The 72089-nt window shown below is 43.5% G+C and overlaps 3 protein-coding genes across 3 annotated transcripts; all 3 read right to left on the bottom strand.

Annotated features, from left to right (window-relative positions):
* Nucleotides 1-15452: 15452 nt before the first annotated feature.
* LOC143962256 (olfactory receptor 5V1-like) lies at nucleotides 15453-19804 on the bottom strand. Its single transcript, XM_077471574.1, has 2 exons — nucleotides 19786-19804; nucleotides 15453-16384 (listed from the first exon to the last, which is right to left on the bottom strand). The coding sequence occupies exons 1-2, from the start codon at nucleotides 19802-19804 to the stop codon at nucleotides 15453-15455; spliced, it is 951 nt and encodes a 316-aa protein (XP_077327700.1).
* Nucleotides 19805-35957: 16153 nt separating this feature from the next.
* Nucleotides 35958-41742, bottom strand: LOC143963598 (olfactory receptor 1E16-like). The gene is made up of 2 exons (XM_077473277.1): nucleotides 41565-41742; nucleotides 35958-37646 (listed from the first exon to the last, which is right to left on the bottom strand). The coding sequence occupies exon 2, from the start codon at nucleotides 37640-37642 to the stop codon at nucleotides 36680-36682; it is 963 nt and encodes a 320-aa protein (XP_077329403.1). The 5' UTR covers nucleotides 37643-37646; nucleotides 41565-41742; the 3' UTR covers nucleotides 35958-36679.
* A 6697-nt stretch (nucleotides 41743-48439) lies between these two features.
* Nucleotides 48440-51134, bottom strand: LOC143960836 (olfactory receptor 1J2-like). The gene is made up of 2 exons (XM_077469778.1): nucleotides 51065-51134; nucleotides 48440-49526 (listed from the first exon to the last, which is right to left on the bottom strand). Exons 1-2 carry the CDS (start codon nucleotides 51068-51070, stop codon nucleotides 48489-48491), a joined length of 1044 nt encoding a protein of 347 aa, XP_077325904.1. The 5' UTR covers nucleotides 51071-51134; the 3' UTR covers nucleotides 48440-48488.
* Between the last annotated feature and the right edge of the window lie 20955 nt (nucleotides 51135-72089).

The following is a 72089-nucleotide window of genomic DNA, read 5'->3' as shown; positions in this document are numbered from 1 at the left end:
TGAAGGCTGAATAAGTTCTGCAACCTTACCCTTGTAATGTGGATTCAGAAAAGTTGCCAGCAAGTAATGATCCCTGCAGGCTTTGCAGGATCAGGGAGGCCATGCAGCATAGATTTGCAGAGGCATTCGATCCTGAGTCCTCTGGATCACATGATCCTCAACCACCCCCTCCCAGCCATGTACAACTCCATTGGTTTCTGGGGACTGCAAACGATCCCTTGAAGACTGCTGCTGATGCTGAGTGTTATTCTCCACCTCCATGCTGACAAAATCCTCCTCCTCCTCTTATTATTCCTGTGTGATCGGCGGGCCTGCAGGAATACTAGTATCTGGATAAAGGGGGCCTTGAGAGGTAAGGATGTCCTCCTCTTTTTCCCGCTGTTCTGCCTCAAGTGCCCTGTCCATTATTCCACTAAGCATGTGCTCCAACAGGAAGACAAGAGGGACAGTGTCACTGATGCATGCACAGTCACTGTTCACCATCCTCGTGGCCTCCTCAAATGGTGACAGGACAGTGCAGGCATCCTTGATCAGTAGCCACTGGCGTGGCAAAAAAAGCCAAGCTCCCTTGTCCCTGTCCTGGTGCCATACTCACATAAGTACTCATTGATGGCCCTTTGCTGCATGTGCAGCCGCTGCAGCATTGCCAATGTTGAGTTCCACCTGGTGGGCATGTCACAAATGAGGCAGCTCTTGGGCAAGCTGCATTCTCTTTCAATGTCAGCCAGCTGAGCACTGGCATTTGACTGGCGGAAATGACCACAGACTTTCCTGGCCTGCTTCAGGAGATCCTGTAAGTCCAGGTCCCGGCTGAAAGAACTGCTGCACCACCAAATTCAGGACATGAGCCAAACAGGAAACATGGGTCAAGTGTCCCTGTCGGAGGGCAGAGAGGAGTTTGGTGCCATTGTTGCATATAATCATTTCTAGGCTGAAGCTGGCCTGGCATCAACCACCTCTGAGCCTGCTCCTGCAGAGCTGCCAGAATCTCTGCCCCAGTGTGGCTCCTGTCCCCTAAGCAGACCAACTCAAGCACCGCATGGCATATTTTTGCCTGAGTGCTTGCGTAGCCCCTTGAACGCTTATGGAGCACCGCTGGTTCAGAGGAGAAATCTGCAGAGGCCATAGAGGAAGAAGAAGAGGAGGGGGTGGAGGAGAGAGCTGGGGCAGAATCACACTAGCATTTTGGAGGCGTGGTGGTGGAACAAGCTCCAACAATACTGAAACCTGTCCTGCATCCTTCCCAGCTGCCAGCAGAGTTACCCACTGCGCCATGAAAGAAAGGTAACGTCCCTGTCCACCTTACTGCTGACCGCCCTGTCCAACGAGGCCAAGACATTGCCTTCCAAATGCTGGTAGAGAGCTGGAATGGCCTTCCATGAAAATAAATGGTGTTTGGGAACCTACCACTGAGGTCCCGCACATTCCACAAATTCACGAAAGGGGCAGAGTCTACAAGCTGAAAAGGCAGCAGTTGCAGTGCTAGCAATTTGGCCAAGCTAGCATTCAGACGCTGAGCATTTGGATGGCTGTGACCACATTTCTTTCGATGGTTTAGTAACTGGGGTAGGGAAATGTGCCTGCTAAAATCCGATGTTGGTGTACCGCTAGCAGATTGGCCACAAGTACTTGGGACACCTATTTATATACCTTCATTCCTCTCGGTGAAAGTTTCTGAGAGGACTGGTGGTATAGTGGGGTTGGAGATCCCAGCTGATGAGGAGCAAGGAGAGGTCCGCCTTGTTCTTTGATGTGGGCCTTTTAAGTGCTGTTGCCAGCGGACTGCATGGGAGGTTGTCATATGTCTGGTCAAGCATGTGACGCCCAATTTGCTGCTGTTTTGGCCACGCTTGATATACTTCAGACATATGTTGCAAACAGCACGGTGCAATCTGTTGCACACGTGTCAAAAAAGCCCACACCAAAGAAATTTTCAAAATATTATCAGCAGTCAGCAGCACCCTGCACCTGCTTAGCTCTGCGGTGTGATGCAATAGGGTGGCTGCCCTTAAGCTGCCCCCTGGAGGGAATCCTATCTCGTTGTAGATGTGCCTCCTTGTCAGGAACTTACCAGCAATAGACAGGCACAGTTGCGTTCACACAGGCGTCGACGCGTGCTCCCTGCGCGTTCGCGTACGCGTTCGCGTGCGCGTTCGTTTACACGCTAATATGTATCGTCGTGTGTGCCGTTCGTGCGCGCGCTCGTTCGCGTGGTCGTGAGTGGCGTTCGTGCGCTACTTCCCGCCACTGAACGTTTAAAGGTCCCTCAAGCGCGCTGGTGCGGCGCTGTTTCGTCTCAGCTCCTGAGTGCCTGAATACCTGATTCTGAACCTGATTACCTGCTACCGTTACCGACCCGGCCTGTCTGACTTCTCTGCCTTCTCCGAACCGACCCGGCTTGCCTGACCTCGCTACCCCTCCTGCCTACGATTCCGTTGCCGACCTCTGCCAGTTTTACCGACACTTCTTGCCTCCTGTTGCCACCTGCCTACTTACCTTGACCCGGACCGTCTGACTCTGCTCCAGCCTTCTGCCTGTTCAGTGATCGGCTCCCGAGCTACTGTCTGCATCTCTTAGCCTGCCAGCTAACCTCCAGTCGCTCAGCCTTTCCAGAGGATCCTCTGCTCTACCATCAGCTCCAGCGGTCCTATCCAGCAGGCACTCCTACCCACTGTGCTCTCGAGACCGCTGTCTCCATTCCAGCGGCTCCTGAACCAGCGTTGTAAGAGAGGTCTCCTCCTACAAGTCGGGCTTCCACACCTGGACTCTAACAGTACGAAACAGCCATGACTGAGCCCGCAGGAGAGACCTCTCCCATGAAGGAGATCTGCACGCATCTGTCGGCCCTTACCCAAGCTGTAAAATCACTGCAGGATGGCTACACCAGACTTGAAGGACAGGTCCAGAACCTTACTGATACCGGTCACGCGGCTCCTGCTCCTTCCTCCCCACCAGTACAGCCTGCCGCCTCACCATCCGTTGTCATGCTTCCACCTGAACCAAGGGTACCCATCCCAGAGAGGTTCTCTGGGGATCGAACCAAATTTCGGGCCTTTCGGAACGCTTGTCAACTGTATTTCGCCCTACAACCACGGACTTTTTCCTTAGAGATTACTAAAGTAGGGTTTGTAATCTCCCTCCTGCAAGGAGAACCCCAGACCTGGGCCCACCGCTTACTTGAAGGAGATTCAGTCTCGACCTTCTCTCTGCAGTCCTTTTTTGAGGCCATGGCTCAGCTTTACGAGGATCCCCAAAGGACTGCCACGGCTGAGTCTGCCCTGTTTGCGCTCCAGCAAGGCCGCAGACCGGCCGAGGATTACGTTATGGACTTTCGACGCTGGAGCGCAGACACGGAATGGAATGATGCAGCTTTGAGACATCAATTTCGCATGGGGTTATCCGAGGGGCTTAAAGACGAACTTGCTCGAGTTGGCATACCCGAAACTCTGGAGGCCCTGATCTCCCTGGCAATCCAGATTGACCGCCGCCTCCGGGAGCGAAGATCAGAGCGCTCCGCTCAGCAAGGCCGCCCAGTTTGGATGACAGCAAAGGCCCCAATGCCTGCTTCCCGTTATGTGCCTCCGACCAGCTCCATTCCGCCTTGCACGACTCCAGACACCTCTGAGCCCATGCAATTGGGACTAATGCGCCCTGCTTTACTTCCGGAGGAACGCGCACGTCGTCGGCAGCTGAACCTCTGCCTCTACTGTGGTGGTTCGGGCCACTATGTCTTCAACTGCCCTGTCAAGACAAGTAAGTGTCTGTCTCCTGCTTCTGCCAGTCTCTCTGCATTGTCTGCCAACTCAACCCACCTTGCTGTTCCTCTTCTTCTACAGCTCCAAGGAAGGACGGTGACAGTCAACGCTATCATTGACTCCGGGGCGTGCAGCTGCTTTATTGATTCCACCTTTGCTGGCCAGCAGGGCATCCCGTTACGAGGCAAGGCACATGAACTCTCAGTTTTTCTGGCCGATGGGTCCAGTATCAGTTCTGGGAAGGTAATCCAAGAGACTCTTCCCCTGCCAGTCACCATCTCCTCTCTGCACAAGGAATTCCTGACCCTTGATGTGATCTCTTCTCCAATGTTTCCGATCATTCTGGGCATACCTTGGCTCCAAGCCCATAACCCCTACATCAATTGGGTCACTAGAGAAGTCACGTTTCCCTCTTCCTATTGTTCTAAGCACTGCCTCACAGACTCCACCAAACCTTCTGCCACCCTTTTTTGTGTAGACTCTGACCAAGATCTACTTCGGACTGTACCCAAGCATTACCACGACTTTATCGATGTTTTCAGCAAAAAGGGAGCAGACACTCTACCTCCTCACCGCCCCTATGATTGTCCGATTGAACTACTCCCTGGGGCCGAGATCCCCTTCGGACGCATTTTCCCTCTATCGGAAAAGGAGCAGGGAGCACTTAAGACCTACTTGGACGAGAACCTAGAGAAGGGGTTCATTCGTCCTTCAACTTCCCCAGCAGGAGCTGGAATCTTTTTCGTCACCAAGAAGGATCAGACCCTCCGACCATGTGTGGACTATAGGGAGTTAAACAAAATTACGGTGAAGAACCGCTACCCCTTACCCTTGATACCCGAACTCTTTCAGAGACTGAGATCCGCTGTCATATTCACCAAGCTTGATCTAAGAGGAGCCTACAACCTAGTTCGCATTCAGGCCGGCCACGAGTGGAAGACAGCCTTCCGGACCCGATTTGGGCATTATGAATATCTAGTAATGCCCTTCGGGCTCTGCAATGCCCCGGCCACATTCCAACACCTAATCAATGACGTATTCAGGGATTTCCTTGATGTATTTGTGATCGTCTACCTGGACGACATCCTAATATTCTCCAGCTCCCGCGATCAGCATCGGGAACATGTCCGCAAGGTCCTAAACCGTCTTCGCCAACATCGACTCTTCGCAAAGGCTGAGAAATGCGAATTCGAGTTACAGAGTATCCAATTCCTGGGACTAGTGATTTCCCCAACGGGCATCAAGATGGATCCCCAGAAAGTATCTGCTGTGCTAGACTGGCCCGCGCCTCCGGATAAGAAGGGCGTACAACGCTTCATCGGCTTCGCGAATTTCTATAGAAAATTCATAAGAGGTTTTTCGGCTATAATTGCGCCCATCACGCAACTGACCAAACAGAACTCTCGCTTCTGCTGGACTCAGGAGGCCCAGAGTGCCTTTGAAGAACTTAAAGGACTTTTCACGTCTGCCCCAATTCTCAGTCACCCGGACCCGTCTCTACCCTTCATCCTCGAAGTAGACGCTTCTGAAGTGGCTATAGGAGCGGTCATTTCCCAACGTCGAGGCAACAAGGACCTAATGCACCCTGTGGGGTTCTTCTCCAGGAAACTCTCTTCCGCAGAAAGAAATTACGACGTGGGCGACCGAGAATTGCTTGCTATTAAAGCGGCCTTGGAGGAATGGAGATATCTGTTGGAGGGCGCTGCTCACCCGGTATTAATATACACAGATCACAAGAACTTAGAATACCTAAGGTCTGCCAAACGACTAAGACCCCGACAAGCCCGCTGGGCCTTGTTCTTCTCGCGCTTCTCTTTCCATATCACGTACCGGCCCGGATCGAAGAACGTGAAACCGGATGCGCTGTCACGAATGTACGACAACCCCAAAGACTCATCTGTCCCCGATACAATCCTGCCTGCCGGAAATTTTTTACTTTTACAGTCAGACCTACTTTCCCTGATCAAGGAAGCATCCTCTGACTCATCAAAACCCCCCGGAATCACCCTAGTGTCCAGAGATGGCCTGTTCTGGAGGGGAAGTCAAGTCTTCGTCCCCAAAGATGTCCGAGTCAAGGTGTTGTCCCTTCTTCATGACCACCCGCTGGCAGGCCACTTTGGGGTCCGTAAGACCCTTGAGCTCGTACGACGCACGTTCTGGTGGCCCAATCTGAAGGACTTTTGCGAAAAGTACGTCAGCTCCTGTCCCGTTTGCATTCAGAACAAGACACCAAGGAATCAGGCTTGGGGACTGCTAAAACCCTTACCCGTGCCCGACAGACCCTGGAAAATGATTAGCATGGACTTCATTGTCGAGCTCCCATGTTCTGAGGGGTGCTCGACCATCTTTGTGGTGGTAGACCGGCTATCCAAAATGGCCCATTTCTTACCCCTAAAAGGGACCCCATCTGCCGTGGAGACCGCCCACGTATTCATTAAGGAGATTGTGAGGCTACACGGAGTTCCTGCAAATATAGTCTCCGACAGAGGAGTGCAGTTCACCTCACGTTTCTGGAGGGCCCTGTGTGAAATCCTGAAAATTGAGCTGGCCCTGTCCTCGGCCTATCATCCCCAAACTAATGGGCAGACAGAAAGGACCAACCAGACTCTTGAGCAGTATATTAGGTGCTTCACTTCATTCGTGCAGAATGATTGGGTGCCCCTGCTGCCGTTGGCAGAATTTGCCTATAACAACGCTTGTCATTCGGCCACCGGTCAATCCCCTTTTTTCGCCAATTATGGCTTTCATTTAACCTTTTTGCCTGATTTTCTTTCAGAAACCTCAGTCCCAGCGGTCCAGGAGACAGTGGACTTCCTCAGCCACAATAACCGGGTGTTGCAGGAGGCAGTGGCCAAGGCCCAGGCAGACGGTAAGAGAGCCTTTGACCGGAAAAGAAGAGGGGAACTGACCCTACAACCGGGCGACCAGGTATGGCTTTCTACCAGTAACATTAAAATGGCTTGTCCTTCCAGGAAGCTTGCACCTAAGTTTATGGGACCTTTCTCGGTTAAGAGGAAAATTAATGAAGTCTCCTATGAGTTATCTCTGCCCGAGTCGCTTAAAATTCACCCTGTGTTTCACGTGTCACTGCTGAAGCCTGCCGTCCCTGATCCTTTCCCTGATAGAGGAACTAGACCTCCTGAGCCCATCCTAGTGGATGGAAATGAGGAATATGAGGTGGAGGCCATCCTCGACTGCAGAAGAAGACAGGGACGCATTCAATTTTTGATCAAATGGAAGGGGTTTGGGCCGGAGAACAATTCCTGGGAGCCGGATAGCAATATCCATGCCAAGCGATTAATTCGTGCATACCTGTCTGCCCATCCAGAAAAGAGGAACCTGTTGGGCATCCGGAGGCTGCCCCTTGGGAGGGGGCAATGTCAGGAACTTACCAGCAATAGACAGGCACAGCTGCGTTCACACAGGCGTCGACGCGTGCTCCCTGCGCGTTCGCGTACGCTTTCGCGTGCGCGTTCGTTTACACGCTAATATGTATCGTCGTGTGTGCCGTTCGTGCGCGCGCTCGTTCGCGTGGTCGTGAGTGGCGTTCGTGCGCTACTTCCCGCCACTGAACGTTTAAAGGTCCCTCAAGCGCGCTGGTGCGGCGCTGTTTCGTCTCAGCTCCTGAGTGCCTGAATACCTGATTCTGAACCTGATTACCTGCTACCGTTACCGACCCGGCCTGTCTGACTTCTCTGCCTTCTCCGAACCGACCCGGCTTGCCTGACCTCGCTACCTCTCCTGCCTACGATTCCGTTGCCGACCTCTGCCAGTTTTACCGACACTTCTTGCCTCCTGTTGCCACCTGCCTACTTACCTTGACCCGGACCGTCTGACTCTGCTCCAGCCTTCTGCCTGTTCAGTGATCGGCTCCCGAGCTACTGTCTGCATCTCTTAGCCTGCCAGCTAACCTCCAGTCGCTCAGCCTTTCCAGAGGATCCTCTGCTCTACCATCAGCTCCAGCGGTCCTATCCAGCAGGCACTCCTACCCACTGTGCTCTCGAGACCGCTGTCTCCATTCCAGCGGCTCCTGAACCAGCGTTGTAAGAGAGGTCTCCTCCTACAAGTCGGGCTTCCACACCTGGACTCTAACACTCCTCCTCCTCCTCTCTTCTATCAGGCACCCAAGTTGAGTCAGTGACTTCATCATCCTCTCCCGCCTCGTCACTGGAGCAAACTTGGCAGTATGCTGCAGCTGGGGGAACATGACTGCCAGTTTCTTGACCTTCTTGGGCACCCCTTCTCTCTAGGCTGATGTTACTCCCTTCCTCAACCTGGGTACCATCATCGGAACCTTTCAAATCGCTGCACATCCTTCTGCAACATGTACCCGACACTGTGGTTAAATAGTTTGGGGGACTCCTCCATGCAAGATGGCAAGATGGCTAGGGAAGGAGTGACTGTTGACATGGAGCCGATTGAATGGGCCACTTTGGGAGCTGCATTGGCAGGCAAACTACTCTGAGCCTGGATGATATAGGATGAGGAGGATGAGGACGGCTTTGTTATCCATTCCACCAACTCTTCTGCATGTTGTGGCTCAATAACATGGCCAGCTGCAGGAAAAACTGACAAATGTGCCCCATGGCCACGTGCTGAAGATGCACCATGTCCAGGACCAGCACTGTTGACTGTAGACACAGAGCCTTATTGCTCTCTTTTAGTGGCCTGAGAGTGTCTGCCTCTCCTTGGTGGCCTTCCGGACATGCTGTAAATTTTGTTTAGCAAAAAAACACTACAATGTATTGTGTACTGTGTACACCACCAGGAAAGTAGTAGCAACTACATTAGGGGTACATGGTACTGTGTACACCAACAGAAGTGTAATAACAACTATGGGTGCACTGTATGTATTGTGTACACCACCAGGAAAGTAGTAGCAACTGCACTATGGGTGAACGGTACTGTGTACACCAACAGAAGTTTAATAACAACTATGGGTGTACTGTATTGAATACCAGAAAAGTATGGGCAACTGCACTATGGGTGCACAGCACTGTATACTGTGTGTACCCCATGAAGTATATTTGAAACAGTACACCAGGTACAGACTGCAGTCAGATCTAGCTAAACTGGATACAGTGGATATAAATATATACGAGAGTTGTATGTATATATATATATATATATATATATATTAAATACACTGCCACTAACTGAATCACCTGCCTGCCTGAAGTATATTAGAAACAGTACACCAGGAATGGACTGCAGTCAGATCTAGCTAAACTGTATGTATATATATATATATATATATATATATATATATATATATATATATGAGACTGACTATATATTGTGACAATACAATACAGTAATTGTCACCCAGGTTTCTCAAATAGGCAGGTTGAGGGGCTCCAGGTGTATTTAATGTGGACAAATCTGTTTTATCAGTTTCCTCCAAAGTTTGTACAATCCAGTTGGGGACCTGGAGCCCGGAAATTCCATAGCGTTATGGGTGGGACGAAATCTCCAATCCTGGGACCGGGTTTTGGGAACAGCCAGGAGTCTGGCTGCTTGGTTGAGCAGGTGGGTCTTGGGCATATAGCAGAGTCAGGATTAGGGTTCTGGGCTCCACCCAGAGAGACGGGAGGTCTCCAGGAGTCCAGAGAGTGAACGCAGAGGCGGCTCTTTAATTAGGCAAATTAGGCGATTGCCTTAGGCCTCGCCCACAGAAAGGGCCTCGCCATCGATCGATTGCCTAATTTGCCTCTGAGGTGTTGTGCTGCACTGTCTGCTGCGGTGTGGAGTGTGGGACAGACTCTCAAGCGGCAGGGTGAGCGGGCGGCGGGCGCGCTGCACACAGCTGCAGACAGTGCAGAGTGTGCTCCGCGGCGGTGGACGAGGGGGGTGATAAGAGTATCGTATGTCTGTGTAATATGCATGGCTTAGGCTGCCTGCGTGTCCAATAGCAGCAGCGCCGTCCTCCGAGTCCTAGCCCTTCCTTCCCCTAACGGCGCCCCATTGCATGCTGGGAATTGTAGTTCTCCCACAGAGCACAGGCACATAGACTTCAACATGGCCGTCTGGTGCCTATGCTCTGCAGAGACTACAACTCCCAGATTGCACTGCAGGTCAGAGCTAGAACATCATGTGTTGTTTCTCCAACTGAGTCCTGCTGCCTTTACCAGTTTGTCACCAAGGCGAGGAGCAGGAGCAGGTACAGTTTATAACTATAATATATATATATATATATATATATATATATATATATATATATATATATATATATATATATATGAAAAACCTAACAACAATGCACCCCCACCAAATCTAAGAGTCCAAAGGCCATATTAACTTGCATTGACAAGACAGTTTTATTTTCACACATTCTAAATAACTTTTCATCTACTTTATTGAAGATGCTTTACAGTGGCTGCGTTTGATGGCACAGTGGCTGCGTTTGATGGCACAGTGGCTGCGTTTGATGGCACAGTGGCTGCTTTTGATGGCACAGTGGCTGATTTTGATGGCACGGTGGCTGCTTATGATGGCACGGTGGCTGCGTTTGATGGCACGGTGGCTGCGTTTGATGGCACGGTGGCTGCTTTTGATGGCACGGTGGCTGCTTTTGATGGCACGGTGGCTGCGTTTGATGGCACGGTGGCTGCATTTGATGGCACGGTGGCTGCTTTTGATGGCACAGTGGCTGCGTTTGATGGGCACAGTGGCTGCGTTTGATGGCACAGTGGCTGCGTTTGATGGCACAGTGGCTGCGTTTGATGGGCACAGTGGCTGCGTTTGATGGCACAGTGGCTGCATTTGATGGCGCAGTGGCTGCTTTTGATGGGCACAGTGGCTGAGTTTGATGGCACGGTGGCTGCAATTGATGGGCACAGTGGCTGCGTTTGATGGCACAGTGGCTGCGTTTGATGGCGCAGTGGCTGCATTTGATGGGCACAGTGGCTGAGTTTGATGGCACGGTGGCTGCAATTGATGGGCACAGTGGCTGCGTTTGATGGCACAGTGGCTGCGTTTGATGGCACAGTGGCTGCGTTTTATGGCACAGTCGCTGCGTTTGATGACACAGTGGCTGCGATTAACGGCACGGTGGCTGCTTTTGATGGCACAGTGGCTCCTGTATCATCGTCCGCACACAGTCTCTGACCATCTCCTGCATCTTTGTGGCATGATTGTCTGCCAGCACCCTGTCCGTGGCTCCAACTTTTCATACCGTGTTAGCCAGGTAAGAGTTTGCTTGTCATTACCATAATAAAACCGTCTCCTGTATCATTGTCTGCAAGTCTCTGACCGTCTCCTGTATCATTGTCTGCAAGTCTCTGACCGTCTCCTGTATCATTGTCCACACACAGTCTCTGACCATCTCCTGTATTATTGTCCACACACAGTCTCTGACCATTTCCTGTATCATTGTCCACACACAGTCTCTGACCGTCTCCTGTATAATTGTCTGCATAGACTCTGACCATCTCCTGTATAATTGTCTGCATAGACTCTGACCGTCTCCTGTATAATTGTCTGCATAGACTCTGACCGTCTCCTGTATAATTGTCCACACACAGTCTCTGACCATCTCCTGTATTATTGTCCGTACAGTCTCTGACCATCTCCTGTATCATTGTCCACACACAGTCTCTGACCGTCTCCTGTATAATTGTCTGCATAGACTCTGACCGTCTCCTGTATAATTGTCTGCATAGACTCTGACCGTCTCCTGTATAATTGTCTGCATAGACTCTGACCGTCTCCTGTATAATTGTCCACACACAGTCTCTGACCATCTCCTGATTCATTGTCCACACACAGTCTCTGACCATCTCCTGTATCATTTTCCGCAGTCTATGACCATCTCCTGCATGATTGTCTGTCAGCACCCTGTCAGGGGCTCCAACGTTTGATACCGTGTTAGCCAGGTAAGAGTTTGCTTGTCATTACCATAATAAAACCATCTCCTGTATCATTGTCCACACAGTCTCTGACCATTGCCTGTATCATTGTCTGCATAGTCTCTGACAGTCTCCTGTATAATTGTCTGCATAGACTCTGACCATCTCCTGTATCATTGTCCACACACAGTCTCTGACCATCTCCTGTATTATTGTCCGTACACAGTCTCTGACCATCTCCTGTATCATGGATGTGAGGTCGTGACTGTCCTTTAGCTGGGTTGGACTGTCCCTTAGCTGGGCTGTCTCTTATCTGGGACTGTCCCTTAGCTGGATTGGATGGGTCGGACTATGTCCCTCAGCTGGGTTGGACTATGACTATATCCCTCAGCTGGGACTTCCCCTTAGCTGGATTGGACTGTGCCTTAGGTGGATTGGATTGTCGCAGTCCCATAGCTGAATTGGACTGTCACACTCCTATAGCTGGATTGGGCTGTCTCTCAGCTGTATTAGGCTGTCCCTCAGCTGGATTGGGCCGTCCCTTAGCTGGGTCGGACTGTCTCTTAGGTGGATTGGAATGTCACAGTCCCATAGCTGGATTGGCCTGTCCCTCATCTGATTGGCCTGTCCCTCATCTGATTGGACTGTCCCTCAGCTGGGTCGGACTGTCCCTTAGCTGGGTCGGACTGCCCCTTATATGGGACTGTCCCTTAGCTGGTGTGGCAAAAGGCTTGTATGCAGCTGGACACTGCAGTAAAACATTTGGAGGCATTCCTGTGCTGGCTGAAAGAATATCGCCAAAATGGCTTTAATTCTGCCATTGTTACTGCCAGAGAAATTGCTGAAGAAATGGACATTCCAAGGGAATTTCGACAGTGCAGGATATGCAGGACCAAAAGAATGTTTGATTATGAGTGTCCAGATGAAGCAGTTGTTAACCCTGCAGACAGGTTTAGAGCAGAATATTTCAATGTTATTGTCGACAAGATTCGTGCTAGTGCTGAGCCTCGCTTTGAAGGTTTAAAAAGCTATGTCAGCAATTTTGGGTTTTTATATGATATCTCCTCTTTATGCATAAAATCTGAGAAAGATCTATTAGAAAACTGCAAAGAACTTGAAGCCCTACTTACTTTACCCAATTCTTCTGATTCTGACATAAGAGGTCTGGAATTGTATGAAGAGCTACGAATGTGTATGCGTACTGTACCTCCAAAATTGGATATGTCCGGTTCCTTGCAATACCTCATTGATAACAATTTAACTGATGTTTATCTAAACATCTATGTTGCATTAAGAGTCATCTTAACAATTCCAGTTACAGATGCATCAGCTGAGAGGAGCTTTTCAAAACTAAAATGATTAAAAACATACTTAAGATCAACTATGAGCCAAGAGAGATTATCTGCCTTAGCAGTTTTGTCCATTGAACTTGATCTGGCTTCAAAATTAAATTATTCATCTGTGATAGATGAATTTACAACTGCCAAATGTAGGCGAATGTTTTGAAACTTCTGATATTGAAACATTAAAAAAATTTACTACTGTTAAAACTTCCCAGGGGGTTTGTGTATGAGCCCCAACTATAGTTAGCACATATATTGTGGTATTGTATATTGAAACAAAGGTTTTTTTGTTGTTTTTGTTTTGATTGGCTTTCAGTAAGTGCCTGAGAAAGGACCCTGGCATAAGTCTATTCTAATAGGGCACTCTTACACCAGGCTGTTTTCCTGCAGGCACCCTAAACAGACACCTGTTCAGAATTGACAGGCATTTGTTGGAGCAGCACCATGGTAGTTGCAGATCAAACAGAAGCAGCTTCTTTGACTGCACAGGATAGCAGGACTTAATTTTCTGACTAAAGTTCCAATTTAAGTTTTTTTTTATTGATGTTTTGCTAAAGAATACAAGAAACTGGGTTATTTTGTTACTTGAAAAATATTGTGCTTTATACCTATTATGTTCCATGCACTACTGAGCAAATTTTCAAAGTTACATATTTATATGTTTTTATGTTTTACATTTTTGTAAAAAAATCACTTGTTGCATTAAACAGGTTATGTTTTAGAATATGTTGTAAAATTACTTTTTTTTTTGTTTTATACTTTGTTGACAAATTCATTTATGAGACAGCACAAAGTATAATGAGTAGGCAGCTGCACAATTTGATCTATATCTGTGTGCGTGTAACATATATACCCACCCTATGTTTAATGATATGTGATTAAAGAATAATTGGCTAGAGAAATTTATATAAACTGTGAATTCATAGTTCATAGGATTTAAGTTAATATATGCATTCATACAGTTAATTTTTATCATTTTTATAATATTTTTCCCATTATGGGCGTGAGTGGGGCCTCATGTCTAAGTTTTGCCTAAGGCCTCAGAAAGTCTAGAGCTGCCTCTGAGTGCACGTGTGCACTAGTGAAAGCCAGAGACCCAAGTCTGAGGATCAGAGCAGTGAGGGGCTGCTTTCTAGATAGACGCTGTGTGCATTGAAGCTGTGTGCATGTAAGGAAGCAGATGAGAGCCTGAAGTGGAAGGCCTGAGCAGCAAGGAAGCTGAAAAGAGGTACAGTAGTTGTACGCGAACCCTGTCATATGCCCAAGAAGGATGAAGCATAAAGCCTAAGTGGCAGTACTGCTGAAGAGAGAGAGCCAGGTGGCTTGGCATTTTTCATGTGTTATTGTTTTTGGGAGAAGAACCCCTGTGTGGGTATCCAAGTGCATGTATGAATTTTCATTTATTTTGTTGCTTTTAATAAAAGTGGGCTACCATGCCCTTAAACTAAAGTTCCTGTTTGCTGTGAACATACTGAAAAGGCATCTACCACTGAGCTAGACATCCCCCAATGTCAAAATATATATATATATATATATATATATATATATATATATATATATATATATAAAATACACTGCAGCTAACTAAATAATCAGACTGCCTGCTTGCTCAATCTAAATGACACTCTCTCTCTGTCCATGCCAACTACACACTACACAAGGCAGGCGGCCTTATATAGTGTGGGGCATGGACTAAGTCCCCCTGAGCCATGATTGGCAAAAGGCACCCTGCCTTTGGCCAATTATGGCTCTCTCAGCTGAGGGCGCTGTGATTGGCCAAAGCATGCAGGTCATGGTGCATGCTCTGGCCAATCATCATACAGCAATGCGCTGCACTCCCGCAGTGCATTATGGGCCATTACATGCTGCTCTAATTTGGCACGAATGGTCCATAATGTTCGGTTTTCTACGATCGGGCGAACAGCCAATATTCGAGTCGAACTCGAACAGAAGGCTCTTCCCTAAAAGGCAGGTGTCTCAATACTTTTGTTAAGAACAAAACCAATTAAAACATCTCCCATCTTTAAAGTGGTTCTAAAGGCCAGTATCAGCTCCCCCCAGCCACCCCCCCCCCCCCCAATACTTGACTAGCTAATTTTTCAATCCAGCACTGTGCCTCAGAACAGCATCACTGCTCTCTCTTTTTCTCCTTCCAGGCACAGAGGCTCCTGCTGCTTTCAATCAAATAATCAAATCCTGTGAGGAGAGAGCGGAAGGCAGGGGTGAGCCATACTTCGTGTGTCTATGGACATACACAGCTTGGCTCGGCAGCTAGCCTTCTTGCCTGCCCCCATAGCAAATGGCTTGCTATGGGGGCATGCACAGATGAGGAAGAGCCACGAGAGCCAGAAGGGGACTACTGCAGAGGAGGTTTAGGGCCGATCTGTGCAATAACATTGCACAGAGTAGGTACAGTAAGTATACTATGTTTATTATTTTAAGAGGAAAAAATGGGGCTTTTACAACCACTTTAAATTAGACCCATAAATAGTCACCACCATGCCTCATTACCTTACAAAAGCCCCAGATAGAAAGTTAGACACTTTGATTTTAATGAAGATTTTCAAGGCTAGTAAAACATCTTTGTTTCGCAAACTGTAAACTAAAGGGTTTAACATGGGTACAACAGCAATATAAAGTAAAGATAACAACTTGTCCTGTTCCTCAGACTGCTCAGTCTCTGGTTTCATGTACTGGCTGAGAGATGCTCCACAGAACAGGATTACAATGGTAATGTGTGAGGAGCAGCTGGAGAAAGTCTTCAGTCTACCTGCTGTTGAGTGGATCTTACAGATAGCAGTTATAATACATATGTAAGAAGCCAATATGAGTATAAAGGGGATAAAACCAAATAGCACACCTTCTGCAAATATTATGTTTTTTATATGCATTGTATCATCTGAGGATAGTTTCAGTATGGCCCTTAAATCACAAAAGAAATGGTTGATAGTTTTGCTATAGCAAAATGCTAACTGTGACATCAAAAAGGAGTGCATTACTGCATTTATAGCACCAATAACCCAACAAGCTGAAGCCAACATGGCACATGTCTTAAAGTTCATAATGATGGAATACTGAAGAGGAATACATATGGCAACATAACGATCATAAGCCATGGATGTAAGAAGTAAAAAGTCTGTATTTAGGCAAAGGACAAACATAAACATTTGTAATAAGCAGCCTACAAAAGAAATATTGTAGTCTCCTTTTAACATAATAGACATTAGTTTTGGCAAGATGGCAAACACATGAATAATATCCAAAACTGATAGATTGCAAAGGAAAATGTACATAGGAGTGTGAAGATGAGGGAAAATCCATATGAGAACTGTGATTAGCAAGTTGCCACATATTGCCATTAAAAATACCAGAAACACTCCAACAAACAAGATGTACCATAGATTTACATAGGTGGAAAAGGCCACAATGTAGAATTCCTGTTTCAATGTGGCATCTGGAATACAGACATTCATACTAGGAAAAAGCAAATAGTAATTTATTTTGATTTAGGTTTTTCACTAAGTTTCCAAAAAATGCAAATTCATGCCAGAGAAAATATATATAGTCGAAAAGATAGAGTTTATTATTTAAACATGTATTTATAAAATAATTTCTGATTAAATTGACAATTTCTTGAATTTTCTTTAACAGAAATGTACAGAAATTAAAAATAAATCCTTGTAAAAATTTAAAAAATCTTGTAAATTGTAGTTTGATTTTAGGAATACTTGTATGAGGTTGTGTATGGTCCTTGGGAATGTGAGATCACAAATAACTGATTAGGAGTATCCAAAGGGACGTGGATCTGTATACACCCTAATACAATGATCCACATTGTAAGAATCTGGCACTTGATAATAGTAATGCTGGGCATGGTGCACGTTAATGATAATGGATGCTATGAAACTAACATCCAAGGCGCAAAAAAGGGCTCAAGATGCTCAAGCATAAAGTATTTCCCTTGATCAGTATTTTTTCTTGCACATGACTGGATAATAGAAGACAGCAGAGGCTCTGCTCATTCACTAAGCTATGGGTAAAAATCCTTTGCAAAGGGAAAATTCCCTTTGCTAAGTGAACAGTTTATGTGCCTTTAGTAAATCACCCCAGTTTTTTCCAAGAATAAGAGAACTCTGTAGGCTTAGACAGGAGTTGAATCTGCCACTGCATATAAGAGATGGATGAGTATAAGTGACATCCAGGCATCTGTCAGGAATTAACAGAAACAAATGAACAAAGCCATTGGCATGTCTATGATGAGTTCATCTGAAGAAATTCCTCTGGTTCTGGACAGAAAGTTTTTAATGAAGAAAAGAAAAAACAGGCACACATTCTGTCTTTTCAGTTCAGTTTAATTGCAGCATTTACTGTATTTTTTAAGGTAAAGCCCACATTCCCAATTTTACACCTGCAACATTGCAAACCCATTTCATCATCTGACCCTTCAGTTAAGTTAAATGTGGAGATGAGTTCAAGCCATGCCTTGAGTAATGTGTTGCTATTGGCCTTTGCACTTGAATAGGCTTCAATATACCCATACATATTCAAAATTCATGACATTTTCCTCTTTCATTAAACGAATCGCATGAGGAAAAAAAGCCTAGATGAAGGAGTACAGCTAATGTAGCCTTGGTTGATCTCTCTAAATTGTGCTGCTGGTGCATTTATCAGTTTCTTCACTACAGAAAGCACAACTAAAAATAACAGCAGAGTATACCAATACTTCCCTACCAAGGCTCGGTTCACACTGCCACGACCTGGAATCTTTTTATTTTTTTTATTTTTTTAATAAAGGACTTTGTCAGGTGACTTTGGCGTGACTTTTACGCAACTTCGACCAACTTTGAAGAAACTTTAGGGAATGTCTGTGTAATCTTCCTGTAACATCGGATCAACATCACATCAATTAGGATCAATGGGCTGAAATTGGACAGACGTCAGACCAAAGTAGTGCAGGAACCTTTTCCAAAGTCAGACTGACACAGGTCGGACCAGTTAAGATGGTTCTCATAGGGAACCATACATTTCTACATGTCATGTGACATGTCACACCAGTGTGAACTGGGCCTTATGCTACAAGCTCTCATCAGTGTCTCTATATAGTCATTCTGAAAGGAAGGTGTAGAAAAAAATCAGTCCAAATTAGTTTTTCTTATTCTGATGTTCCACCTTACAAACACCAGAACAAAGGCAAGAGTTAACTCAATCAGCGAAGCTCCATACCATGTCAAGAAGGCATTCTGGCCATTGTATGCCATTGTTTGTATTAAAGAGGCCAGTGGTAACTGCTTAGGTTACCCATAGCCTGTACTGCATATTCAGAAAAGTAAAAGTTGAAGTTGGTGTTTACTTTGAAATTGGGTCATTTTAAGATAACTTTAGCATTCTATACGCTCAGTTATCTAAATGCACAATGAATTTGATTATCCAGAAAGGGAATTTGTGTTTGAAAACATCAAGCTTCCTCTAAAATATGTAGGGTAACAGCAATGAAAGCTTTCTTTAAAGGGGAGGCAAGACGCAAATCATAAACAAATTGAATTAGATGTAAGAGTTCCTCATCAACTTTACATATTTAACTATCTGTTCTAAATATTTTTTTTTTCTGGAGCTGGAAATATGTTGAGTTTAGAATAAAAAGACCATCAGTGCATTCTCAAAGCTAGCTCTGATTTTTTTTTTTTTTTTTTTTAATAATATGATATTATTAAGTGACTGATGTTGCCAACTAAAAGCAAACAAATTTTTTGTAGCAATTTCCAGTTAATTAGAATGACACACGTAGATTTCAGATGTACTCTTCTCATTGAAACAGCTGTACAAAACAAAACAGAAAAAGTTTTCAGGATTTAAATGCTAAAATTACCTTCTATATTATGCAGATATACAATGCAGTTGTGAAAATAAGTTATATTTTATATTATTTGCCTGTGTAATATTGATGTAACTTCACTTACGTTGCTCTCCTTATGCCATGTCAAATTAGTATTGTGCAGATGAGATGCATTCAGCATTGCCTTAATACTGTTGCAATATCCCAAGAGATGCCTCTTATTATAAAGTTTTACCGAAGTTCTAACTATCTTGCAACAATTTGAGGAGTTCAATGTAAATTTACAAATATATCATTAACAGCTTTAAAGTGTAAATTGAACTTTACACCTCCAAAAATCTATAAAACATACTGTAAAAACAACACTTATGAAAAGTTCCAATATTTACAAATTTAAATATTCTTATTATGAGATTGATTCGAGCCATTTGATTTGAGCCAAGTCATTTTATCTTTACAGACATAGGCTTCATGTGAGTGCAGAATAACAATGGCAGCCAGGAAAATTAGCTGAGGTTTGAAGAACATATCAAAGTGAAGGATCCTGAAAATGAGAACATTAAATTAAAGCAAAACTGTGAGTACTCCAAAGTTACACATGCTCCATTGCTGCCGCATGGACACCAAGTAGTGGCAGCACATAGCTTTGTTGTTTTCCGGCAGCCCAGTAGTCCTCAATCTCAGGCTTCTGTAATCTGCAATATTTTATTAAGCCTGATGTGCTGTGAGATTTTTCAAACAAACAAATTACTTTCAAACCATATGTGAAATCCATAAACATATAACCATAATAAACAATTGACGCATTATATAGTAATACAATATATACCATAAGAATAATAATAAAAAAAAAAACACATGTGAAAAGTGAATATATACGATTATGTAAAAAGTACTAATTTAAATAGTTGTTTGTATAATGCCAAGTGAGTCTCCACCACCATGTAATCACATCAGAAGGCATACCAAAAATAAATGAACTTAAAGTTATAAAGAAGTCTTATAATGTAAGGAACAATTCTTCATTCTGGTAGAATTCACCTGCAGTGTACCAAACAGGTGGCCACAAGGATGGGAATATGAACCAGTAACTGACTCCCACCATCGCTCAACATCCAGTAAATGTTGAAAAACAATAAACCCAAGCACTCCACATAGTGTAAGGCCCATATTTTATTAAAATTAAATAGATGCACTTACATGTATCAAAAATCAACAGCACTGAAAGTTCTATCCACAACGGTATGGGGACACTTCTGGAAATGTAATGATGTCACGGAATGCAGCCCCACCCCACATGTTTCATCAGAATTGACATCTTCCGAGGCACTTTAATAACTTTGGTATTTCTTTTTGAAAGCCAGAGAATTTCTAGATGTAATATATGTTGAGGTAGGAGAGGCAGGGCTGGCCCTACAATGGGACCCAGTCGGCCCATGGTTCCAGGCAGCATTTTAAGAGGAGTGGCAGCTGGCAGTGACAAGTTGTACCCCCCACAGTCACCAGTCTCCCAAGATCTGCCTGTAATGCCACGTACACACGATCAAACAAGCGGGTGGAAAAGTCCGGCAAACTCAAGTCCGCCGGACAATCCCCCCGTGTGTAGCCTCCGGCATACTTTTTTGACCCGAAAGTACGGCGTACTTAGAAAGTAGTTTTACACTCCAATCTTCTACTTTTGAAATGAGCGGACTTTTCCCGCCCGGAGAAAAGTCCGCTCATTTCGAGCGGGTTTCCAGGTAGGGGGGGGGGGGGCCCGGGAAGGAGACGTCGCTGGCCCCGCCACCTGGTATGGACTTAAAGGGTAACCCCAACGCCGAAAAAAATCGGCGTGGGGGTCCCCCCAGGTCCACATCAGACCCCTGTCCGAGCACGCTACCCGGCCGGCCAGGAAAGGGGGGACGAGCGAGCGCCCCCCCCTCCTGAGCCGTACCAGGCCGCGTGCCCTCAACATGGGGGAGTGCCTTGGGGAAAGGGGGCCGCGCGGCCCCCCCACCCCAAAGCACCTTGTCCCCATGTTGATGAGGACAAGGGCCTCTTCCCGACAACCCTGGCCGTTGGTTGTCGGGGTCTGCGGGCGGGGGGCTTATCGGAACCTGCCGCCTTCCGTTCTTCTGTTCTTCTCTTCTTCTTCTTCAGATGTTGCCTCGCCGAGTCCTCCGCTCACAATGACGGGGACCGGGCACGCGGCGACTTATATAGGGACAAGGGGCGGGGTCTTCGGTTGATGTCACATGGGTTGATGTCACATGGAGACCCTGCCCCTTTACGATGTCACAGTCCTAGAGGATGCTGGGACTGTCGCCATGTGACATCAACCCATGTGACATCAACCGAAGACCCCGCCCCTTGTCCCTATATAAGTCGCCGCGTGCCCGGTCCCCGTCATTGTGAGCGGAGGACTTGGCGAGGCAACATCTGAAGAAGAAGAAGAGAAGAACAGAAGAACGGAAGGCGGCAGCGACAGCGACGGCGACAGAAGACCGGGCCACCGCCTGTAAAAGAGCTAGAAGAAGGCGCGGTGGCCCGGCAGAAGAACCAAAGAGGGGGACAAGACCCCCGAAGTCGGAAGAGGCCACGGCAACGACGAAGAAGAAAGCCGGGCTCCTCCGCTAGCAAAAGAGCTACAAGAAGATAGCGGAGGAGTCTGGCGAGAAGACCCCCGAAGACGGAAGACCCCCGGAGCTGTGCAATAAACTATTTTATCTTGTGTGTTGTGTTTTTTTTGTACTTTATTTTACAGGTGAATGGGTAGGGGTACATTGTACCCCATACTCATTCACATAGGGTGGGGGGCCGGTATCCGGGGGCCCCCCTATTAAAGGGGGCTCCCGGATTCTGATAAGCCCCCCGCCTGCAGACCCCGACAACCAACGGCCAGGGTTGTCAGGAAGAGGCCCTTGTCCTCATCAACATGGGGACAAGGTGCTTTGGGGTGGGGGGGGCTGCTGCTTTTTTTCGGCGTTGGGGTTCCCCTTTAAGTCCATACCAAGCGGCGGTGCCAGCGACGTATCCTTCGCGGGCCCCGCCTACCTGGAGACGCGCTCGAAATGAGTGGACTTTCCTCCGCGTGTGTGGGCGAGTCCGTTCATTTCAAAAGTAGGGCGGATAGTATGGCGGACTTAGTACGCCGTATTAGTCCGCTGAAAAAGTGCTGTGTGTGGGCAAGTAGCCCGTTCGGGAAGTCCGACGGACAGTCTGGCGGGAAGTCCGCCAGACTAAGTACGTCGGACAGACGGCTACGTGTGTACGCGGCTTTAGACTGCATCAAATGAGTGTGCAGTCCATGCTGCCTGTGAGACAGTTTCACACTGAGCAGATCATTCTGCTTGTAAGAGCCGCTCAGTGTGTGACACTGTCATGTAATGCAGAGAGAGACGAGCCAATTGGATGTGAGCTGGGCGAGCGACTACATGTATGTGGCCTCACCCCCTTTCTTAAACAGCCCAATCATTGGCTCGTGTTTGATAGCTGCTGGGTTCCGCCCCCACCCCTGGGTGCCACCTACCTTCGACATCACTGCTGAATTTAGACAGATGGTCTCCCTCTGATTGCAGTTATATTAAATATCCATTTCACACACAGTTTCACTCAGTGTCAATATCCCTCTGCTCTATCAGTGCCAGCTGTCAGTGCCAATCAGTGGCACCTGCCAGTACCAATCATTGCCACCTGTCAGTGCCACCTGTCAGTGCCAATCAGTGCCACCTGCCAGTGCCAATCAATCTCACCTGCTAGTGCCAATCAGCAGCACCTGCCAGTGCCAATCAGTGCCATCTGCCAGTGCCAATCAGTGTTTCCAATCAGTCCCACCTGTCAGTGCCAATCGGTGCCACCTGTCAGTGCCACCAGTCAGTGCCAGTGTTTCCAATCAGTGCCACCTGTCAGTACCAATAAGTGCTTCCAATCAGTGCCACCTGTCAATGCCAATCAGTGTGACCTAATATCAGTGTCAACCAATGCCACCTATCAGTGCCAGTGTTTCCAATCAGTGCCACCTACCAGTGTCAATCAGTGCCAGTGCTTCCAATCAGTGCCCATCAGTGCCACCTATCAGTGCCCATCAGTGACATCTATAAGTTCCCATAAGTGCTGCCAATCAATGCCCATGAGTGCCACCTATCAGCACCCATCAGTGCTGACTATCAGTGCTACCTATCAGTGCCCATTAATGCTGCCGATTAGTGTCAATCAGTGATGGCAATCAGTGCCACTAAATGCTGCCAATCAGTGCTGCTTATCAATGCCAATCAGTGCTGCCTTTCAGTGTCATTAGCGCTGCCAATCATTGCCACTTATCAGTACCAATCAGGGCCCATCAGTGCTGCCTATCAGTGCCAATCAGTGCTGCCAGTCAGTGCCAATCAGTGTTTTCTATTTGTGCCAATCAGTGGCACCTATCAGGGCCAATCATTACTGCCTGACAGCGCTGCCAATCAGTGCCAATCAGTGCAGGGATGGGGCGATTTACTCAGCACTCAGGCACATGTCAATGGGGAGCCAGCCTGGTGGGGCACAACTGAAATCTGTTGATGTTTATTAATTCCACGTGCCGATCCTTAGTTTAATAGGCAATCACCACACTACTATTTACAATAAACTATTGGAGGTAAAATAAGCTAACTTACTGATCAATAACTTAACAATAATGGTGGAATCCTCTAATGTATGGAAATCTCAATAGGCTTCAATGTTATGACAATACCGGTCTCTGGTATGCAATTTCACATATAATACACATCAAACTGAAAATAAGACATACTGTATACAATGAAACTTAACAAGGATGGTGGAAACCCCTCCTATAGATAATCGCTATAAAAAAGTCTTCAACAGTTTAGGCCAATATATATTCTGCTTCATATTTTTGGTTAAAAAAATTGCATTAAGCGTATATTAACCCCCCTGACAGTATTCCCAAGTCTGGCTCAGGGTGGAATTTTCATACCAAAAGCGGTATCCCCGAGCCAGACTCGGGACTGCATCGCTGGATCCAGGAGGAGGTTTACTCACCTTCTCCCTCGGATCCAGCGTTGTCTCCCTGCTGTACGAGCGAGCCGTGTCTCGCTCGATCTATCACATCGCCAATCTCCGTGCCCTGCGAGCGTTGCGACGCACGGGGATGGAGATCAGCGCCAAATTCAAAAAGTAAAACAAACAGTAAACATACAGTATAATGTAATCTTACAGATTACATTGCTGTATGTAAATATTTCACATCCCCGTTGTCCCTAGTGGTCTGCCCAGTGTCCTGCATGCAGTTTTATGTAATAAAAACTGTTCTTTATGCCTGGAAACTGGAGATTGTCCATAGCAACCAAACTGTCCTTTTACATCAAAAATGGTTTTAGACCAGCTAGAAAACAGCGATAATAAATTGGAATCACTCGCAGAATTGAGCGATAGCGATTTGTGGGGAGATCCGTCATCAAATACTGAAAAGTAATGACAGTGACAATTCTGCAACTGAGCAAATTTCAGTGTTTTTGATTTGATTACATTATTGAATAATTTTTATTATTGTTATATTATTATTTGGTACAATTATTTATAATTATTTATTATATTATAATTTATGATTTCATTTTTCAAACTTTATCATACCCGGGATGTCTGCTAGACTCTGGTTTGGACAGATTTAAGTGAGTTATTCCTAAGAATTGCAGGACTACATTATAAAACGCCAAATTTTCATGCAAAATAATGGTACCGCTTTTAGCACCTAAAATCCGAAATAATCATACCGCCAGGGAGGTTAATTGGTTTGCATAAAAGTTATAGCGTCTACAAAATAGGAAATAGATTTATGGCATTTTTAATCTGATGTTCTCATAAATACAATTTTAGTTATCATGATATAAAATAATGAATGTGGAGGCCTTTAGGTGGGTGTGATTATTTCTTTTGGGGGGGGGCAGCTTATCATTCTTGGGCTCAAGCAGCACAATGTCTTGGGCGACCCTGGGGTGAGGGGTGCAATTTCTTGATGGACAATATGGTGCTTACAATTATCATATCATACTTTGGTAATTCTTTTAGGTAATTCTCTGGGTATCAATTTTTGTATATCTTTCTATATGAACATTTTTTTATTATTATTTATGTGTGATCCAGAAGTATTTAAAGTGATTGTAATGCCGCGTACACACGACTGGACTTTTTGACAGCAAAGGTCCAACGGAACGAGTCAGTTGGACAATACGATCTTGTGTGGGCTCCATCGGATCTTTGCTTGCCAAAAATCCAGCGGACTTTAGAAATAGAACATGTTTTAGATTTTTCCACCGAATCCGTTCGTGTGTATGCTAGTCCGACCGACAAAAACCGACGCTAGGGCAGCTATTGCCTACTGGCTATGAACTTCCTTATTCTAGTCCAGTCGTACGTCATCACGCTCGAATCCATCAGACTTTGGTGTGATTGTGTGTGGCCAAGTCCGTTCATTCGGAAAGTCCATCGGAACTCCGCCGAAAGTCCGTCGGAAAGACCGCCGGACCTAGTCCCTCGAAAAGTCCGGTCGTGTGTAAGCGGCATGAAGGATAGTTTTTAATTTTTTTTAAATAACAAACATGTCATACTTACCTCCACCGTGCATCTCGTTTTGCACAGAGTTGCCCCGAACATCCTCTTCTGGGGTCCCCCGGAAGCTCTCGAGGCTCCTCCCTGCATCAGATAACCCCCTAGGAGAAGCGATCTCCCGAGGGGGTTACCTTACACGTGAGCTCCTGAGTCCAGCATTTGCGTCCACAAACATGAATGCAGGACTCGGCCCTGCCCCCCGACCCCGTGTTATGGGATTTGATTGACAGCAGCGGGAGCCAATGGCTGCGCTGCTATCAATCTATCCAATTAAGAGCTGGGACCCTGTGGAGAGAAGGACAGTACGTCCCCGCCGACAAGATGAAGGAGCTCAGGTAAGTAAAATGGGGGTGCTGGGGGGCGGTGACTGCTAGTTGTTTTTTTCTCCTTAATGCATGGATTACATTAAGGTGAAAAAACACAAGGGTTTACAACCCCTTTAAGTAGTCTCTTTCTATGTTTCTTTTCTTTTTTGTTGCATTTTAATCTGTGGTGACGTCTCACCCTATGAGTGAACACTAGGATCACTAAGTTGTTGGCACCCACAACCATTTTGCCCTGAGCATGCTCTTCTCAGCAAATCATGAAACACTTTGAGTTGATTTTCTTATGCACTCTCCTAATATGACAATAAACAAACATTTTCAACCAATTTAATCAAGTGTTAATCTTATTGAGCAATTTTAGGCACTTGGTTACAGGATCACTTTACTACGCACAGGGTACCTTTTCTTTGTGCCATCTTCACCAATGCCCAGGGACGAGGCTTAGGCTGTTGTGATTAAATACTCAACCTCAAGACAGGTCTCTACACTTAGATATATGTATGTTAAAGAGGAGGGCCGTTTAAAAAAAAAAAAAAAAAGTCAGCAGCTGCAAACACTGCAGCTGCTGACTTAATAAACACACTTACCTGTCCAGGGCGCCCGCGATGTTGGCCGCCCGAGACCGACCCGTCCCTCGGGTCTCTCGGGTCCCGGCGCCACCATTCCCTCTAAGGGAAACAGGCAGTGGAGCCTTATGGCTTCACTGCCCGTTTCCTACTGCGCATGCGCGAGTCCCGCAGCACTTTCTGAATGGGACGCACTGTGTTCTGGAATGGGACGCATTTTTTTACTTACCAGAAATGCCTGTTGCTAGGCACATAATCCTAATCTTCCTCTTCCTCCTCCGCGGAGATCTTCTGTCTTCTCTCCTTGTCGCGGCGTCTTCTGGGTAATGGGTTGCGCTGTGTTATGGGACAGATCGGTTGGAAATATTTGGTAGGGGCAGCACCCGTTCATTTATATATACACACACATACCCTTTCAATAGCGCAAACTTATCCTTTTTTTTAAAAAAAAAAAACATGTTTACTTTTTTTAATTACATTTTTATTTTTGTAGGATTTTTTTTAACACACTGTGACCAGAGTAACATAATGTTACCAAAGTAACATGGTACTTCTCTGCACTGATAAGATGCATTGATGGACACTGATAGGAGGCACTAATGGGAAAAGATAGGCTGCATTGATGAACACTGATAGGCAGCACTGATAGGAGGCACCAATGTGCACTGATATGCTGCACTAATGAGCACTGGTAGGTGGCATTGATGGGCACTGATAGGTGGCACTGTGGGGCATTGATGAGCACTGATAGGCAAAACTCAGGCAGTATTAATGAGCTCTTATAGGTGGCATTGATGAGCACTGATAAACAGAACTCATAGGCAGCATTGGTGAGCACTGATAGGTGGCATTGATAGACAGCATTTAGGAACACAGATAAGCAATGTTGACAAGCACTGATAGGCAGCACAGATGGGCATTAAGCACTGATAGGTGGCACTGATAGATACTGATAGGTGGCATTGATGAGCACTGATAGGTGGCACTGATAGACAGCATTGATGAGCACTGATAGGCAGCATTGATGAGTACTGATAGGCAGCACTGATGGGCATTGAGCACTGATAGGTGGCACTGATAGATACTGATAGGTGGCATTGATGAGCACTTATAGGTGGCACTGATAGACGCTGATAGGCAGCATTGATGATCATTGATATATGGCACTGATGGGCAGCACTGAAGAGCACAGATAGGTGGCACTGATGGACACTGTTAGGCAACATTGATGAGCACTGAGAGGTGGTGCTGATAGGCAGATTTGATGGGTACTAATAGGCGGTATCAATGAGTACCGATAGGTAACACTTGTAGCTGGAATTGATGGACACTGATAGGCAGCATTGATGAACGCTGGTAGGCAGCATTGATGGGCACTAATAAGTGGCATTAATGAGCAGTGATAGGTGGCACTGATGATTGGGGCACTGATTATCAGTGTAAACAGTTTACTGACATTCTTGATGGTTAATGGCAGTCTTTTCCTCACACAGATACAGCGTGGGAGGAAAGGGCTGCGGATAACCAGCAAGTCTGTTTACATGTGATCAGCTGATTGTAAAGGGCCGCTGTGATTGCACTGAATGCACGTCCCAGGGGACACGCAGGGGGGCCCATCAGGGTTTCTTGCACCAGGGCCCTGAAGATTCACCCTTCAGGATTCTCCGTTGCTTTTCCATTGTTTTTACCACCTCTGCTCCCGTGGGAGACAATTGTCCGCAGCTTCGCCGTGGCATCCACCGCCGCACTCCACGTTCATTTTTGACCTGTAAGTATGGGTGAATGTTCCATCATTCCCCCTTCCCCATCTTATGTGTGTTCAGTTTACTCACTGTTCACCTCTCAATTTTTTAGACATCCCTACAGCGTCTGCTCCTGATGAGTGACAGTTAGTCACAAAACGCATCGAGCTATAGATGCTACAATCATGGTTATACATCCAGTTGTTTGAACCAACAATGCTGCTACCTTATGTTTACAGTCAGTGACTATTTTATCACTATTGTATGGGACGTCATATACAATTGTATCTTATGTTTACATATGTATATCGCATATTATAAATTATGCAACTCAACTTTAGATGGCTTGCGGGTCTCAATGTATCTCTGTTCCAGTAATGTATTTATTGTATGTTGTATTTTTGGAATAAAATGAATTTTGATAACCTTTAGTGCCTCCTTGCTCTCCAGTTGCATGCTTCACTCAAAGTCCTAAACCCTTTCTCTCTTTTTGCTGCGCAAAAGCCGGGATGGAGGTACCTTTGATTTCTACTTCAGAGGCCTCATTTAAAGTCCCAAACTCTTCTCTTTTTCATTGAAGATTCTAGTTAAGCCTCTGGCTAGCGCAATATACATGGATATGAAAAAATTGTAGTCACACACACTCAGGATGAACTGAATCAACTGATGCCTTTATTCAACTTTACCATCTATGTAACTACTTGCATACAAACAATAAAAGAAAATTGTATCCATGAATTGTAAATTATGTTTCTGTAGATATTAATGAGTAAGCTCCACTTTCAAAACATTGAACTGCTTCCTGAGTTCTCTATTTGCAGAGATAAGAGATACATTTTTGAAAAGCTTGTAGTTCCTTCAAAATATAATATTGCCCATGATTTAAACTGTATCCAAACATTTTTTTTTAAGATGTTTGCCACCATGTACTTTATACAGACTTCTGAAGCAAATCATCCAATCCAGCTAACTTTATTGTTTTCTTTTTTGTTTTTTGTATTCATGAAACAATTTTCCAAACAATTGCGTTTGAAAAATTGCTGTGCAAATACCATGCAACATAAAAAGTGACCACAATTTTAATCCCAAAGATGTCTGCTAAAAAAAAATACGTATAATGTTTGGGGTTTTTGAGTAAATTTCTAGCAAAAAAATTTTCTTTTTATATGTAGTCAGAATTGGCCTGGGTGGTAAGGGGTTAATTAGCATATGTAAGGAATATACAAATAATTATTATATATTGTTTTTAAGGTAATTTACTATATTTTCAAAAACTGTACTCAAGCAGGTGGCTTAACCACTTCAGCCCCGGAAGATTTTACCCCCTTCCTGACCAGAGCACTTTTTGTGATTCGGCACTGCGTCAATCTAACTGACAATTGCGCGGTTGTGCGATGTTGCACCCAAACAAAATTGATATCCTTTTTTCCCACAAATAGAGCTATCTTTTGGTGGTATTTGATTACCTCTGTGGTTTTAATTTTTTTGCACTATAAACAAAAAAAGAGTGACAATTTTGAAAAAAAAATCAATATTTTTTACTTTTTGCTATAATAACTATCCCCCAAAAATATATAAAAAAACGATTTTTTTCCTCAGTTTAGGCTGATATGTATTCTTCTACATATTTTTGATTAAAAAAATCGCAATAAGCCTATATCAATTGGTTTGCGCAAAAGTTATAGCATCTACAAAATAGGGGATAGTTTTATGGCATTTTTTTTTTTTTACTAGTAATGGCGGCGATCTGCAATTTTTATCAGGACTGCGACATTATGGTGGACACGTCGGACAATTTTGACACATTTTTGGGACCATTGACATTCATACAGCGATCAGTGCTATAAAAATGCATTGATTACTGTAAAAATGTCACTGGCAGGGAAGGGATTAACACTAGGGATCGATCAAGGGGTTAATTGTGTTCCCTAGTGTGTGTTCTAACTGAAGAGGGGAGGGGACTGTGTAGGGGAGATGACAGATCATCTCTTTTTTCTTAGAGAACCAGAAACTGTGTGTTTACACACACAGATCCCGGTTCTCGGTATGCCACGAGCGATCACTGGATCCTGGCAGTGCTCACGACCGACAGGTGCTCGCACGGGCTCTGTGGGCGAGCAGGGGGCGCATGAGCCCCTAGAGGCCACAGGGAGATACAACGTTATATAACGTCGTTTCGCCCAGCCGTGCCATGCTGCCACAGTACAACTTCGGCGGCTGGTCGCCAAGTGGTTAACGGGCAAATTACTGAAGTTTGAAGTTATAACTTCAAACCAGTAATTTCCTAGTAAATAGATAAATAATAGATAATTATGTGATAAATATAGCATATATGATTTAGTTTGGTTAAAACGGTACCTTTTCAGCAGCAGCAGATTCTCATTCTTCCTCTTACCTGTGTGAAAAAACATGGGATTATGGGTAAATCTTATACCCATACACCCATGTTTTTTCCTTCTAGTTAAGAGGGCTGGGATGGAAGGAGCACATTAGACACATTCCCCCTTCTGTGACACTGCAGTGAGAAGAGAGCCTCCACTGCAGCATTTTTATTGGACAGCTTGGACCAATGGTACGTTACCATTGGTCCAAGGCTCCAAGCTGTCCATTAAGCTCAGTACCTCTGACAAGAAGTGAGAGGCACTGTGAGCTCATCCTCCCAGTCTACTGTAAACAGAGTGTGCCAGCTTGTATTTAAACTGGCTACTCTGTATGTCGCTTCTGACAGGCTTCACAAGGAGCCCTGTATCTCCGGAACCATAGGTGGCAGGAGTCCCAAATTTTGACCAGTGATGGGGTAGGACTTTGGATACCTACCCCCCACCCCAGGTCACTGAGGTAAGACCCTTGAAGCTTGATCTTTTTTTTTCTATTATGTTAGTGGCAGGTGAGGCCCGGCCTCATCTGCCTCTCCTGACTGCACTTTCCTCATGTATACTCTTTAATCGGCCTACTAAAGAAGCTTACAATGTTGCTACTAATTGTAAACTAAGTGTTTTCACCCTGAAACAGGAAGTGCTGTTACTACCAGTATTTCCAGGTAGGAGACTTTGCAACTTTCACAATTAGTGTGAAATATAATATTGCCTAAAGGTTAAATACCTCCTAATAATGTTTATTTACATGTTTGTGTGTATTAATGGTAATCTTTGTTTCCATGGACTGTTTTTGAAGAAGTTTTCCAATATGCTCAGTATGGTGATGTATAACTGTCGACAAAGGGGAACTTATAAAAAAAAAAAAAAAAAACAGTTTTTTTGAGCTGCTCATTTTTAACCATGGTGAATAATAGTTTTTTTTTTTTATAGTAATGGTATACCATACATAAAATCCACGTGGTAACATTTAGTTTGACTTCAAACAATTTTTTTTTTTGGGTATTAGAAAAAGTGCACTAGTAAAATATCTAAGAAAGAAAATGTTAAATATCTCTAATGTTTGTTTTATTTTTAGGAGGAAAATATAATGTGTTTTGTTACTAAAATGTTGATGCATATTCCTCAGATTAGTTCTATGTCCTGAGTTGATTTATTTAAGGTCTTCAGAACAGGAGACCACAGCCTTCAAAGACAATTCAACAATGGAAGTATTGTTCTAAAGTGTTTTTTTTTTTATTTTCATATGTAAACATTTATGGGTTTCACTCCCCCCACTAGCTAAATATTGGTGAAGCCATCTGAGTCTATACTGCCCAGTTTCTTGTTCCTATTTACAGTATGAAGTGTTAAATCTTTTTGTTGTGTTATGATCTGACGTATATGAGTTTTGAAATTTAAAGAGTTTCAATGCCCTAGATCACAGGTGTCAAACAAGGCCCACGGGCTGAATCCAGCCCTCCAGGCCATTTCATGTGGCCCTCGCACCTCTCCTGCAGCTGCTGGAGAACTCCAGCCCTCCTCTGGTCCTCCTCCAGACCCTGTACTTTCTGCTTTCAAGCAATGCATCCAGCTTCTTCCCAGCAGTAGCATAAGGAAAGGGGTTGCACTGTGATGCTAGGGAGAGTAGGGGACTCAATTTCTTATGGTGGGGTGGCTCTTGAAATCTTTTGAGGACAATCATAATGCTGATGGGGCCCACGATGAAATTGAGTTTGACACCCCTGGCCTAGATAATTAAGCGTCTCCTGTCTTAGACTACGCTTCCACTATAGTGACCCCCAAAGTCACGTAATTCAGAGACTCTGGAGTTTGACTTTGATTCATCTCCACAGTCTCTAGATCAGAGTCGCATCAAGGTAGCGCAAGAACCTTTTCAAAGTTGCTGCAACTTTAAGTCGCAATAGTGGGAACTGAGCCTTATATAGTTTTTGTATATTATAATTATGATAAAAAGTTTTATTAAGATTAAATTGAATAATTGCTGCTCTAGCTTAAACAACTATGATGACAAAAAAAAAAAAAAAAAGTAATGAATGTATTATTACTACATGTATGTCAGTATTACTACATTGAGTGTTAACATTACTTGGGTATTATTAAGATTTTGAATCAGAACTGTCACAGATCTTCTGCTTTTCTATAGATCTGTCCCCTCTATTCCCAAAGATCAGTAGGTATGCTGGCATTACATAGTAGGTGAGGTTGAGAAGTCCAGTAAGGCCAACCTATGTGTGTGATGTATTACTATTGGCATTTAGTTCCAATGTTTTAACTTATAAGGTCTGCGATTGAGATTAGACCTCCTGTTAATTGAATTAGCTACTTGCCCAGCCAGTACTGCCTTTTCAAGCTGAAGCAGATTGCCTTAGGCTTTGAATAATAATGTCCCAAGCAAGTCTGCCTTTGTGTCTCCAAGTCTATTTTAAGCTAGTTTCCTGTTCGGTGACACCATGCAACTTCACTTATAGATTCCTGTGTGACTGTTTGCATGGCTACTCATTTCTAGCCATCTTATGTGTCTTTGTGTATCTGTCCCCAATGTCTGTGTGTGTGTCCAGGCACAAACCTGGGTGAGTAAGAGGGCCGCAACCGGGGAACTGTTTGCAGCACAACCCATCTCTACCATTAAGAGCTCTGGAGAAGACAAGGCAGTTCCTTAGACTCTGCGCCTTGGCCCTTTCAAGGGTCCTCACCATTCTTGCATGTGCGGACATGCTGTGTTCTCCCCAGATAGTACCATTAGGTATCCTTCCTGCCTTAGAACCCTTGTATAGCAACTGTATCTTGTGAAACTGACTTCCTGTGAACCCTGAACCCCAGTACTGCACTATACCCCTGTCATTCTTGTAAATCCTGTATTCTGTGCTCTCTTGTCTACGTTCCTGTAGGATCACTGATCCAAGATGTATATGATAGCAGCCCCCCTCTGAGAAGCCTATTGTTCATGATAAATGTTTCATTGAATTCAGGATAGTCTAGATTAAATGACAGTTGAATAATATTTTATACTGAATGATAATGGTTTACGTTTTTCTTTTTTTCTAGATCGTATTTGCCTCTAGAACATAGATTTACTTCAGCAGTAAAAAAACTCAACGGCTTTCGGGCATTTTTGTTAATGATCAAATGTTGGACTAACAATCTGAGTGACGCCATCTTCATAAATTTCCTCCCTGATTTCGTGGCTTTATGACATCAGCCACAAACAGCATTGATGGAAAAGAGTGCTTTCAAAAGCTTTGTAAATGTCTGAAGAACTTTGATACTTATCATGTCAGCTGTCTAAAAAGAAAATCAAAAACGCAAAAAGATCTGCACACCTACCGGAAGTTTCTTGTCATGTGGACTGCGATAGTCCTGAAGAAAAGAAGATTATGTATGAACATTGTATGCGTTCTTAAGGTGTTGCAGTGGAGACTTATAGACTAGCTGTCAAAGTTACAGCGGAGGAATCAACAAAAGACTTGGCGTTCTTCATACATTGTTAGATCAACGTGTAATTTTTTATTTTAGTCATTTTTTGTATTTTTACATTTTTGTTTAGCCTTCAAAAAGCAAAATGAGGTTTTTCTGCAGAAGTAAATTGCGTACATAAATTAGGAGGAATATGAACTAGAAAAATATATATTTCAGATTAGGCAGTTAGAGAGATGTTGGAGCGATTGATAGGAATTGTAGTTGTATCTGCTTTTATTTAAAATGCCATTTGTGTTAGGTTTTATATGTGTTATGAGACTTCGTTTTTTTCCATCTTCCCCATTATCTTGACAATTAATATTCACATCTAGTTAGGCCCTACACAGCTTTAACTGTCACCAAAAGAATCTCTACACTGAATAGTCAAGAACCCAACTGTCCACAACCACTATGTGAATTGTTTGGTTTAGTGCTGTTATCTTATGTTTTGTTAGTTATGTGGTCAATTTTTAATTTGACCAAAAGATGGGATTGAGCGGGTAAATGGAATCGCCATTTATTTATAAACAATGTTGTCATGATTATCAAAAACATGTATTCTGATTAAGCAAGTGTATTTGTTTCAAATACACAGGATGTGTTTTTATAGCTGTCTTGATAGTGTCCAAATGCCATTCACACCTCCAGCTGTGAGGGGGCATTTTCCCATAGAATCTGGAAGTGACACCTAGGTGCGAAGTGACCATCCCTTTAGTGAATATAAATACAATTACAACTTGATTAGACCTTCAAAGAAGACTCACAAGACCTCCACCCCCCTTTTAGAATTGTATAAATGTTTTAAGGCTCCCAGCCTCAGTTAGAGCAATTACTTCACCATGTGTACTGTATAGGCTTGCTCCCCTGCCTATGGCTAAAACTATAGGCTTGAATATTAAATACATCTTTTATAATGTGGTTCAGCAGTCAACATGTTATTGGAATCCCCTAACTTCTGGGAGTTCCATGTCACAACCAATCCACAAATAATTGTATTCTTAAAGCAGAGCTTCACCCAAAAGGGGAACCTCCACTTGTTCGCACCAACCCAACCCCTCCCCCCAACTGACACCTTTGACATTTTTGGGTGGGAGCGGGTACCTGTTTTTGACAGATAACCACTTCCACTTCCTGGTAAGATGGTCGCCCCTCCTCCTTCCCCCTGCTGCCTTCTGGGTCCTTGGCGTGCCCCAGAAGACTACGGGACCATTTAGAAAGCACAGCGCAGCTCGCACATGTGCAGTAGGAAACTGGCTGTGAAGCCTCAAGGCTTCACTGCCGGTTTCCCTTACTTGCAATGTCGGCGCTTACACCCAAAGCCGATGGACAAATCGGCTTGGAGTGCAGACATCCTGGGATCCCTGGACAGGTAAGTGTCCTAATATTAAATTTTTTTTTAACAGGCTGGAACTCCACTTTAAGATGTATACAGTAAGGAACAATGCAAAACCTACTTGAAAATAGATTTTGTGTTTGTGTCTCAACTGCTGGCAATAAAATTGAGTGCACCCCTAAGTGAAAATGTCCAAATTGGGCACAAAATGTCAATATTTTGTGTGGCCACCATTGTTTTCTAGCACCGCCTCAACCCTCTTTGGCATGGAGTTCACCAGAGCGGCACAGGTTGCCACTGGAGTCATCTTTCACTCCTCCATAACAACATTAAGGAGCTGGTGGATGTTAGAGACATTGCGCTCCTCCACCTTCCATTTGAGGATGCCCCACAGATGCTCAATAGGGTTTAGGTCTGGATAGGACATGCTTGGCCAGTCCATCACCTTTACCCTCAGGTTCTTTAATAAGGCAGGGGTCAGCTTGGAGGTGTGTTTGGGGTTATTATCATGTTGGAATACTACCCTATGGCCCAGTCTTCGAAGGAAGGGGATCATGCTCTGCTTCAATATGTCACAGTATATATTGGCATTCATGGTTCCATCAATGAACTGTAACTCCCCAGTTGCGGCAGCACTCATGCAGCCCCAGACCATGACACTTCCATCACCATGCTTGACTGTAGGCAAGACACACTTGTATTTTTACTCCTCACCTGGTTGCCGCCACACATGCTTGACACCATCTGAACCAAATAAGTTTATCTTGGTCTCATCAGACCACAGGATATGGTTCCAGTAATCACTCAACTTCTTTGGTCGTCCATGGCAAGGCCTTTTCTGAGTCAAACCTGTCCTGTTAAACTACTGTATGGTCTTGGCCACTGTTCTGCAGCTCAGTTTCAGGGTCTTGCCAATCTTCTTATAGCCTAGACCAGTGATGGCGAACCTTGGCATCCCAGATGTTTTGGAATGACATTTCCCATGATGCTCATGCACTCTGCAGTGTAGCTGAGCTTCATAGGTAGTTCCAAAACATCTTGAGTACCAAGGTTTGGCATCACTAGGCCAATGCCATCTTTATGTAGAACAACAATTCTTTTTTAAGATCCTCAGAGAGTTCTTTGCCATGAGGTGTCATGTTGAACTTCCAGTGACCAGTATGAGAGAGTGAGAGCGATAACACCAAATTTAACACACCTGCCCCATTCACACCTGGGAGCTTGTAACACTAACGAGTCTAATGACACCAGGGAGGGAAAATAGCTAACCGGGCCCAGTTCGGACATTTTCACTTAGGGGTGTACTCACTTTTGTTGGCAGCGGTTTAGACATTATAAACTGTGTGTTGAGTTATTTTGAGGGGACAGCAAATTTACACTGTTATACAAGCTGTACACTAACTCATTTACATTGTAGTAAAGTGTTATTTCTTCAGTGTTGTCACATAAAAATATACAATAAAATATTTACAAAAATGTGAGGGGTGTACTCACTTTTGTGAGATACTGTATAATGGCTTTCTACATTACTTTTGAAGGTATTAAAATCAAATTAGGGGCCATCAACATTTTTTTCATGGCTTGCAAAACATCTTTATTTCTCAAACTGTAAACTAAAGGGTTTAGCATGGGGACTACAGCAATATAGAGCAAAGACAGCAACTTATCCTGCTCCTCAGATTCCCTAGACTCTGGTTTCATGTACTGGCCAAGAGTTGCTCCACAGAAAAGGAATACAGTAATAATATGTGAGGAGCAACTGGAGAAGGTCTTGAGTCTTCCTGCTGTTGAGTGAATTTTACAGATTGTAGATATGATAAGTATATAGGAAATGAATATGAGTACGAAGGGAACAAAACAGAAAAGCACACCTTCAGCAAATATTAGTGCTTTTATATGTGTTGTATCACTTAAGGACAACTTCAGCATGGCTCTTACATCACAAAAGAAATGATTGATGGCTTTTATATGGCAGAACGATAACTGTGACATCAAACAAGAGTGCATTACTGCATTTAAAGCACTAATAACCCAACAAGATAAAGCCAATATGGAGCATTTTTTAAAACTCATGATCACAAAATATTGAAGAGGAACGCAAATGGCCACATAACGATCATACGCCATGGATGTAAGAAGTAAAAAGTCTGTATTTAAGCAAAAGACAAACATAAATATTTGTGTTAAGCAACCTGCGAAAGAAATATTGTGGTTTCCTAATAATATAATTGAGACTAGTTTTGGGAGTATGGCAGACACATGAATAATATCCTGAACAGATAGATTACAAAGAAAAAAATACATGGGAGTATGAAGCTGAGGAACCAGCCATATCAGAATTGTGATTAGCAGGTTTCCACATATTGCCATTAAAAGCAACAGAAACACTCCGACAAACATGATGTACCATAATAATCCATTGATAGGAAAGGCAACGATGTAAAACGTAGGTTTCAATGTCGCGTCTGGAAAACAGGTATTCATACTACTAAAGAGTAAACAGTGAATAAAGTAAGTTACAGTAAATAAAATTGTTTTAAAATGTTATTTCTGACAAAATAATCATAATTTGTACCATTTGTAAATAAATATGTCAGCTATAGATAGGAAAAACTGTTTTTCCAATTACAGGTCAAAAATAGTTTTTCTATTGTAATCAACTTCTTGTATATTATGTTAAACCCCAGGGATATCAGAAAAAAAGAATGAGGGTACTTACAAGTTTTCATGTTTTCATTCATTTCTACTACATTTGAAGATAGATAAAATGTTCAATATATATATATATATATATATATATATATATATATTTTTTTTTTTTTTATTTTTTTTTTTCATTATATCTTTTTATGTGAATAACACTGAAAAAATTACACTTTTCTACAATGTAAAGTAGTGAGTGCACAGTGTGTATAATAATGTAAATTTGCTGTCCCCTCAAAATAACTCAACACACAGCCATTAAGGTCTAAACCGCTGGCAACAAAAGTGGGTACACCCCAAGTGAAAATGTCTAAATTGGGCCCAATGTGTCAATATTTTGTGTGGCAACCATTATTTTCCATCACTGCCTTAACTCTCTTGGGCATGGAGTTCACCAGAGCTTCACAGGTTGCCACTGGAGCTCTCTTCTACTCCTCCATGAGGAGATCTCAGAGCTGGTGGATGTTAGAGACCTTGCACTCCTCCACCTTATTTTTGCGGATGCCCCACAGATGCTCAATAGGGTTTAGGTCTGGAGATGTGCTTGGCCAGTCCATCACCTTTACCTTCAGCTTCTTTAGCAAGGCAGTGGTCATCTTGGAGGTGTGTTTGGGGTCGGTATTTTGAAACACTGTACATGTTGGCATTCATGGTTCCCTCAATGTAGTGTAGCTTCCCAGTGTCGGCAGCATCCATGCAGCCCCAGACCATGACACTCCCAACACCATGCTTAACTGTAGGCAAGATACACTTGTCTTTGTACTCCTCACCTGGTTGCCGCCACACATGCTTGACACCATTTGAACCAAATACATTTATCTTGGTCTCATCAGACCACAGGACATGGTTCCATTAATCCATGACCTTAGTCTGCTTGTCTTCAGTAAACTGTTTGTGGGCTTTCTTGTGCATCATCATCCTTAGAAGAGGCTTCTTTATGGGATAACAGCCATGCAGACCAATTTGATGCAGAGTGTGGCGTATGGTCTGAACACTGACAGGCTGACCCTACACCCCTTCAACCTCTGCATCAATGCTGGCAGCACTCATACCTCTATTTCCCAAAGAAAACCTCTGGATATGATGCTGGGCACTTGCACTCAATTTCTTTGATCGACCATGGTGAGGTCTGTTCTGAGTTAAACAGCTGTATGGTCTTGGCCAAGGTGCTGCAGCTCAGTTTCAGGGTCTTGGCAATCTTCTTATAGCCCAGGCCATCTTTATGTAGAGCAATAATTCTTTTTTTCAGATCCTCAGAGAGTTCTTTGGCAGAGATGCCATGTTGAACTTCCAATGACTAGTATGAGAGAGTGAGAGTGATAACACCAAATTTAACACACCTGCTCTCCATTCAAACCTGAGACTTTCTACTTGTAACACTAACGAGTCACATGACACCAGGGAGGATAAATGGCTAACTGGGCCGAATTTGGACATTTTCACTTAGGGGTGTATTCACGTTTGTTGCCAGCGGTTAGACATTAATAGCTGTGTGGTAAGTTATTTTGAGCGAACAACAAATTTACACTGTTATACAAGCTGTACACTTACTACTTTACATTGTAGCAAAGTGTCATTTGTTCAGTGTCATCACATGAAAAGATATGATAAAATATTTACAAAAATGTGAGGGGTGTACTCTCTTTTGTGAGATACATCTTTGTGTATCAGAAATGAATAAACATTGAAGCTGTCAATGTCATCAGCGTGGCAGCAGTTAGGTGATGCCAAGAGTTTGCTACCCAGGCTTAAACTGGTAATAAAATAATGATAGTAACATGAAGTTTATTCTTCCAAATATTAATTTTCTATATGTTTTTATATTTGTTTTTATTTGTTACCTGTTTATGCTGAAAAAATCTTAATTACAGGAGCAAAAAGGTAACATTGGGATTTTACCAATAGTACAGTCTCAAGGCAGTAAATGCAATAAAGTGAATTTAAAATTATGTTAAACTCACTACTAATTGTTTGTGTGATGATATTAGCCTCAGCTCCCACCACTACCACCTATTAGTTACAATGACATTCTCACCCTGCAAAGAGATCTTTCAGCATGTGGGACAGTAATCTAACTGCATGAAGACGAGGCCGCGTACACACGGGCGGACTGTCCGTCCAACTAAGTCTGCCAGACAATCCGACAGACAGTCCGTCCTACTTTCGAATGAACGGACTTGACCACACACGATGAACAGACAGTCCGCTGAAAGCTTGCGCGATGACGTGTACAGCACGTACGACGGGACTAGAAATACGACGTCCAATACACTGCAATGCAACCTTCGGCCGTGTAAATCCTTTCTGAGCATGCGCCATACTTAGTCCGTCCAACTTGCCTACTCACGAGCGGACTGTCCGCTGAAACCAAGTTTGGACGGACAATATTACGAAAATTCCGAAAGACTTAGTCCGCCAGACTGTCCGCTGAAAAAGTCCGCTGAAGCCCACACACGAGCGGATTGTCCGCTGAAACACGTTTCAGCGGACCAAGTCCGTCAGACAGTCCGCCCGTGTGTACGCGGCCTGAGACTGATCATCACTGAGCTCTGTTAACTTAATTGTTAACCTTTATAACACACAAACAACAAATGCCACCACTTAAAATACTCATTGTTCACAGAATCTTTTATAGCAAACATAATTTTGTCACACTAAACCTCATTATTGTCACAGTTTGTATTGAAAAAACTTAATAGCTTGACATAAATAAATAAAAAATGTTTTTATTTTCCCAAAATATTGGTGAAAAGTTTTGAGGCTTCATAAAAATGTCAACATTCTATTCAAATGCATTGGAGTCTAATGGGAAGGCAACATTTGCTAGTTTTTCAGTGGTTTGTAAGGGTGCAATGGCTTTAAATTAATAAATTGTGTTTTGTTTTTCAGAAAAAGTAAATAAATAAAAATAAAATAAAAGATATTGTACAATTAACAATCAAATAGACACAATAAAAAAGTAAAAGATATTGTGCAGATAACAAATAGAAACAATAAAGTAAGCAAATAAACAAAATACAAAAACACAATTTTAAATCTAAAGTACACTAAATGATCTCTCTAAATTAAAAAAAAAAAAGTACATTTTTTTTTCAAGCAAATCTCTTTTGCAGCTCATTGTGCAAAATTAGGAGTTTTTTATGATAGCAAATTCTGTAGATTTGTCTCAAAAACACTCCACCATCTAAACTCTCTACCAATCAAGGAGGATTCTCTGCATGTTGTGTAGTGGACACTGATGGGACACACCACGGGCTCCACACTACTGCCTTCATTTTATGAATTACTTGTAAATTACAAGCACAGTGGGAGGTCAACACTGCAGTTTTCAGCAGTATTCATTAATTATAAAGGCCCTAATTGAAATAAACTACACACAAAATCACTCCACTTATTACAACTTCCCACCAATTATAGCGTTGCAGAGTGTTCCTTGCAACATTATGCAGTGGACACCACACAAAACACACTGGAGGCTCCATACAATGGCTGGATTATTATGAATTGCTTGTAAGATGCAGGCACATTATAGAGTTATCATTGTCCAACAATGTCTAAACTAACCTAAATGTGACCAAAAAAAGTTTTTTACCAAACAAATTTCATCTAAACAGCTTGTGAACAACACTGGCAAAATTTTGCTGCTGCTGAAATCCATATTTTCATGTTGAAACCACTTTAGCTCAAATTAATCCATTCTTACCTTTTTAAAATGTTTTCAATTTTTTTAAACACATTCAGATTAATACTAATTTATACAGCTAAATAGAATTGAAAATTTTTCATCAGCTTCACAACATGTATTTATCATTCATTATCCACCATCACATTCATTTTATAAACAAAGGCTCTGGTTTATGTACAACCTTCAGTGACACTTCCCTGGGATGTCAGTTGTTCTCTTGTCACCTCATTATTGTGTTATAAATACAATTATATTACCCCAAGGGGTACAACTATGAGACCATATGTTTGGTTACAGTAATGTTTATCTGTGAACCATTTCAGATTTTCAGTTTAATTATACTAATATAAAGGATAACATTATATATTAGCAACCTAAGGCTAAAAGCCCCCCATACCCCCTTTTACATACTGATATCAATGAATAGGCACAGGGTTTGTTTATTCAACCTCCTTTAGCCCTCTCCCACTGTTTTGCCCCATACACATGACTGGATTTTCCGAGAACAAATGTTGGATGTGAGATGTTGGCGGAAAGTCTGACCGCGTGTATGCTCCATTGAACATTTGTTGTCAGACTTTCCGCCAACAAATGGCTAGCAGCTTCTCAAATTTTTCTATTTTGTTTTTCATTTTTTTCACTGTATATAGCTGGTTGCTAAGCAACCACAGTGTAAAAAATAAATAAAATAAAAAAAAACGTGGCAAAATCAAACAACATGCATAGATGCGTATCGAGCCTAAGGCTGGATTCACACCTATGCATTTTTTGTGCTTTTTGCATTTTGCAGATTTGCACTACAGATCATGTTCCATAGGAAATCATGGTAAATGGACTGTAGTGCAAATCTGCAAAATGCAAAAAGCACTAAAAATGCATAGGTGTGAATCAGGCCTAAGGGTCTAGCAAAGATGTTTAGAAGGATCTCAAGCAATGTGTGTGAGTGTGTGTGTGTGTCCATACCATATTCAAAGGGTTTGGTATGTACCGTATATTGGAGGTATTCTATTGCAACTTGTCTATCATTTTTGCTGTAGGATATGCTGCAGCAAAAGTGACATTTATAAAGAAAAACATGATAAAGTTTAAATTGCTTGCAAATTGCATTTTTTTGCCAGCTTCTTTAAAAAATACAGCGCACATACCCCTCCAAAGGTCCCCCACACATACATCACAATGATGTTCTCCATCTTAGGCAGGATTAGGGCATCCCCTGGACATGTTATTTAAAGGAATTAGGCATTCTTTGTGTTTCACTTGTGGAATGTATATATATATATATATATTATAAATGTATTTATTTATTTTTCATTGGTACATGTTCCCTAGACCTCCCCCCCCCCCCCCCCCCATTGTCAATGCTATTTGCTTTTTGACAACCTTTTGCCTATTAGCCCAGAAAATGGGCATGTCTAATTTAAATCTATTTGACATTCACCAACCCCTGCTTGAACTGAACCTTGGAAAGTCTGGCACATACCTAACCAGGTGGTATGCAACATGCAGGACTTGACTTTTTAAAACTTTAGGACAGGTCACTCTATTGCTCCCTAGTTGTTTTGTTTCTTCCCCAATTTTTATATAAGAAGTAAGTCCTTTAGGCACTTCTTTTAGGCAGAGCCTACTTTTTTAAATAGTGTTTTAAAGATAAACTGTCTTCTGGACTGCCTGACTAATTGGGTCTAGAGTGTCAATTAACATAATAACCCACACAAGATATTAATTTGGAGTTTAATGGTCATAGCAGCCTTTTATTTACAAATATGTTATTAACAAAATATAAACACATACAACATAAATTAAGTCCAAGGTCTTTTGAAGGCACTTTACGTAAAACGCAATGTCTGCGTAAACCTCCAGTCACACAACACTGACCAGGAGACAAATACATAATTATTTGCCAATACATCCATGAATGGACTACCAGTTTATTGGTACTTTACCTAAGATCTTTTTGTATTTTTGAACAGAATGACTTTAAAGTGATTGTAAATAATCACCTTGTAAAACAATCCATTCAGTTTAAAATAGAAATGAAAGGCAAGTCATGTATGTATAGATATAAAAAAGGAGGTAATAGAAATTATATTGAATAAGGCATGTTCATAGTTAACTGGTTGGGTTTGGTATACAAGCAGGTGGTGGCAGTATTGGATAAAGCAGGAGCATAATCAGTGATCAAGCCAAAGTCATTAGCCAAAGGTAACAGGTTTAAAGTGAAGAGCAAAAAGAGTGGTTGGAGAATCCACAGCCAAGGATCGGTACATTAGTAGTGGTAATATAGGTGCAGTGTAGCAGTAGCAACAAGCAGCAAGGTAATGACATATGTGCAATAACCTGGCAATGAAAATTAAAGGAAGTGAAATGGCATTGCCTAAATAGGAGGAGCGAGGAGTTCAAAGTGTAGAAGAAGAAAACTTGATTATGAGTTCAGGCAAGGAGCTATCCAGAGTGTCAGGTGGCTAAGTAGGAAGGGTCTAGCTTCAGATCCTTTCCATGGCTACTGTGTTGCACTCAATCCCCAGGAAACCCATAACAGAAGATAGACCTTCAGTCTTGTCTATGGCCAGCTTAACCCTGAATCTCTCCACTATATGTTGGATCATAGACAGATTTTGCCCCCTGAGGTAAGGTGATACCAGTGCTGGCCCAAGACATGGTGCTGCCTGGGACCAAGAATGAAATGCTGCCCCTCCCCCCCCCACCCAAAAAAAAAAATCACGCCCACCAAAGGTCTTAAATAAGACAAAACCTGCAATAGCAATTGTAAAATAGTCATTAAACACTCCAGGAATGGTTGTAATTTACTTTTTAACTTACTATTTTGTCACAGCCACACAGGCAGCCCGCAGCTCTCCTCAGCCTTTCCTTCCCTCACACGTGACACTGGAGATGGAAGATGGAAGATGGTGGGTGGAGCAATTGATTGGTGCGGAGGCTGAGCACTGTGAATGCTGGGGCAGCCGTAGCCTCTGACGTCATTGGTTGCTAGGTCCTGGATGGCATGCAATTTTAACAAGCAGTGCAGCCAGGAGACAGTGTACCTCTGCTCCGCTCTGCTCTGATCTCGAGTCTCCGAGTTTTGTTGACTGATGACGGATTCTGGCTGCCAAGGCCACCCCTGTTAAATGCCGCCTGGAGCCATGGTCCCATGGTCCCCTGGGTGATACACACATATGTATCTAGTGAGTGGAAGAATAGGATATAATTCTCAAAACATCACAAACCACCCATTAAAGAAAAGAGCTAAATGTTTCTGTGAACAAGAGATAGGACCCTATGGTATTTTCAAGTATAACAACTCTTGTTGGTCACAGATATATCCCCATGATGACTGTTTAGAATCTGATAAACTGCACTTGGTCAAACTGCATATATTGACAAAATTACACTAGTCCATGAAGAACAGACTGTTACTAATAGTGGAACTTCACCCTCCAGAGCATGTTGCCTCCCATCTACCCCTTCTCTCCTCCTCTGCAGAAGTTGGGAATTTTTTTTCTGTCCTTTATTTTTTGTCTGTAAAAAAAATGGCTGGCCTGCCCCCCTGTGAACATCATTCATCTAGGCCAAGGGTGTTCAAACTACGGCCCTCCAGTTGTTGCGGAACTACACATCCCATGAGGCATTGTAAAACTCTGACATTCACAAACATGACTAAGCATCATGGGAATTGTAGTTCCTGAACAACTGGAGGGCAATAGTTTGGAGACTCCTGATCCAGGCGAATGACGTGTCGAATGACGTGTACTTTGCCTGCATCACCTCCTGGGATATGAGATGTGCATAGTCCTTCATTGGTAAAGGAGGAGGGGACAGGGCCAGGTGGCACGTCATCAGTGAAGTCATTGGCTTAACACCTTAAGAGATAGCAGCTTACTGATAACACCACAGAAGAAGATGGCAGCGCGGAACCAAGGGGGGTGCAGAAAAGAAGCAGATCGCAACAGGACAACACTGAATCCACTTGGCAGGTGAGTCCCCTAAATGTGCAGGACCTGCAACTAGGTAAGTGGGGGTTGAAAAAAAGGGGGGGGGGGTGGGGAGAGCAAAATTCCACTTTAATACAAACTCCTCCAAAATTAATTAAATTTTCCCTGTGTTAGCGTCAGTAGGTATTGTCAAAAAGCATGTGAAAAAGCATACATTGTTATATAATATATAGAAACAACATCAGTCCTGAATCCAAAGGTGTATTTTGTGTACTGTATATTGTTGTATAATATACAGGAACACCAGAATGCATCTATTTAAACTGTAAATCCTAAATTTGCAAATACATTTAGCAATTAGACCATGCCAAAGCAAGCCTTTAATCCTAAGCATCAAACAGCATGGAACAAAGAGCTTTCCACGTGGAGAACAGGTTGTGCAAGACAAACTTTCACATATTTCTTTTTTTTTTCTTGTTTAAAGTTTTTATTGAAGTTTCATAGAAAAAAAAAACATCAGACTTACATTATTCAATGTGAGAAGAACAGCAGTGGTGTAATTAGTTACAGTGAATATACACACTAAGTTGGAATCGAGTGCTGTACATGTAATGGCTAATGTATAATAGGGAATTCTTGTGCGAAATAAGGAGGAAAGGGAAACCGTGAGATCAAACCTGTGTGATCCTAATGGATGGCAAAAGAGGTCTCACTCTACCTGTCCACCCCTAATGTGGACAGGAGGGGTCTCTTCCGAACCTTTCCAGGAAAGTATGGTTCACTTCAGGAGCTAGACCTCAGGGTTAGGGATGTATAAGTCACAAGAGGTCCCATACTACACGTACTGTCAACAAAAGTTTGGAGCATACATAAATTACGAGAGTCGTGAATGAAAATTCGCCTAATTCCAACTTTAACAAAGGTGATCCAGCGTAAGATGTCTCAGTGATGCCAACATTGGCCTTGTGGGAGGTTCTGATGTGCTGATAGAGTAGAAGTAAAGGAAGAAATGGGAAAAATGGGAGGAGAGGAATGAAGGGGGGTGGGAGTTCTGTGACACGGGAGGACGGCTCCCAACCTGGGGATCCGCTAATTCGGTAAGAAAAAGAAAAGTGTATAATGTAGGAACAGGAAACAAGGCCTGCCTAAGTAGGTGGACTGTACTACCGAGGCATAAGTAAAGGCTCATTAAAGTCAGGGGGCAGATGGTGTTGTACCCAAGGCTTCCCTAATTTCACATATTTCTTTTAAAGATCGCTTAGTTTGAAACCCTGTTGTTCCAATAAGTACTACAAAGTCCCATAGTGGACAGAACAGTAAAATAAAAACTTTAGTGATAGCTCTTCTATAGGGACAACGCCCTTTGGGATCTGAGAAAAAAGGACGTTCACTAATAAACTGTTTTGCCACTGGCCAAGTTGTATAAAGATGAAGGCTTTAGCTTTATTTTTTCAGAATTGAACTGTCCTATAGCTTTTACATATGTTGTGGCTGCTACTTCCACCAGTCAATTCAGGCCTAATAGCACAGGATTGATTATCAGTGCAGCCCCCCTGAGGATGCCCACCCAGGACCACCAGGGATACCCACCCAGGATGACCAGGAATGCCCACCCAGGACCCCCAGGTATACCAATCAATGCCCAATAGGGATGGCACTCAGTGCCCATCAGTGATGCCTGGCAGTGCCATCTAACAGTGTCATCTATAAGTTCCCCCATCAGTGCCTATCAGTGCCACCTATCAGTGCCCATCAGTGCCAAATATGAGTGCCCATCAGTGCTGCATATCAGTGCCACCTATTAGTGCTTATCAGTACTGCTTATCAGTGCAGCCTATCAGTGCCTATCAGTGCCCATCAGTGCTGCATATAAGTGCCTCATCATCATTGCCCATCAGTGCCACTTCATCAGTGCCGCCTCAGGAGTGCCAATCAGTACTGTCTCATCAGTGCCCATCAGTGAAGGAGAAAACATGCTTATTTACAAAGTTTTGTAGCAAAAACAAAGAAAAACTTTTTTTTTTCGAAATTTTCGTTTGCTTTTTTATTTGTAGAGCAAAAAATAAAAAACCCAGTGGTGATCAAATGCCACCAAAAAAAAGCTCTGTGGGAAAAAAAATGATACAAATTTTGTTTGGGTTTGGGTGCTGCATGGCCGCAAAATGTGACAGTGCTGAAAGCTAAAAAAATATTGGTCTGGGCAGGAAGGGGGGGGGAAAGTGCCTTGTATTGAAGTGGTTAATCCAGATACACTCACCAAATGTCTTTCAAGCCAATTGTGGTTATCTGTGGTTTTAGAGAACTTTGTATTTTAATAATTTTGTATTAACTAAATATATTTTTAAATTAATATTTGTTTTGTTGGTTTGGTTGTCTGCAAAATCCCATACAGGGTAAAAAACAAAACTATGTAAATAGGGGTAGTGGCAACCACCACCAACAGAGTGAACAACATTAACAAACTAGCGTTAAATGGTTTGTCTCATCTTTGTAATTGACACATGCTGCTGGAGCATTAGTTCTGTTGAAAACAACAGACTTATTGGCTGGATCACCAGTTGAAAATATAAGAAAGAAAGTCTAAAAAAGAAAATGAATGCAGCCATCACATCCTGGAAACGGTAAGCTGCAATATAATAAATGTTTGCTTTTGGGTTTATTATCATGTTCAGTATTTAAGTGGGGTTTTGGTTTTCTACTCAGAGAAGCTGCATAGTTTTTATTTATATTTTGCTTTTATTAGGATAAATCAGCAGTCTTCTACTCTTTTAATTTAAATGACCTTTTGTGGAAGCCAGGAACAGTTTCTGCAGAAAAAAGAATGACATGGAAGATTCTGTCTGAAAATCTTGGTTACCAGAAAGACAGCTATCGTTTACAAATTATTTTTTTTAGGCAGGCTGCAGAAATGAATAAGAAAAAATGATATGTACTAAAAAAAAAAAAAAAAAACTACTTTACAATATTAGTTTTCGACTACCATTGTAGAAATGTAAAGTAAAGATCTACTTTATGATAATTTAGGTACAATAGTTTTCTGGTTTACTTTATGTTTTTTATTCCATCCAGTTACCTTTGACAAAGCTCCCAAAACATCTTTATTTCTTAGACTATAAACTAATGGGTTTACCATTGGGATTAAAGCAACATAAATAAATGAAAGAGTACTGTCTTTGGTTTGAGAATTTTCAGCATTAGGAACCATGTACAAGCAAAGTGCTGTCCCATAATAAAGGAAAACTGTGGTAAGGTGTGAAGTGCAGTTTGAAAAAGCTTTATGTCTCCCTTCTGTGCTATGGATCTTTAACACACTTGTAATAATATAAGCATAAGAGGCCAAGGTCAAAGAAAAAGGAAAGAAACCAATGATAAAATTGTCAACAAGTATAATAGTCTGAATGAGAGTAGTGTCACTACAGGACAATTTTAGAAGTGCCTTGAGGTCACAGAAAAAATTATTAATGACGTTTAACTTACAAAATAACAAATTTGATGTAAGCAATGAGAGCAGTAATGAGTTTAGGAATCCAAGGAGCCAAGATGCTAAAGCCAAAAAGAAACATGAAACACTGTTCATAATTAAAGGATAGAGCAAAGGATTACAAATTGCTACATATCTATCATAAGACATGGAGGTCAGAATAAAAGACTCTATGTTTGCAGTTGCAATAAAAAAGTACATTTGAGAGATACATTCATTAAAAGACAAAACATTCATGTTGGTCTTTGTGATCACCAAAATTTTTGGAACAGTAACCGATATAAAAGACATGTCTAAAATAGATAGATTGCATATCAGAAAGTACATAGAATTATGTAATTTAGGAGCCTGGATGATCAGCATTGTGATGATCAAATTTCCCAACATAGCCATCATGTAGATGATGAGAATTCCAGTGAAAAGTATCAGCTGGGTTTTTGGATTTGTAGGAAAAGCAACAATATAAAATCTATTCTGTGCTGTCTTGTTAGCCAGGCTGTCATCACTTATCATTTTTAGAGAACAATAAAGCAAATGAGTCTGAAGAATTTGATTTTCTTTCCTAACCTACAAAAAAAAATACCACAAGATTAATATACAATTAATAAAATAGTTAAAATAAATACATTGGAAATGAGAAACCCCTTCCACAGTATGGTATGTCCAGTTTTTGTATGTTCCTGGCTGTATGTGTTCACAATGCTAATTCAGGAACACAGTTGGGTTATTTACCTAAACTGCATGGTGCAAAATCTGGTGCCGCTCTGCACAGAAACCAATCAGCTTTCAGGTTTTATTGTCAAAGCATCATTGAACAAGCCAAACTTAGAGGCTGATTGGTTACTATGCACAGCTGCACCAGATTCTTTGTGCACCAGTTTTAATAAACCTACCCCAGTATGGTTTACAGCCAGGTGTACGCACACCACATTGGTGGGCAATAAGAGAAGGTCCCCTATTACAGTGGTGATAAGTGAAGTGGGTTTGTTGCCAGAATTATGTGGACACCATCAAGCAACCCCTAGCAACAGCTGTAGGAACCTTAGGGGTTTACAAAACTATGGTTTGGAAAGGCAGATTTAGACAGTTACTGGGTTTCTTCTATTATACCCCACATGAAATACATTAAGCACTGGCATTAAAGGTTGAAACCCTTCAGATTTGGTCATGCTCCTAATTGGACAAATATGCAAAAAAAATAAGCCCACTGGAGCCATAGCCAGATTGTTCTGTATCTGTATCTCTTAATCCAGAAGAAAATAAACATTAGCTTCCTTCTGTAACATTTTGCTGTATCTAAAGACAAGAAAGAAAGGGATTCAGAGGGGGATTCAGAGGCCCTAACTAAATCAGACCATCACATTGCTACTGGGCAGAAATCATTTCTGTTTCATTTAGACAACAAATATTTCCTTTTCATGTCCTACTTTATTTTGCTGTTGCTTGTTCTTTTACTCCCTAAATTTTTGCCAAAAACTGAAATTTAGGGTAGCCAAAAGTTCTATTTATAAAGCAGCGAATATGACTTTCACCAAACATTCTCTGGTGTAGAAAAATTGGTCACTGTAATTTAAAATAAATACACCTGACAGATTCACCTGCAGAGAATGTTTTCTGAATGTTTGATTATATGCTTTAAAAATATGCCCCTCATTGCATAAAGTAAAAATAGGGCAGCACAGTGGTGTAGTGGTTAGCACTTTCACCTAGCAGCAATAGGGTTGCTGGTTCAAATCCCAACCACGACACTATCTGCCTGGAGTTTGCATGTTCTCCCTGTGCCTGCGTGGGTTTCCTCCGGGTTCTCCGGTTTCCTCCCACACTCCAAAGACATGCTGGTAGGTTAATTAGACCATGTCCAAAAAAAAAGAATTGGCCATAATATGTGTATGTGTATGTCAATGTTGTAAGTGTGTCGGGACTCTACAGGTTAAAGGACCGCATAAATAGCTGCAGATGGACACCGGTGGCAAGAAAAAGCGCCCAGAGGCGATTCAGTTCGTATAGGTAGCGCTATATAAGTCATTCATTCATTCATTCATTCATAAGGCAAAAAAAAACATACAGAAATAAACATAGTAATGATGGTTCAACCCGGGCCTTACCTGCATTCAGATATGTTCTTTAGAAGCAAAATCAAAATTGGTTAGAAAAGGTTTACATTTTCAATATATACTTATAGAAAACAGTGTAGAGCCTCTGGAACCAAATAAGCACCACATATTCATTTGTTTACTCCAGTGGCTCATTAGCACATTATTTTCCCAAGAGGTAAAATTGTTAATGAAATACATGTAAATGCAATCCTCATTGATACATAAACCGTGGATCTGAATCCCTGTAGTAACCTTAAAAAAAATACAGTATGGAGTATTTTTTAATGCTATTTCAAGGGTAACATTAAAAATATAAAAAATCTTTGTTCAACATGCTTGAGGAGTGCCTTACAGTAAATGGTGTTACAAAACAGCCCACTTTTTTCAGACACTGGCTGTGTACATATTTGACACAACAGTGTACACTGGCTGTACATATTTGACTGTGGAATAGATTTTTTTTTCTTTTACAATTAGCTTGAGTTATATTAGTGGATAGAAATGCCGAGCAGTTCACTGTGGCTGTTCCTATTCTACCTGCAGCAAAACTATCCTGATTCTGGCCAATTTCTCTTATTAAGAATTAAGAGTCCACAGATCATCAGTGCAAAATTGGCCAGCAGCAGGACATTTTTAACTAGGCTAAATTTTCCAAAACATTCTAGAGAGTATAGGCAGGTGTTTTACTACACAAATTAAGAAAGCACAGCAGTGTTAAAATTGGCCAGCAACAGAATAAATGTAAATAGCAAGATTAGGACTACATTTTCAAGAGACAAATGGGTTAATTTACAAAAGACAAAAAGCTGCATTTTGCAAGGCAACTTGTCCCAGAGTTTAGTGAAAGTGATGAAGTTTCACCTTGCAAAAAATACCCGATTTGTGAAATTTGAGCTGGGCACATATATCTGTAGTGTTTTCTTATCTGTCTTCAAAGCACTATGTCCCGTAGCTGTCTCCTGCTCCGTTCTTCTGTTATCAGCCTGATAACTCCTGACAAGTTATCCATCAACTGAGATAAAAGCAGCCTGAGTTTTGTGTTTGGGAGGATGCTATAAATACATAATCAGAAAGCTGAACTATTCAACAAACAGTTACGAAAGTCTCTACCTATGAGGTGAGGGGGTGTGTGCCTTTCCTCCAATCAGCTGTCTTGGCTGTATGCCCAGGCTTCACTGCAGTGCTGAACAGGAAGAGAAAATCTCCTAACACGATCTACACTTTCTAAAGAATATATAAAGCTGAAGACAGCATATATGCATGTAAAACTTATGTAGGGGGATTTGTTTCATCCCTGTGTACCATCTGAGGCTGTTCACTTCACTGGGTATGTGTGAGGGATTTCATCCACTTTAAAACTAGCATTGTGATGTCATCCTGCACACTTGGAGCACATACACGCTCTGGGGATGCAAATGAGAAGAATATTCAAAGATATCCTGTTCAATCCTAGACAAAAAAAAAGAAGGATGACAAGTGTCAAGCTGCTGCAGTGGCCAGGCAGTGCACCCAGTACTCCTTTCCAGACTTAGGGAATGTAGCACAATCTAGACCTGAGTGGCACAAACCTAGACCAAAGAAAATAAAAAAAAAGGATGACAAGTGTCAAGCCGCTGCGGTGGCCAGGCAGTGCGTACAACCCCAGTACTCCTTTCCAGACTTAGGGTATGTAGCACACTCAATCCTAGACCCAAAAAAATAAATAAAAAGGCTGAAAAGTGTCAAGCTGCTGCGGTGGCCAGGCTGTGCATACAACCCCAGTACTCCTTTCCAGACTTAGGGTATGTAGCACACTCAATCCTGGAGTAGAGAAGGAAAAGGAAAAAAGGATGAAAAGTGTCAAGCTGCTGCGATGGCCAGGCCATGTGTACAACCCCATTACTCCTTTCCAGACGTAGGGTATGTAGCACACTCTAGACCTGAGTGGCACAAACCTAGACCAAAGAAAATTAAAATAAAGGATGACAAGTGTCAAACCGCTGCGGTGGCCAGGCAGTGCGTACAACCCCAGTACTCCTTTCCAGACTTAGGGTATGTAGCACACTCAATCCTAGACCCCAAAAAATAAATAAAAAGGCTGAAAAGTGTCAAGCTGCTGCGGTGGCCAGGCTGTGCATACAACCCCAGTACTCCTTTCCAGACTTAGGGTATGTAGCACACTAAATCCTGGAGTAGAGAAAGAAAAAGAAAAAAGGATGACAAGTGTCAAGCTGCTGCGATGGCCAGGCCATGTGTACAACCCCATTACTTCTTTCCAGACTTAGGGTATGTAGCACACTCAATCCTAGACCAAAAAAAAGGGTGTCAAACTGCTGCGGTGGCCAGGCAGTGTGTACAACCCCAGTACTTTTTCCAGACGTAGGGTATGTAGCACACTCAATCCTAGACCAAACAAAAAAAGGATGACAAGGTGGCCAGACAATGCTTACAACCCCAGTACTCCTTTCCAGACTTAGGGTATGTAGAACACTCAAACCTAGACCAAAACAAAAAGAGAACAAGCATCAAGCTGCTGCGGTGGCCAGGCAGTGCATTTAACCTCAGAACTCCTTTCCAGACTTAGGATATGTAGCACACTCAATCCTAGACCAAAAAAAAGGATGACAAGTGTCAAGCTGCTGCAGTGGCCAGGCAGTGCGTACAACCCCAGTACTCCTTTCCAGAGTTAGGGTATGTAGCACACTCAATCCTAGACCAAAAAAAAGGTGCCAAGCCGCTGCAGTGACCAGGCAGTGTGTACAACCCCAGTAATCCTTTCCAGACTTAGGGTATGTAGCACACTCAATCCTAGACCAAATTTTTTTTAAAAGGATGACAAGTGTCAAGCCGCTGCAGTGGCCAGGCTGCGCATACAACCCCAGTACACATTTCCAGACTTAGGGTATGTAGCACACTCAATCCTGGAGTAGAGAAAGAAAAAGAAAAAAGGATGACAAGTGTCAAGCTGCTGCGGTTGCCAGGCCGTGTGTACAACCCCAGTATTCCTTTCCAGACTGAGGGTATGTAGCACACTCAATTCTAGACCAAAAAAAATACAAAAAAGGATGAAAAGTCTCAAGCCGCTGTTGTGGCCAGGCCATGTGTACAACCCCGGTACTCATTTCCAGACTTAGGGGATGTAGCTCACTCAATCCTAGATCAAAAAAAAATAAGTGTGTCAAGCCACTGTACTCATTTCCAGACTTAGGGTATGTAGCACACTCAAACCTAGACCAAAAAAAGGGTGTCAAGCCGCTGCAGTGGCCAGGTAGTGCGTACAACCCCAGTACTCCTTTCCAGACTTGGGGTATGTAGCACACTCAATTCTAGACCAAAAAAACAGGGTGTCAAGCCACTGCAGTGGCCAGGCAGTGTGTACAACCCCAGTACTCCTTTCCAGACTGAGGGTATGTAGCACACTCAAACCTAGACCAAAAAAAATACAAAAAAGGATGACAAGTGTCAAGCCACTGCGGTGGCAAGGCTGTGCGTACATCCCCAGTACTCCTTTCCAGATTTAGGGAATGTAGCACACTCAAACCTAGACCAAAAAAAAAAAAGGATGACAAGTGTCAAGCCGCTGCGGTAGCAAGGCAGTGCGTACAACCCCAGTACTCCTTTCCAGAGTTAGGGTATGTAGCACACTCAATCCTGGAGTAGAGAAAGAAAAGGAAAAAAGGATGACAAGTGTCCAGCTACTGCGGTGGCCAGGCTGTGCGTACATCCCCAGTACCCCTTTCCAGACTTAGGGTATGTAGCACACTCAAACCTAGACCAAAAATAAAATAAAAAAAAAGGATGACAAGTGTCAAGCCGCTGTGGTAGCAAGGCAGTGCATACAACCCCAGTACTCCTTTCCAGAGTTAGGGTATGTAGCACACTCAATCCTAGACCAAAAAAAAAGGTGTCAAGCCGCTGCAGTGGCCAGGCAGTGTGTACAACCTCAGTACTCCTTTCCAGACTTAGGGTATGTAGCACACTAAATCCTAGACCAAATTTTTTTTTAAAAAGGATGACAAGTGTCAAGCCGCTGCAGTGGCCAGGCTGCGTGGACAACCTCAGTACTCCTTTCCAGACTTAGGGTATGTAGCACACTCAATCTTGGAGTAGAGAAAGAAAAAGAAAAAAGGATGACAAGTGTCAAGCTGCTGCGGTGGTCAGGCTGTGCGTACAACCCCAGTACTCCTTTCCAGACTTAGGGTATGTAGCACACTCAATCCTAGACCAAAAAAAAAGGGTGTCAAGCCGCTGCAGTGGCCAGGCAGTGTGTATAACCTCAGTACTCCTTTCCAGACTTAGGGTATGTAGCACACTAAATCCTAGACCAATTTTTTTTTAAAAAAGGATGACAAGTGTCAAGCCGCTGCAGTGGCCAGGCTGCGTGGACAACCTCAGTACTCCTTTCCAGACTTAGGGTATGTAGCACACTCAATCCTGGAGTAGAGAAAGAAAAGGAAAAAAGAATGACAAGTAGCAAGGCACTGCAGTGGCCAGGCTGTGCGCACAACCCCAGTACTCCTTATCAGACTTAGGGTATGTAGCATACTTAATCCTGGAGTAGGAACAATGTCTCCTCCCCCAGTCAGTGACATCCCCATACAGTTCGAACACATTGAGGGAACACACATTTAACCCCCTCCCTGCCAGTGACAATTACACAGTAATTAGTGCATATTTATAGCACTGATCGCAAAAATGTGTCAAAAGTGCCCGATCTGTCAGTCGCAATACCGCTAAAAAATCGCAGATAACCGCCATTAATAGTTAAAAAATGAATAAATAATAAAAATGCCATAAATCTTTCCCATAGTTTGTAGGTGCTAAAACTTTTGCGCAAACCAATCAATATACACTTATTGTGTTTTTATTTACCAAACATATGTGGAATATATATTGGCCTAAACTGATGAAGAAATTTGTTTTTGAAAAACATTTTTGGGGATATTTATTATAGCAAAAAGTGAAAAATGATTTTTTTTTATGGCGCAAAAAAATTAAAACTGCAGAGGTGATCAAATAACACCAAAAGAAATCTCTATTTGTGGGAAAAAAAGGACACAAATTTAGATTGGGTACAGCGTCGCACAACCGCACAATTGTTAGTTAAAGTGACACAGTGGCGTATCGCAAAAAATGGCCTGGTCTTTAAGGGGGTAAAATCTTCTGGGATTGAAGTAGTAAATGTAAAGGATTGTTTTGGAAATAAAAAAGAATTGCAGACACACGTTCAGGAAGCTCATTGTGTATGATAATATGAGGGCTGTAGAAGGGACTATAGTGGCAGATGAATGTTTTTGGATACCTATCCGGGACTGGGCATTGTACACAGACAGTGATTTATAAGCAATAGGCATGATAATCGATGTGGACGGGAGATTCCGGTAAACACGTCCGCACTCTTCTCCCTGTGCAATCCATCTGCCGCTCATCCAGCCCTTGCTGAGAATTAATAGTCCGTCCAACCAATCACAGAACAGAACAGCCAAATCCCCTCTCACATCACTGGTTGCCCTAGTAATTGGAGAATCTAGTAAACAAGTAACGTGTTCTGTCATGCGAGACAACAGCTGATCTTAAACTCAGCTGTTCTGCAGTTCCAACCAGGCACTCTTTGATAGCCGGTGTTCTGCCGATAAGTGTCCCCCCATCGGATAGTGTCACTCAGCCGCTGCTTATACTGCCTCATCAGCTGTTCATCTTCGGAGACTTTCAGTGTCTCCTTTGTCATTCTTACAGCACAAGCGTGGTGCCTGCGCAATACAGAGCAGGTGCTATCCGATGGGGGGACACTTTTCGGCAGAACATCGGAGGCACAAGAGTGAGCATGAGAGACCGGCGCGCTCGCCCCTGTGCAGCCGGTGTTCTGTCATAATCCCCAACCTATCAAAAACTCCCACTGCTTGTACTGCGCGAGCGTGTGCACAAGAAGGGCTTTCTTCTGCACGTCAGATTGCGACGTAAAAGCCATCTGAACTACACCAACTCCTCTTGCCAGCTCACCGTGCCTACACGGTCTTCGTGTAACACACGAAAGTCCGTTCCATCAAATTCTCCAACTGTTATGGCAGCAGTGCGCATGCATGGGAATACTAACGATTGCTAGCAGAGAGAAACACACACACTGAATAATTTCAGAAGACAGTCAATCTTAGCTGGTCCATTTGAATTGTCACTTGTCAGAGAACCCGAATAATTATTAAGCATAAGCACAGCAGCAGAACAATAGTGAAGCAAGCTACAGTTCAACTTAGCTTTTACCTAAGAATCTGCTGCTATTGTGTTAGTGTGAGAACCTTATAGTGATACTAGTGTTGCTGCTAGTGTTGTTGTGATAGCCTCAGAGGCTGCCTGTGTTGTGGGGGGGATTTATTATTATAGAATTTTGTTACCTGACTGATCAGTGATCGCTATCACCAGTCCACCAGTTTCTGTTTGAACGTGTATATAATATATATACATAAACACTTGTAGATGGCCCAGGAATGTTCTCCAATGCCTCCATGTCATTCTCACAATGCGTTATTGCCATATTCGTTATTATCAGTCACTCACTATCTGACACCTGACATTGTGAGACTTAGATCATTCATTCAACGTGAACGATGGAGATTCAACAAAGCAAAAAAACACACATGTTTATAATAATAATTGACGGAGCATCGAAATTGTACGACGCTACAATCCGGAGTCATTTCTGGAGTCAAATGCTCCGCCTATAGGCTATATAGAGTTTAGCAGCTCCGTCGAATCTTCTTTATACATTCGACAGACACCATAAGCCTTCAAAGACAGATTTGACCGTAATTCATGTGGATTTTCGGACGAATTTAATTTTTGAACGAAAAACGAAATAAATAAAAACGAATTTCGGGAGTAACTAAATAAATTTAAACGTAACTTTATAAATTTAAACGAAGTTCCGAAACGAAATATTTCACTCTGCACATGTCTACCGGTCACATAATGCCAGTGCTCGGCTGACCTTCAAAAGGAATGCGCCCTGTCCAAGAACCGCCTCATTTGTGACATGCCCACCAGGTGGAACTCAACGTTGGCAATTCTGCAGCAGCAGCTCACACAGCATAGGGCCCTCAATGAGTATCTGTGTTGGTATGGCACTGGGACAGGGTCAGGGGAGCTTGGCTTTTTTTCGCCAAGAGGAGGATGAGGATTGTGTCAGCATGGAGGTGGAACCTAGCACTCAGCATCATCAGCAGTCTTCAAGGGATCGTTTTCAGTCCCCAGAAACCCATGGACTTATACGTGGCAGGGAGGAGGTGGCTGTGGATCATGTCATCCTTAGTGACCTAGAGAACTCCACATGGAATGCCTCAGCAAACCTTTGCTGCATGGCCTCCCTGATCCTGCAAAGCATGTGAAAGGACCCTTAGATTCGTGGTATCAAGGAAAGGGAACATTACTGGCTGGCGACCCTTCTTGATCCACGTTACAAGGGTAAGGTTGCGGAGTTTATTCAGTCTACGCAGAGGGAACAGAGGGTGAAACATCTTTGGGAGGCCTTGCAGAAAGGTTTGTACAATGCATTTCCAGAGCCTGGGAGGTTACAATTTCCTGGTCCTCCTGGACAACGTGTTTCTGAGGCTTCGGTCAGTCACAGAAGGAGCAGTGGAGAAGGTAGCCGTCTGACCGATGCGTTCAGACAATAATTTAGTCCACAGCCCCAAGGTCTGATTGGTTCCAGCAATCATCGCCAGCATCTGATTTACACGGTGCAGGAATACCTAGGGCCAAGATCAGACTTGGAGACCTTTCCAACCGAAAATCTACTGGGTTACTGGGTCTTGAGGATGGATCACTGGCCAGAGTGTGTACAATATGCAATTGAGCTACCGGCCTGTCCTGCATCCAGCGTTTTTTCTGAATGCACATTCAGTGCTGCTGGAGGCTTTGTAACCGATCACAGAGTGCCCCTGTCCACAGACTCAGCTGATTGGCTCACTTGATGCTGATGTAACAGACACATTTTTCTATGATCCCTTGAAGACTGCCTATGCTGAGCAGGGATGAGCCGAACAGGGGAACTCCATGCCAAAATGAAAAAAATGGCATGGAGGTCCCCTCAAAATCCATACCAGACCCTTCAGGTCTGGTATGGATTTTAAGGGGAACCCCACACCAAAATTTTTAACAAAAATTGCGTGGGGTTCCCCCAAAAATCCATACCAGAACCTTAACCAAGAACGCAACCTGGCAGGCCCCTGGAAAAGATCAACATGGGGACAAGGTTCTTTGAGGGGCTACCTCAAAGCACCCTCCCAATGTTGAGAGCATGTGGCCTGGTACGGTTCAGGAGGGGGGGTATTCTCTTGCCCCCTCTTTTCCTGCGGCCTGCCAGGTTGCGTGCTCGGATAAGGGTCTGGTATGGATTTTTGGGGGGACCCCACGCCTTTTTTTTGGTGCGGGGTTCCCTTTAAAATCCATACCAGACCTGAAGGGTGTCACGTACCTGGTTGGAGGCCGAAATGCCGAGAGGGCTCCCCTTGCGGCTGAGTGCAGTACACCCCTGAAGTTGGGTACAGAGGGTGTAGTGCCCAGAGAAGCACAGGTTGCCAGATGGATTCCGGAAATAAGAGCTGGTGGGCACCAGAAGGACACCAGGTAATGCAGGAAGCACAGCAGAGTTAAAGTCTATGAGAATCCTCGGTAATACTTGGCAATGTGTGCGTAAGGAGCAGTAGTGGAAGCCAGGCCAGGGGTCAAACACAGTAGATCCAGCAGGAGGATGAGGCAGGTTGCAGAAACGGGGACGAATCAAAGGTCTGGTATCAGGAAGCAGGCAGGAACAGATAACTGTAGCGAAGTCCGTGATACTAGCCGGGATCAGGTATAGGAGAAGACAGCAAGTCGGTAAAGCAAGCCAGGGGGTCAAAACCAGAAGAGCAGATCAGACAGGTCAGGAACAAGCCGGGTCACAACAGGAATCCAAATAGAACTTTCACAGAGGTTCAGGAACACAGGAAGACTGACAAACCAGCAACTGCAGACACCAGTAGACTTCCTTAAATAGGCCCATGTGACCTGCTGGTAGAGATACTGGGTCCTAAAGTCCTTCTCCTGCCAGAGATTCTGGGTCCTAGAGCCCTTCTCCTGCTGATGGCTCCCTGACAACTGACACTATAGCCCGTTCTCCTACGGCCATTTCCCTGACAGTGCCCCCCCCCAAGGGGCAGCCTCCGGATGCCCCAACGGGCCAATGCTTCGGGATGTCTTCTGTGAAAGTCTCGCACAAGTCTAGGAGCATGCACATTGTTTTCAGGCTCCCATGAATTGTCTTCGGGAGGGTACCCCTTCCATTTGATTAGGTACTGAACCTGTCTACCCCTCCTCCGGCAATCCATAATGGCTTCGACCTCAAATTCTGTTTCCCCTTCTACCAAGACTGGAGGTGGAGGTGGCTCTTCCCTTCCAGGGAAGGGACTGGGTACAGCTGGTTTAAGCAGGGATATGTGGAACACTGGATGGATCTTGTAAGTATTGGGTAGTGCCAGCTCAAAAGCCACCGGGTTTATCTCTCTTTTGATTTCAAAGGGACCGATGAATTTGGGTCCGAGCTTCCGGGAGGGACATGAGAGCTTGAGGTTTACTGAAGAAAGCCATACCTTGTCCCCAATCTTAAAGACAGGATTCCTTCTTCTTTTTTTATCATGGAACTTTTTATAGTCCTCTTGGGCTTTTCGCATGGCCTCCTGTAGCAACTTATAGTTGGATTGAATGAACCTTAATCGATCCTGGACAGCGGGAGCAGAAGTTTCAGGTATAGTATTTGGAAGGAAGGAGGGATGGAATCCATAGTTTGCCCAGAAAGGGGACTGATTGATTGCTGCATGCAAAGAATTATTGTATGCAAACTCAGCACAGGGAAGAAGAGAGATCCAGTCATCCTGCGAGCAAGTACAGAAACACCGAAGGTACTGTTCTAAGGTCTGGTTAGTCCTCTCTGTTTGACCATTGCTCTGAGGGTGGTAAGCTGAGGAAAGACACACTTCTATTGATAGAGATTTGCAGAGATCCCTCCAGAACCTGGAGGTGAACTGTACCCCTCTATCGGAGACAATACTATCGGGTAATCCATGTAATCTGACAATCTCTTTAATGAACATGTTTGCTGTGTCTGAGGCGGAGGGTGTGCCACTCATCGGAAGGAAGTGTGCCATTTTGGAAAGGCGGTCTACCACCACCATGATGGTGGTGCATCCCCCAGAGGGGGGCAGGTCTACTATAAAGTCCATGGATATTTCTTTCCAAGGTTGTTCAGGAATGGGTAATGGCCTCAAAAGTCCCCATGGCTTGGCATTGCAACCCTTGCTGCGCTGGCATATGGTGCAAGAGTTCACATACTTTCTGCAGTCCTGTCTTAGGCTGGCCCACCAAAATGAGCGTTGAACAAGTTCAGTGGTTCTTCGTATCCCAAAATGCCCAGCAAGTTTATGGTCATGTGACATCTTTAGAACCTGGAGTCTGACTGGCTGGGGAACAAAAATTTTATTCTGGTGCCACAAAAATCCATCTTCATTTCTCAGTGAGGACACTTCTGATCCAGAGCACTGGGTTGAGGCTTGCTTGATTAAGGTCTTTAAGTCAGGTTGGATAAGCAAAAAATTCTGGGTAGATAGGATCGTACTTGGCTCTGTCATTTCAGGGGTGTCCGGGAACATTCGGGAGAGTGCATCTGCCTTCCCATTCTTGGAACCTGGCCTATATGTAATATGGAAATTGAACCTGGAGAAGAACAGAGCCCAGCGGGCTTGCCGAGGTCTTAAACGTTTGGCTGTCCTGAGGTACTCCAGGTTCTTATGGTCTGTAAAAATCATAATGGGATGAGCGGCACCCTCCAATAAGTACCTCCATTCTTCTAGGGCAGATTTAATGGCCAGAAGTTCTCTATCTCCCACGTCATAATTTCTCTCTGGTGGACTCATCTTTCGAGAGAAAAAGGCTACGGGGTGAAGAAGAGCCTTAGGTCCCTGCCGTTGGGACAGGATTGCCCCTGTAGCTACTTCAGAGGCGTCCACTTCCAATACGTAAGGCAGGGTCGGATCTGGGTGCCGTAGGATTGGGGCGGAAGTGAACAGATTCTTTAATTTGTCAAAGGCTGTCTGGGCTTCTGGAGACCACTGGAACCGGACCTTGTGGTGGGTCAGCTGAGTGATGGGTGCTATGGTGGTGGAGAAATCCTTCACAAACCTCCTGTAGAAGTTAGAGAACCCCACGAAGCGCTGAACACCTTTCTTGTCTGAAGGAGCTGGCCAGTTTAGTATTGCTTTCACTTTCTTTGGGTCCATTGAAATTTCTTCTGTGGAGATAATGAGACCCAGGAATTGAATATATGTTTTTTCAAAATCACATTTGTCTGCCTTAACATATAGTCCATGTTTTCTCAAGGTTGAGAGCACCTTTTTTACGTGGATTCGATGAAGCTCCAAAGAGGCAGAAAAAATTAGGATATCATCGAGGTATACGATTACAAAGTAATCCAGGAATTCCCGAAAAATGACGTTCACTAGATGCTGGAATGTGGCTGGGGCGTTGCATAACCCGAACGGCATCACAAGATATTCAAAGTGGCCGAACCGTGTCCGAAATGCTGTTTTCCACTCATCACCCTGGCAAGGTTATAAGCACCCCTCAAATCCAATTTAGTGAAAATCCGGGCGGTTCGGAACCTTTGAAAGAGTTCAGGAATGAGAGGGAGTGGGTATCTGTTCTTTACAGTGATTTTATTGATTTCTCTGTAATCTACACACGGCCGCAATGTACCATCCTTCTTCTCCACGAAGAATATACCTGCCCCAGCAGGAGAAGAAGAGGGTTGGATAAACCCCTTTTCTAGGTTCTCGTGAATATATACTCGTAGGGTCTCCAGCTCGTTTTCAGATAGGGGGAAGATTCGTCCAAATGGGATCTCGGCCCCCGGGAGGAGTTCAATTGGACAGTCATAAGGCCGGTGAGGTGGGAGGACATCGGCCTTTTTCTTGTCGAAAATGTCTATAAACTCATGATAAGCTGGAGAAACATACTGGAGATTACTGAGAGCAGGTTGCACCGCCAGACAGCTAACAGGCTTACTTGAGCTGGGAGTAAAGCAATGCTGCAGGCAATATCCTGAAGAAAGAGAAATTTCCTTCTTGGTCCAATTGATCTGTGGGTTATGTGCCTGCAGCCATGGAATTCCCAAGATGATGGGAAACATGGGGGAACATAGGACATCAAATCGGACAAATTCTTGATGGCCGGTATCTGTGGTAGTGAAGATGGGCATGGTTTCCTGGGTGACAACTCCAGAACTGGGCAGGGAACCATCAGCCAACAGAACCTCAAGTCTTTGCTTTTTTTCATAGAGAGGCACACCAAGTTTCTTAGCCAGAGATAAGTCCATAAAACAGCTACATGCCCCAGAATCAATGATTGCTTGTAGCCAAATCTCCCTTTCTGCCACTTGTAAGGAGATGGGAAGAACAAGGTAAGAATGGCAGACTGTACACATTTGATCAACTGAGAGAAAAATATACCCTTCCTAATTGGTATTTCTTTCGCTACCTCCAGTTGAGGCACGCCTTCCTTACTCAGTTTGGTTCTGATGCTGTGGAACTGGGTGTGTCTCCCCTGGAGAGCATGCTGCGAGGGGAGGACCTGATAAAACCCCTCTCTGCAGTTTATAAAGAACTATTTGTGGAAAGGCCAAAAATGCTTACAAAGTGTAGAGACACATGGAGTGCATTGGTTACGGATTTCGGGGGGGAGGATTGGGATGATATGTGGGATTACCCATTTAAGACGCTAGTATCAGCCAGAGATAGGCTTATTCAATTTAAGTTTTTACACAGGGTGTACTATACCCCGGCAAGGATAGCTGGGATATATGGCACGGATACGGCAGTGTGCTGGCGCTGCCCGGACAATAATGCTGACTTCGACCATGTGTTCTGGCGGTGCCAGCAGATACAGGTATTCTGGAAGGGGGTGACACACACTATACAGACGGTGCTTTCGGTGCTGATTCCTGTTACGGTAGCGATCTGTTTACTCGGGCTGGTGGAGGAGTTGGCGCCCAGAAGGGCACAAAGAATTATGATTTCTCTTTCTTTGTTCTATGCCCGTAAGGCTATTCTGTTGTGTTGGAAGAGTCCAGAGTCACCCACGGTGTCATTCTGGAAAAGTATAATTAACAAATCGCTACCAATGTATAAAGCTACTTACTTGAGCAGGGGATGCCCTAAAAAATTTGAGAAAGTGTGGCAATGTTGGCTAGATGCTAATGGTACTGTGAATTAATCTATTGTGTTGGGGCTGGGTTTTTGATTTCAGGCTTGCTATGCTGGGCGGGGGAGTGATATGAGTATGATATTTTTCTGTATGCGGGTTGGACGGTACTGTTATGGATGTCTTAGACATGTAATATTTGTTATAGTTGGAAATATGGAATGTGATTTAGTATTGGTCGGAAGGCTGCACAGGGGATTAGGGGGGGGGGGGGGTTGGTATATGTGTGTTGTACTGTGTGTGTTGATAAAAAACTGTTAATAAATAAAAATTTACAAAAAAAAGGTAAGAATGGCAGGATCCAGAGACTTGGAGATATGTGGAAGTTGGTGGGTAGACCTTACTGGGTCTTAAAGGGCAGCTGTGCAAAAAATGTCCAGCCCCTCCGCAGTACAGGCAGAGATTGGCCTGCTGGCGGTGTTGTCTCTCCCCAAGAGTAAGGGAGGAACGGGCCAGGCCAACTTGCTTTGGTTCCCTTTCAGAAGTTGCAGGGCAAACAGCTGTGGGTGCTTCAGCAGGAGAAAACTTGGGTAGCATTTGTGTAGGCTGAAAGGATTGAGCACGTTCAGACCGCCGCTCCCGCAGGCGCCTGTCAAGCTGAATGGCTAGGCGAATAAGTCCATCAAGAGAGTCAGGAATAGCAACTCGAGCCAGTTCATCCTTAAGGATCTGAGACAGTCCTTGGCGGTACTGGAACCTGAGTGCTGCCTCATTCCAGTTAGTGTCAGTGGACCATCTGCAGAAATCCACGGTATAATCTTCCACTGGGCGTTTTCCTTGCCGTAGAGCAACTAAGGCAGATTCAGCGGAGGCCGCACGCTGGGGGTCATCGTACAACAGAGTCATGGCCTCAAAGAAAGTGTCCATAGTATTCAAAGCAGAATTTTTTTGTTCCAGCAGGTTATGAGCCCAGGCTTGGGGTCCCTCAGATAATAAAGAAATGACAAATCCTACTTTCACAAACTCCGAAGCAAAAGTTCTAGGTTGGAGGGCCAGGTACAGTAGGCAGGCATTCTTGAAGGCCCTGAACTTTTTCCGGTCACCGGAGAATCGTTCGGGTGTAGGTATCCGTGGTTCAGGAGGAGGCAAGGAAACTGGAACCGTATTAGAGGAGAAAGAACTAGAGTCCACCAAGGCTGGAGCAACAGGCAAATGCTGCAGCCGATCCTTCAACTGGAAGTAGCCGTCCTGGAGCTTCAGTACAGCTTGTGTAAGGGTGGTGACTTGCTGACACATCATTTTGAGCGGGGAAGCACCTCCGTCGGCCTCGGTCATGGCTGGTTTGTACTGTCACGTACCTGGTTGGAGGCCGAAATGCCGAGAGGGCTCCCCTTGCGGCTGAGTGCAGTACACCCCTGAAGTTGGGTACAGAGGGTGTAGTGCCCAGAGAAGCACAGGTTGCCAGATGGATTCCGGAAATAAGAGCTGGTGGGCACCAGAAGGACACCAGGTAATGCAGGAAGCACAGCAGAGTTAAAGTCTATGAGAATCCTCGGTAATACTTGGCAATGTGTGCGTAAGGAGCAGTAGTGGAAGCCAGGCCAGGGGTCAAACACAGTAGATCCAGCAGGAGGATGAGGCAGGTTGCAGAAACGGGGACGAATCAAAGGTCTGGTATCAGGAAGCAGGCAGGAACAGATAACTGTAGCGAAGTCCGTGATACTAGCCGGGATCAGGTATAGGAGAAGACAGCAAGTCGGTAAAGCAACCCAGGCAGTCAAAACCAGAAGAGCAGATCAGACAGGTCAGGAACAAGCCGGGTCACAACAGGAATCCAAATAGAACTTTCACAGAGGTTCAGGAACACAGGAAGACTGACAAACCAGCAACTGCAGACACCAGCAGACTTCCTTAAATAGGCCCATGTGACCTGCTGGTAGAGATACTGGGTCCTAAAGTCCTTCTCCTGCCAGAGATTCTGGGTCCTAGAGCCCTTCTCCTGCTGATGGCTCCCTGACAACTGACACTATAGCCCGTTCTCCTACGGCCATTTCCCTGACAAAGGGTCTGGTATGGATTTTGAGGGGGACCCCCACGTCATTTTTTTTAATTTTGGGGGGTTCCCCTTAATGTCCATAAAATTTTAAATTTTTAAATTTTTAAATTCTGGTTTGGGGTTCCCCTGTGGGGAAATCTCCATGCCGTTTTTATCAATGAACTTTTATGTGTATTGTGGACCGACAATTTATTGTAGCCGCAAGTAGTTTTAAATTACTTTTTTTGCATTGATACATGTCCCCTGGGTCAGGACCCGGGTCCCCAAACACTTTTTATAACAGTACCATGCATATAAGCCTTTAAAATTGGCACTTTTGATTTCTCCCATAGACTTTTAAAGGGTGTTCCGCAGCTTTCGAATTTGCCTCAAACACCCAAAATTGTTCACTGTTCGGCAAACTGGCGAACAGCCAATGTTTGAGTTTAACATGAGTGTGACTCAAACATAAAGCTCATCCCTGATGCGGAGTGACTATCCTGTTATGCTGAGTGACTATCCTATTCCTCCTCAATGTTCTTGTTGATAGGAAAGTAAGAAAAGGTACTAAAAATGGGATAACCAAAATGGGTAACCAAAATGGGACTTTTGAGGCATAGAAACAATGGAGAAGCAACCAGGAGAAAAAAATATATATTTGCATAATATTTATTGAAAAAAATTCCATAATCACACAATGTTCAACACGAGTCCCATTTTGGTTACTTATTTAATACCTTTTCTTATTATAGCTCAGTGTTATAGCTGAGGAGCTCGCCAAGCTGATCCAGGACAACTGCAAACAGGTCTGTCATGCAAGGTCTTTTATAGCCCCATACACATGCAGGAAAATTGTGTTTCCCGCCTTAAGCCTTGTGACAGGCTCTCTTTTTTTTTTTATAAAATTAAAAAACATTATTAAATAATGCGGCGGCCACAATCTCATGTTGTGGCCTCTTAATTTGTGCCCACTTGTCATTCCCCAGGCATGGTATATAATGACATTTTATTTTTGCATTTTTAATGTTTCTCTTTAAGCATTATTAAAATCTCTGCTCCACATTAAATAGATTTTTTTTCTTTGCTTTTGTACATGTTCACCCCCAATGCTATTTGTTTGACAATCCCTTGCCTAGAAAATGGCCATTACAGATTTTAATTATTCAACTTCCATAGGTTCAGATTTGGCACCTGCACTTTAGTATTGTTCACCGAACCTACCTTGAACCAAACCCATGTGCATTTGGCTCATCCGTATCTGTGAAAATAATTGCAAATCTTTTGGCAGAAAAAACAGTAGACACATATTTTAACTGTTTATTTATCCATTGTTTTGTAAAAAAAAATCTGGGAGAATATAAAATATAAACCTATTTATCTATTCAGCATGATATAGCTGCTGAAGAAAGCTTAGCTCATATGAAGGAGTAGGACAATTAATTATTGTGTTTAATTTTTCAACTATGATGCAATAATGGGGTTGGGCTTCAAATATTGTATTTACCAATAATAACTAAATATGCAAGTGTATGTGAATGTCTGGCATTCATCATCTATATAGAATTTACAGTATCATTATCACATTTTCATTACATACATTACATTACTACATTACAATGCCTTGCAGAAAATTTGCAAAGGTTACATCAGGGCAAAGTAGCTTTTCATAGACATGAAAAACAGTAATGCTAAAGAGAATTGAAACAAGAAAATCTGCAGAGAGCTTGTCCCCACAGACTTATTATAGTTTAATTCTTATTACTGACAATAGTTCTGTTACCTGTAAACATTGTAAGACCCAAAGTGACTAATTAGATTTACAATGTCTTGGGGACTCAAACTCATCACAGTCTCTAAAGTCATTAGATCTCTTGAATAACATGAACCATAACCATTATTTGTTACAAGAAATTACCTTTACTTGAAAATCAATTAACTGTTAATTTACAGTACCTTGCAATTCAAAGAACAGAAAATCAGCATGGTAAAGGATTACAATGAGAAAAAAAATAATTTAAATATATATATATATATATATATATATATATATATATATATATATATATAAAAAGAGGCCCGGTTTTAAAGTGGTTAAGTACATGTGCAGACAATTGCACTGTTGCTATTTGCAAGCATTGTCTGAGGCTGGGTTGACAATATCTTTGTATGCGACTCACAACAGAGGTCTGGTGCTTCCCTGTTCACCATTTCAGCACGAATTTTGGGCTAATGGACCAAAAGACACACAGGGCTCCTGTGCAAATTTGCCCTGAAGCCGCAGTGGAGATATGTGAACCGGCTCCATAGAGAGCCAGACAAAATCTCCTGCTATTGTGAATTGGATGCGGGGAACCAATTTTCAATAATGGGAATCCAGCCTCAAGCACATCACACGTGGCAAAAACACCAACCATTTGGGTACCACATGCTTGACAAGGCATTTAACCTCCCACCACTCAGCCTATTGGCAAGAGCACCTAAAAGCCACACAAAAGGGGAACAAATCTGTCCCTCCTCCTTACTCTCCTCAGTCTGTCCCTGCTATACCTCATGACCTCTCAGCAGCCTCCATTGATAGGGATGATGGTATAGCGCAGTGCGTCCCAGGTCCTTGCAGCACATCTGCCAGCAGCACACCACCAGCTGTAGACTATAGCCGATAAATTTCTCTGCCCCATCTGCTGCAGCGTCAAAAAAATAATACTGTCTCTGTCAAACAGGTATGGAAAATGCCCATGAAACCTACACCAAAAACATTCTTCCAGATGAAATCAACACCCACAACACTAGGCAACCTAGAAGTTCTGTAGAGATTCCAAATCCCAAAAACACTTAATCGGCAACATCAACATCAGGGGCTGATAAAAGTCAGACGGTCCAAGGAGTCTGTGGACAGACGCATTCTATGATCAGTACCAAAACCTCTAGCAGCACTGAATGCCCATTCGGAAAGCACGCTGGATGCATGGCAGTCAAAAAGCTCAATAGCATACTGGGCAAGTTCTGGCCAGTGGTCTATTCTCATGACCCAGTAAGCCAGTGGATCATTAACTGGAAAGCTCTCTTCTCTATTTTGGCCTCTAGTTAATCATCCACCATGTTATGCAGAAGCTGCCGATGGGGCGTGGAAGCTGACAGCTCTCGTCGGTGAGGACTAAATAAAATCAGAAATACATTACTTAGGCAAAAGCCTTTTCCACCTTTCCTCTCTTGACTAACATAAGCCTCAAAACTACATTTTCCACGACACTGTAACCTACTAGAGTTGGGAAAAGCATTCAATAAACTCCTCTTTAAGGTGTCCTCAAGAGATTTTATCTTCTGCACTCTCTGTGGGGACAGGATGAGTTCTACGACTTTCCCCTTATAAAGGTGGTCAAGGAGGGTTGCCAACCAATAGCGTGCCTTTCCCTTTACGCCATGTAATCTTGGGTCTTTTTACAGGCTTTGAAACATGAGGAAGCCCATGCATCACAAATTTGGGGAGGCATGAGAAGCAGACTCTTCAGGATCACTGAGGATTACAGTATCTGGAACTACCTCCTCCCAGCCACGTACTACTCCCAAGGGTTCTGGAAATGGAAAACCATCTCTTCCTGTTTGACGTGTCTTCCTCTACTTCAAAGCCTCCAAAACTCACAGAGACTGCCAGAATACTCCTCCAGCTACTCCTCCTTCTCTCTCGCCTCTTGTGTGTTCTGTGGCATAGGAACAATGGTGTCTGCATAAAGTGGGCCTTGAGAGGAAAGGAAGTTCTCTTCATCCCGCTGCTCTGCCTTGAGTGCCCTGTTCATAATGCCACACAGAGTCTGCTCCAGCAGGAACACAACAGGGATTGTGTCACTGATGCATGCATTATCACGGCTCACCATCTTTGTGGCCTTCTCAAATGGTGACAGTACAGTGCATGCATCCTTTATGAGCAGCCATTGGCATGGAGAAAAAAGTCAAGCCAGCCTGAGCCTGTCGTTGTGCCATACCCATACAGGTACAGAAGTTGTAGAGCCAGCAGCTTTGACAAGCTTGCATTTAGACACTGAGTTTGAGAGGTGCATATCATTGCAATTTTTGACAGCAAGTCTAATTCTTGTTTTCAACAAGACTACCTCTATATGGTTATGGTGTTAAGGCGCCACTGACACCCAAAGAACAATCTTTCCACACCTGTAAAACAAGTTGAGAGTGTGGCCCGGTCAGAGCCCAAGCTAAAGTTGCCACTCCATTCAGTTCTCTAGGACACCTTAGATGTGTGACTTCCAGGGGCTCCCCCTTCTTCTTTTTAACCTTGGCAGGAGCCAGGATGGGCTCCATTACCTGTCAGCACTCTAACAGCAGCTACGTATGTACAGTCCACATATCCCCTTTCCTCCTGAGAGGCACACATACACTTCCTAACACATAGCTGAATGTCAAGCCAATAGTTTGTTAACAATGGTAGCGGGTGCTAAAGTGCTGGCAATAATCAGTGAAATGTCAAATGTCAAACTTCAAATAAAACTTTGCAATTCCAGCTTGATATGTGTAATAAAGTGCACCATGCTTAATAAGTGAATATACAGTTAATATGACAGAATAAATAAATGAAATCTTTCAAAAGTCCATACATTTTTCTGTGATATATTACCAAATCTTAACACCATCACCATAGGCAGTAATCTTTTCAGTTGTACCCAATGTGTGTGGTTGAGATTTCCTACTCACCAGAAAGACATGACCTCCTTAACTAAAAAGAAGGTTGGAATAAGCTTGTTTTGTAGGTCTTTGAATGGCCTCCTCTCCACCATGTTATCCCATTAAAAATTGAATGGAAATGGGGCCAATAGCGTAATATTGTTCATTTAAAAACACATATACAAATGCCAAATGGCTGCTTACATTTAAAAGTGTCCTCTCCTGGCACTGAGGATACTCACATAGATTACTGTGCAGGGATCGCCAGCTGCCCAACCTGAGCTCATAGGTCAGCATGCATTCCACTGCAGCAATGCAAAAAAACAGAAGTTCGGGATCCAGAAGTAACATGACCGGAATGCGTCTTGACGTACGTTTCGTCCTACGACGTCATCAGGAAGCGATCAATAGAATCCTTTCAGCTCATGTGTACTGGAGATGGTCTGACAGAAGCTGGTCATTCAGCTGGCTTCTGTAGAAAGGGTTATGACTGAAAAAGGTCTGCTGACCACCTCCCGATCAGTGCTCTCAGCCAATGGCTGAGAGCGTTGACTGGATTGTCCTGGTGGGGGGCCATCCCCCTATCAGAACACAATAGCACAGCAGGGAAGATATCTGTACTAACATCAAATAGTTAGTACAGTGGTTACTCTTAAGTAGAGTTGGGCCAAGCATCCCCCGGTTTGGTTTGTGCCAGAACTCTCGAACATTGCAAAAGTTTGTACCCACACTGTGAACTCTATTAAAGTCTATGGGACCTGAAATTGAAAAATCTAAATTGCCCATTTTGAAGACTTATATGCAAGTTACTGGCCATAAAAGGGTATAGGGGCCCAGGTAATGTCCTGGGGGACATGTATCAATGAACATAAAAAAAAAAAAAAAGATTGTTTTTAAAGGAGCAGTGATTTTAATGATGCTTAAAGTAAAAAAAAAAAAATAATAATTCCTATAAATCTAGTGCTGGGGGGGTCTGCCTGTATAGTGGCACATCTGTACCATGTATAGAACCTGCTGCAGCAAAACTGACATATATAAATAAAAAAAATTACATTCAAATTCAAATTTTCCTGCAAGCTTTCTTTATTTTGTAAACAATGTCTTGGGGAGCCAGTCTGTATGATGAGG

Source organism: Lithobates pipiens, unplaced genomic scaffold (genome assembly GCF_037356315.1).
Source record: "Lithobates pipiens isolate NorthernLeopardFrog02 unplaced genomic scaffold, aLitPip1_a1.2 Scaffold_8, whole genome shotgun sequence".
In the NCBI taxonomy this organism is placed as follows: Eukaryota; Metazoa; Chordata; class Amphibia; order Anura; family Ranidae; genus Lithobates; species Lithobates pipiens.
Note: the sequence above shows the minus strand (reverse complement) of the source record. Positions and strands in the feature narration are given on the sequence as shown.

What these genes read in the sequence shown, in the direction of transcription:
- LOC143963598 (XM_077473277.1), bottom strand. Translation starts at nt 37,642, where the DNA reads ATGAATACCTGTTTTCCAGACGCGACATTGAAACCTACGTTTTACATC.